A 72089-nucleotide genomic window follows, 5' to 3' on the forward strand; every position below is an offset into this window, starting at 1 on the left:
GTGTGAAGGATCTTGCACTATTGTCATCATCAAACACCTGATTTGGCTATTATGTTCTAGTTATGTTACTACAAGTGATTTTATGTTATCAAGCGTTTTCCCCTGTAGTTGTTCTTGGATTGCTATGTAGACATTTTGTGTTGGCCAACAACTCTAGTTTCCTATATGGCAAAGTGAGGCCAGTAATTTTGAATATTGGCTAAACAATGACATAATATGATTTTCAGAGGTAATAAGATTTAATTTACCAAAATAAAAATTATATATAATATTTTTTCTTTTAAAATCATTTTACAACATAGGTGAGAACTTTTTTATTTAAAAGATTTACAATGAATCTAGAATCATCTACAACAATAATTTTTCTAAAATCCTTTACTAATTCTTCAAAATTTTCGAATTTAACTTGATTGGTTAATTTTCCTTTTGATGTTCTAAAAACATTGTAGTTTAATTTTTCTACTTTTTGGACCATTTCCACGCATATTTTTTATCCAATTTTGCTTGAAATCCTACAAATATTTGTTAATATGCACAATCCAAGTGCTCTGGGGATTTTTTTGGGCATTGAATCTATTCATGCATTCAAAAATGCATTTTAAACAACAAAATATCACAATCTCACCCAAAATTATATTCCTGAATTTTAAAAAAAAAAACATAAAAGAGGTAGACAACACCTCTAAAAAAATATTGTACTTATTACAAATTTGGTGGGGGTAGGGGATAATATTGGGAAAAAGATATATAATATTAAATTATATAATATTTTCTCAATATTTTCCTCTATGTGTGTGTGTGTGTGTGTGTCAATTAGGGCGAGGATAAGGGCGAAATATTGGGAAAGATATATAATACTATTTACAAATTTAGGTAGGGGTATGAGAAAATATTGAAAAAATGATATATGAGGGTAGGAATAGGGGAAATATTGAGAAATATATATAATATTTTTATCACGAAATTGAAGGTGAAAAGAAGGGCAGGGGGTGGTGGGTGATCAGGTGCTCAAGTTTATGCTGAAAAATCAAAATGTCAGAATATTTTTAAACTTAGCTTCAGATCTAAGAGCTCATCAATCTCAATCCAACGGGACAAACGACACTCAAATCCGAGCTCGTATGCAAAAGTTAGAGTAATTCAAAGTTCAAGATTGACTTGTCTACATGGCAAGATTGGATGACGTGGAAAAGGTCCCAATGAATGAGGAGGCATCAAGTGGCAGGCCTCCATTGGCCCTTGCATATCGCATATCATAGTTTGCAGGTGGATCAGTTTAAGAATCGGCCCCTAGGCAGTGTCAATTGCGATTTGCGATATCGTATATTGCAATCGTAGGAAAGGAGGAGTTATAGAATTGGCCCCCAGCACAGTCAAGGTTGCGATGCGATATATCACAATCACATATCGCACCCAATACCCACCGATATATATATGATATAGGGATTATCCACTGATTGCAAAATGCGATAGTTCCAGATGTGATGCCAATATAGGTTGCGATTTAATATCCCGTCAGGTCTGCAATATTGCAATCGCAAATCGCTCGTTTCTATTTACATACCATAAGAGCCCACAACACTTGCCAATTGCGATTTGCGATATGCCGAAAGGTTATGGCCCGTGACGCGGCCAAATTATCGCTCAGTTAGTGGATTTTGGAGCAATTTGTGGAACAAATAGTGGGAGAACTAAGAGATTCATAACTTTTTCAGTTCTTATCCAAATTGGATGTAAAAAGAGGCTAGATGGCCATTTTTTAGTATTCTGAACTCATTAAGATAGGTTTCAGACACATTTGAGCATTATAAACACATTTTTGTTGTAATTTTAAGCATAATAGAAAGGCCCAAGCATTGGAAGCTGGGTCAAGGAGACGTAGCCCAGGAGGAGTGAACTCCTCATCAAATCTCTGTGTTGTGCATTGTATTTTGATGTTCTTTGATATTATTTTGCTGATGTTCAACATATGTTTTATGTTAAATTTTTTATAACATTTACATGAGAAACTCTCACGGGAATCAGTTAATTAAGAAAAAATGGTAAATCCTTAAGCACTTTATAAGAAAATGATAAGCATCTTGGATTTTATTCTGAATGGGGAATTAGCACAATATTACTAATCTGCTCCATTTCAGATGAAGTTGGTATCAGAGCACTGGTTTTTGCTTACTAGATTTTCTTTGTGAAAGAAGGATTTAATTATTTGCAAGTTTGTGTCATGCTAACAAGGTTAAAACTCAAAAGAGGAGAAGGGAAGCTGGTTGAAAGCCCTATAGTTGGCTCAAGGGGAAGAAGAGCAAGGTTGCCAAAGTCCTCTACACTAGTACATCCTCAAGTTGCAGAAGTTGCAGTTGAGTCTTTAGAGACCATGTCTCATGAAGGAGAACCTATCATGACAGAAGATGAGAAGACATTCAAAAAGGCTTTCTTTGATATGACAGAGATGGTGATGGTCCTCTATGAAGAGAGGAATAGAATATTTCAAGGAAAAAGTTCCAAACCTCCCAAAGGAGAAGGCTCTTCAAAAGGAGGTAATGGGAATGGAAACAAGCCTCCACCCTCTCCACCATCTTCTTCATCTTCTTCTTCACACTCTTCCACTAATACAACCCTTACTCATATTCATCATCATTCTGCAAAAAGAACTGGTAAAACACCTTTTCTAAAGCTTGATGTTTAATTCGAGTTGCCTATGTACAATGGAGAAGTTAACGCAAAAAAGCTGGATAACTGGATTCATCAGTTGGAGGTGTATTGTGGAATTCAAAACCTTCAAGAGGATGGTATCAAAATTCAGTTGGCTTCATTGAGAATGGAGGGTGCAACACTTGTATGGTGGGAATCAAGGACTCAATACGAGATCAAAAAACATGGTAAGATCTCTATTACTTGGTCTAATTCCATTGTTGTTATAAAAACACAATTCTACCCTTTAGCCCATATGCAAAAAGCTATCATGAATTGGCAAAATTTCAGACAGTTAAAAGGTCAAAATGTGCAAGAGTATACTCAAGAGTTTAGGAGAAGAGCTCTTATGCTAGGAGTAGACTTGCAGTCACAAGATAATTTGCTAAAATATATAGGAGGTTTGCATAGCTATCTTTGACACACCATTCTTATGTTTAATCCCACGAATCTTGATGAGGTTTGTGTTCAAACTACACAGCTCGAAGCAAGAGGGAAAAATGTACAAGAAGGTAAGAAGAATCCATTCTAGAGTAGTGCAAAAGGAAAGACTTTCAAAGGAAAGCAGAAGAAAAATGTTTATGTTAAGAAAGAAGGGGAGAAACCTGTGTGCAAGAATTGTTCCAAAGAGGGCCATAATGAAGCGAATTGTTGGAAGCTTCATATTGAATTAAGACCGAAGAAATCTAACAATAAAGGGAAACATAAGACAAATGATGATGTATAACAAGACTTGGGTCTTGACTCAGGTGATGAATCAAATATTGCAGCCACGGTCACTAAGGGAAAAGTCGTGGCAAAAGAAAGCAAAGAGGAAGTCGTGGCAAGCACCAGCACAACAAATAAATCCAATAACGCTTCAAATGAGGAAAACAGAATTGAGTTATTCCATATCCAAGTTATTTCCAAACACACCAAGATTGATACACTGTTTGACAGTGGATCTCAGGCAAATTTAATTTCTACTGACTTGGTCAAGAAATTGAATCTGGAAAACGTGCCTCATCATAAACCGTATCGGTTGGGTTGGATAACCAAGGATGTAAATCTTCAGGTCATAAGGAAATGCATTTTCAGGTTTGTTGTTATCGCCAATTCCGTTGATGAAGTCGAATTAGATGTAGTGTCGCTAGTTATTTATGGAATTGTGTTGGGAAGCCCGTATCTTTATGACAGGAAAGCTGTTTTCTATAGATTTGAGAACAAATATCATTTGTTCAAAGAAGAAATGGAGTATATTATGAGAGCCCATCGTAGGAAGCTTAATCTGTCCTTGGCAAGCCCAGGGAAAATGAAGCAACTACTTAATTCCAGCAAGAGCCTTGTGCTCCTTATGATCAAGCAGAAGAATGACACGGAGCATGAATCCTTTGCAGGCTGTGATGTGAAGCTGAAAGCTAAATTGGTTGATGTGGTAAATCAATATGGAGATATGTTTCAATAACCAAAGGGATTGCCACCAAAAAGGAGAATTCAGCATGAAATTCAGCGACAGCAAGACTGTCCACTCCCAAACATCGGTATGTATCGAATGTTAATTCTGGAAAGTTTAGAAATTAAGAAACAAGTCCGGGAATTGTTAGACAAAGGTGTGATTCATCCCTCTACTTCGCCATGTGGCTCGCCAATTGTTTTGGTACCCAAGAAAGATGGAACCTGGTGCATGTGTGTAGATTATCGAGCTTTGAATAAAATTACCATAAATAATCGATACCCACTACCCAGAATAGATGATTTGCTAGATCAGTTGAAGAATGAAAAATACTTCACTAAATTAGACTTGAGAAGTGGATATCATCAAGTTAGAATAGTTGAGGAGGATATTTGGAAGATTGCTTTTAAAACCAAACAGGGATTGTTTGAGTGGTTGGTTATGCCTTTCAGTCTTTGCAACGCTCTAGCTACATTCATGAGAGTCATGAATGATGTTTTAAGATCATTTCTTGATGAGTTTGTAATTGTTTATTTAGATGATATTTTGATATTCAACAAATCACGAGAAAAGCATGTCAAGCATGTGAGGAAAGTGTTGGATGTCTTGAGAAAATGATAGTTATTTATGAAGATGTCTAAATGTGAATTCGGGAAAACCTCTTTAGTGAATTTGGGCCACATAGTTTGAGGAGGTGAGCTAAATATTGACCCCTCTAAAGTGTCAGTCATTGTGAATTGGCCAATACCTAAATCAGTCACAGAAGTAAGGAGTTTTCTAGGAGCAACGCAGTATTGGCAGAAGTTAATTGCCAATTTTTCTTCCATAGCAGCTCCACTACATGCTTTGATTAACGTGAAGGTTGTCTTCAAGTCAGAAGGCAAACAAAAAAAATCATTTGATGCTTTAAAACAAAAGATTAGTATAGCCCTAGTTTTAGCATTGCCAAATTTGAAACAACCATTTGAAATACAAACAGATGCAAGAGACTACCCCATAGATGCAGTTCTTTTACAGCATGGTAAGCCCATTTCATTTCATTCTGAAATTTTTAATGGTGTTGTTATTAATTATCCTACATATGATAAAGAGCTTTACGCATTGGTGCAAAGTGTGAAGAAATGGAAGCATTACTTGATGGGTAAAGAAACCATTATTCACACTGATCATTAACCTTTGCAATATCAAACAAAATTGCAGCAATCAAGACACTTTCGTTGGAAGGGATTCTTATAGCAATTCCACTTGGTAATCAGGTACAAGAAAGGTATTCATAACAGATTTGTTGATATGCTTTCTAGACCTGTTGTTAATGTAGCCATTTTACTAAAGAATAATTATGTTTGACCTAAAATTTATGTTGATCAATATGCACATGATACTGACTTTCAAGAGGTATATTCAAACTTGAGTCAAGGCCACAAAGTTGAAGAATTAGACTACCATGTACATGATAATTTGTTGTATCATTTGGGAAAAAATTTTGTTCCATAGGGAGAGAGAGAAAATGTCACAAGGGACGTCCACACTTCTCTTATTGTTGGACATTTCGGTGTAAGTAAGACAATAAAAAATCTTCAAAGGTATTTTTACTAGCCTCATATGCTTGAAAATGTGTCACGTTTTATCAGAGGTTGTTCATTGTGTGTAGTTAGTAAGCCTAGTAATAGGAAACTAGGATTGTACACACCACTTCCAGTGCCTTCACATCCATGGGAAAGTGTTTCTATGGATTTTGTAGGAGGTCTTCCTTTATTAAGAAAAGGTCATGATTATCTGTACATAGTTGTGGGTAGGTTCAGCAAGATATGCATATTAATGCCTTGTAAACAACAAATTATAGCTAAACAAACAACTCAAATTTTCTTTCAAAATGTATGGGTTAATTTTGGATTACCTACTTCTATTGTAAGTGATCGTGATTCCCAATTTGTTGGGAATTTTTGGTCAAGTTTATGGAACTTGATGGAAACCAAGTTGAAGAAAAGTACAGCATTCTTTCTGCACACAGATGGTCAAACTGAAGTGGTTAACAAGACAGTTATTCATTTGCTAACAGGATATTGCAGAAAACATCCTAAGTTGTGGGATGAACATTTGCATTATGTTCAACATGCTTACAACTGAGCAAAACACTCTTCTACTCTAACTTCGCCTTTTGAGGCATGTCTTGGTTATTTTCCTAAATCGCCTTTGGATTTCATCTTTGAAAAATATGTAATTGTAGATGGACATAGTGACATAGACAGAGCAAAGAAATTCATTGAGAAAAATCATTTGATTCACCAAACAATTCAAGAGAAACTAGAAAAGAGTCAAGGCAAGTATAAGGCAAAGCATGATAAGCATCATGTGGATCATCAATTTCATAGTAGGTGATGAAGTTTGGCTTTACATTAGCAAGGAAAGGCTTCAAGGTGAAGGTAAAAAGCTGAAACCAATCTGTTATGGTCCTTTTAAAATTATGGAAAAGATTGGTAATAATGCTTTCAAGCTTGATTTTCCTTCATAAATGAAAATTTATTCCTTTGTTAATGTTAAAAAATTGAGATTGTATGAGCCTCCTTTGATTGAAGATAAATGATAAAGTGTACAGATTCCATCAATTGAAGATTTTTCTCCAGGATTTCTTGATGAGCTTTAGCAAGACACCATACTTGACAAAAGAACGAGATCATCAAAAAGAGGAAATCTTGATTATCTTTGAGTGGGTCTCAAAGGTACAAATCCATCAAAGTCCAAATGGATTGAAGAGGGGAAGGTGAGGGAACAATACCCTCATCTGCTCAATAACTGAATATAATCTTTTGGGGTCCAAAAGGCTTCCAGTGGGGAGGAGTCATCAGGTGCTCAAGTTTATGCTCAAAAATAAACGTCTCAAAATCTTATTAAACTCAGCTTCAGATCAAAGATCTCATCATTCAGAATCCAACTGTGCGAACGACACTCAAATCTGAGCTCGTATGCAAAAGTAAGAGTAAGTCAAAGTTCAAGTTTGACTTGTCTATATGGGAGGATTGGAGGACGTGGCAAAGGTCCCAGCGAATGAGGAGACACTAAGTGGTAGGCCACCATTGGCCCTCACATATCACATATCATGGGTCGCAGGTTGATCGGGTTAAGAATTGGCCCCCATGTAGTGCCGATTGCGATTTGCGATATTGTATATCACAATCGCATGAAAGGAGGAGTTATATCACACTCACATATCACACTCAATACCTGCTAATATACATATGATACAAGGATTATCGCTGATTACGAAATCCGATAGTTCCCAGATGTGATGCCACTATAGGTTGCAATTTAATATCCCGTCAGGTCCGCAATATCGCAATCGCAAATCGCCCGTTTCTATTCACAGACCATAAGAGCCTGCAACACTTGCCGATTGCAATTTGCGATACGACTGATAGATTATGGCCCGCGACGTGAACAAATTCTCTCTCAGTTAGCGAATTTTGGAGAAAATTTGTGGGATTGTGTTGGTTTTGGAGCAATTTGTGGAACAAATAGTGGGAGAAATAGGAGAAGTCATAACTTCTTCAGTTCTTATCCAAATTAGATTCAAAAAGAGGCTAGATGGCCATTTTTTAGTATTTTGAACTCATTGAGACAGGTTTCAGAGGCATTTGAGCATTGTAAACACACTTTTGTTGTAATTTTGAGCATAATAGAGAGGCCCGAGCATTGGAAGTTGAACCAAGGAGACATAGCCTAGGAGGGGTGAACTCCTCATCAAATATTTAAGTTGTGTGTTGTATTTTGATGTTCTTTGTTGTTATTTTGTTGTTGTTCAACATATGTTTTATGTTAAATTTTTTATAACATTTACATAAGAAACTCCATGAGAATTCGTTAATTAAGAAAAAACAGTAAATCCTTAAGCACTTGAGAAGCAAATGATAAGCATCTTGGGTTTTATTCTAAATGGGGAATTAGCATAGCATTATTAATCTGCTCCATTTCAGATCAGTGGGGAGACTGAGAAAAATATATATAATATAATACTATATATTTTTTCCCAATATTTCCTTGCACCCCACCTTCATTCTTACATATGATGATTGCGAGAATGGGGGGAACATTGAGGAAAAGATATATAATATTATATGAATGAAGGCATGGTGGGGGGAATATTAGGAATATATATAATATAATTGCAATACTCCCCCCACTCATGCCCTTATAATATATAATATTATATTATGTATCTTTTTTCTCAATATTCCCCCCTCCCCCCCACTCTCGCTCTCATCATATATATGAACTAGCACAACCACATTAGTAAATGTGGTTGATATACACATAACGACGTCATTTTCCCCTTTTTAAATATAATGTCATTAATCGAAGTATTTTAACAACTTTTACTTAAGTGGTTGTTGCTAGGCACATATTTACATCTTCCTATCCTATTGCACTCTAGAGTTCCTTTTCATATGAAAGAGTCATTTTTACAGTTTATAGTTAAGCACAACCTTCCAACTACACCACTAACCTGCATCTACAATTGTAATCCTCCAGCTAGTGTAAGCATCATTCAAGCACCAAACACATTCTAACACAATTTTTTTAATTTTATTGTTTTTGTTTTTTTATTTATGATTTCTAAACCCATGTTTCACATGATTCCATTTGTTTTTTTTGTGTGAGGTAAAAAATTATATTACTTGATAATAGAGATTTACATTCTAAGCATAGGAAGTTTTTTTTGGCCTACCATTAGGGAAACCAGAGCAAACACAAAACTTCAATTGTTTCCAAATGTTTTTTACTTCAAGATACAAAACAACTCAATAATTTGTTTGGTTATAACAACCCTTCTTCTGCATAGTGCTAAAATAAGAGGATATAAAAGAAAAGTAAAAGTAAAGAGGCAAGTATGCATGCATGCTATTTTTTAGAATATGTAGCCTTAACATGGATGGGCTTCTTCTTGCTACAAGGAGAGCAACCAGGATTGGGAGCAGGTCGCATTAGTCGTTTAATCCTTGGAAGCCTATGATCCATTACCATAAAGAAATGTTGCATTTGATTCAGAGACAAGATGACTTCATTCTTGAGCTCATTACGATCGACTAGCATTCTACCTTGGAGGAAATTGAGGTGATAATAGATATCTACTATGTACATATTGATTGTGTCTCCCCCATGTATGATCAACTTCAGGAACCCAATTTGCCGCCTTTTAAAGCACCTTGGTGTCTATTAGATTGTCTCTTGCTAGACAACTCCAATTTTATGTGGGTGTTTTCTTCTTGGATTAACTGAGGAGTTAGCTCCTGATAGTGAGTGGTCGAGCTCTCAGCTCAAGTTTGAGCTTTGGAGCAACCTCGCTCGTGATAATAAGTTATTGTCTTCAAAATCGGTCCCATTACTTAGGAATGGCATCCAGTGAGAGGGATTAGAGGTTAGATAAAGGTCCACTAAGACCAGCAAAAGAAGTAGGTTCTTAACAGAGCCCTAAATCCCTAACCAAACCTCCTAATGGCTAAATAAATACATTGTTGGAGCCATATGTGAACAATAATTAGAACCAAGCCAAAAATTAGCTTTAAAACTTCAAAACCAATGTAGCCATACATACCTAGGCTCAAATAGACCATGGGGCTCTGGAGGGGGATCGCTTGGAGGTCGTCAGTACTCTGTCGACTTAACCTAATGGAACAAGTGGAGAATTGCATGTTTGGGTACATGAGTGGACGCTCAAAAAATCAAAATGTCATCCATCGATCTGGGAAGATGAAACAACGTGGCTATTCCAGCCTTACCCTTTTAGATGCATAGATAGCAACATAGCTAGCAATTAAAAAAGCCTGGAAGGCCCACACGGGGAATGGCATAAACAACAAACTTTAGGCAATTGAGCGAGAGGGGCAACGAGGCCAAAGATTTCAAGGTGTGAATTACTAAAGCGACTAATTGATCGTGCTTTTCATAACCAAGATTGATGTGAAAATCCCTCTACGACACATAGAATCTCACCAAGATGGTCATTAATGGATCGTCATTGATTGTTGAAGAATTAACATGATTGCATTGACTAGGCTAATTAGTGAGATTTTTTGACCAAAATTTATGCAGGAACAAAACTAAAAACAGATATAAACAAAAACATAGAGATACAATGAAAACATAACTTTAATTGATTAATAACAAAGTACTGAAAATTGTTCACATGCAGAAAGAAAATAAACTAGCTCAAGTGATGGTAGCTTATCTTTGAGAAGAGATGTGGTGGCTACATGCCTTCTGAACTATGTTTTTTTTACAATAACGGCTATATTTTATTAAGATTCGGCAAAACAGTTGACGAGGGATTTACCAGGGTTACTCTTTGTTTCCTTGTTACAGATTTTGCTTTCGTTTTGATAGGAGGCGAGGAGAGTACATTTAGCTTCTGATAAGTACGTTGATGGGATTACACTATGTTTGCAGATAATGGCTTGAATATGCGCTTGATCTGGTTTCAGAGTGGCGTCTTGATTTTCCGCTGCGTTTGCTTGCCGCATCTTAGCTCTGCTTCCTAGCTTGCAGAGAGGAGACCCATCGCACCGGACTTTCATTGCCGAGTCTTCCAATAGCTCATTGCTTGTTTTCTTTTGGTTTGTCTAGTGGATTCTTACTTTGTGCTCAAGTTTTCCAAGTGAGGTGTCAACATTGTCGGCATTGCTTGTTGTTTCATCATAAATTGCAGCAGAGGCCTTTCTGCTATCTAAACTAGCCTTGATGTAGCCCTCATGAACCCCCAGCACCTACCCAACTGATTGCAGAATGACGTAGCAATGAATTCCAACAGAGAGCAGAGAGCGAAAATGATGGGGTTGCGTTCTGATTTTTTCCTTGTAGATGAGTCCAAGTCTCCTAACAGCTGTCAGCTCATTTTGGTCCGGTCCCAAAGCTTTGGGTATTGGAGAGTAATCTGAAACATAGGATTGCTCAGAGGAACAGAGGCCTAGTCTTCTCCAGAATTATGGAATCTTGCAGTTCAATTTAATATCATTTACTAACAGTGATCTCCTGCTCCGGAGAGAGTTTAGATTGGCTTCCAAGTCCGCCTGTGAGTTTAACTTCCTCGGAATATGAAAGAAGGAGATTTTGTGAAACTTGGGCAATACTAGCCTGATTTTTTTGATTGTGGAGGCTAATTGTACATGAGAAGGGTTCTTTTGAGAATTAGTCTAGAGTCTCCAAAGACTGAGATGGATAGGAAATTCCTCTTGATAGCCAGATTTAGACCCTGCCACAGAGCAAGAGCCTCCGCTCTGTTGTTTGTTTCATGGCCCAGACCCCATGCAAAACGCAGCTCAGTTGAGCCTCCAGGACTCAAGATAACTCCACCGCCACCCGCTGCTCCTGGGTTACCTTTAGAGGCCCCATCAAAGAAAAGGCAGTGATCATCCAGAGCTGATCTCCATTTAATGAATTCTTGTTCTTCCAGACGAATTTCCCAATGAGAAAAGGCTTTTGCAGGAGGAATGGGTCTATCCTAATGGTTTGGAACTAACTCTTTTAGCCATTGATCTTCCTCGCTGTCCAGAATCATACCATTTCTTATGGTGGGTTTGGCTTCTAAGGCCTCACCCAACAGAGCTTTGATTTTAGTGATAATTCTGATAGGATTACAACTCTCCTCCCTGAAAATTCTATTGTTCCTCTCCAGCCACAGTTTCCAGCATGTGAATTTGGGAATCCACATCCAGCCAGTCTTGAGAAGGATTTTTTTGGAGAGACAGAATGGGGATAACTTGGCCCAGTTTCTTAGCAGGTCTGGAATATTTCTGGGAAGCTCTTTTTTCTCAGGTCCTAACATCAAGACACCCCTCCAAACTTCTTGAGCAACGGGGCACATTAACGACAGATGATTAGTTGTTTCTTCATCCGAAACACAGAGAGGGAACCTGGAGGGTCCTTCCATTCCACGCCTTCTCAGGTTATCTCTAGTGAGGATACTTTTATGCACCAATGTCCAGCAAAAGAAGTCAATTTCCAACCCCGCACATCAGAGTAACAGACAAGCCCAGCAAGTATATAGTGGGGAACCACCATTTCCAAACCCGCACATCAGAGTAGTTCAACCCAATTGCAAAGCTGAGGTACAACACTTCCAAACAACTCCTCTTAAGCTCAATGATATGCACCATCGCTCAGGAAGAGTATTGCTAAAAAGAGATTATATTGATACCATTGAAGGACCACATCCAGCAGAAGAAGATGAAAAAGAGAGGGTCAAAGAACCATTGGCTGCAGTTGATAAAGAAAATACAATAGAATCAGAGATCGAGAGAGCTCCCTCATGGCTACCATCAAATCCTCCATGTATTCAAGAGAAGAATCAACAAAAAGAGGAAGATATGAAGGTCATGGTAGAAGAAGATATGAAGAATGATCCAGATCAGCAAAAAGGCCAAGGACATCACAGCTATATTGAGATATGGTTCCAGACGGTCACTAAGGTGCAACATCACTCTCTTCCTCAACTATGCTTGATCCCTTCAAAGTCAAATCATTTGGTCTTTAAAATATGGATACCTATCAAAGCATGCATTTCAAGCCTCCACATCATTTTGTCTATCATCTCGATGTGCACATGGCTCCATTGGATGTATTCTTATACTTGAAAATGATTTTTTTTTTCAAGTAGGGTAGGGTACAAACAAAAAACAAATAAAAATAAAAATGAAAAAAATGAAAAATAAGGAAAAATAAAAATCTAAGGTGAAAACCTCCTCGGAGGCACCTCAGATTGGATCATTGATTGAAAACCTCCATGAGGCGGTCAATGGGTTGGAAAGAAGAGAAAAGAAAGAGAGAATAAGATCCCTGGGTGAAAACTTCCCTTGGAGGCACACAGGGCAGGCAATTAGGGTGAAAACCTCCTTGAGGCGCCCTAGGTGTTTTCAAAAAAAGAAAAAAAAAAAGAAAAATGAATTTCCAGTTGTATTGCAGGTCTGCGAGAGAACTTCAGGAAGCAACAACAGGTGCCAAGAAAGCTTTGGAACCAATAACAGCACCTATCCTACCTTCCCTCACCCTTCTCCATCATTTTTGACATTCTTTCCGCCTCACTATGCTTCTTTTCTGAAAACTGTGTTTTCTACAACAGGATCCTGTAGAAATTACAGAGAGCTAGAAATGAACTTCAAAAGCAGTTTGAGGAACAGGGAAGCTTCATAAAGGGTTTATAAATCCCCCTGCAATCTTCAAACCTCTCTCCCATCAATTCCAAGTCTGCATTACAGCCCAAGCTCATTTTTTCTTACTATGCAAAAATTGCAGAATGCTCTGATACAAAAATACATTAAGTAGAAATTTGTTTTTTCCCTAACTTGAAAACCGTGCATCCATTTAAAAAATTGTTTCATGGGGAGTGGTATAGGGATGATGGCAACGTACCCAAGCAATTTCAGCCAATTCTAGTGCACGGTTTCCAATAAATCAGCCTACATCACCTTCATCCATTTTTGCATTTTCTCCATATCCGTCCATCCATTTAAAAACCTGTTTCATGGGGAGATGCATATGGGTGATAGTAACCTGCCCAAGAAATTTCAGCTAATTCCAGTGCACAGTTTCCAAGAAATCGGCCTCCATCACCTTCAGCCATTTCAATTTTTCTCAAAATGTGTCAATCCATTTACCACAATTTTGCTATGGGAGGTGCATAATGATGATGGAAACATGCTCAAAAATTTTCAGGTCAATCCAATCTACCGTTTGGGAGCTATGGACAAAAAAAATCAATGTCCTGCAAAAGTCTAGCATCAGCAACATAAGGGGTGCAAATATGAAGGTTGAAGCAAACTCCTGCAGCTTAGATCTAGCCAAAGGATACCTACACAAGAAAAATAGCCACACATCAGACAGTAAAAAGCATATAGCAGAAGGGATATAGGCATGCAGCAATTGAATATGAGCATGCAGCAGCAAAAGAACCAAGCAGCACGCACATTTCGACTTACAGGGAAGTGTCTAAACCATTTCCTCTATTTGCATCTGTATGATTCGAAACTTCATAAATGAATGAAATGGTTGGATTAAGCGAGAAAGGTGGCTAGTTAATTGGACACCCTCAACTAGTTCGATCACACTCATCCGGAGATCACACTGCACATGTGTCTAATCAACTAATGGAAAAATCTAACAGTCAAGTAGTGGCAGCTGTTTTGAGCTCAAGCGCTAATGATGGCAAGTGATTACGGGCAGAAAACATACAGTTTCATAATATCATTGCAGTGGGGACCAACGGTCTGCATGGGGCCAACATACACTTGGCCAGCTCACCCTCCATCAACGGAAGTCTCCATAAACAGTCGTAAGAACTCCTCTTTGAAATACTCTCATCACCTTTGTTTCCATTTTATCGTCGTCCCCGCAGCTACAGTAAGCTCTATACCACCTCCATAGTAGCGAACCAGTCGTTCTCTGCCATTTTTCAAAACCCTCCTGCTTATCGGGTTCTACAGGAATGGCAAACACAGCCTACAGGAACCGGAAATTTTCTACACGAAGGGCAGAGAACAAATCTGTAGAAGGAAAACCCGATATTTTTATCAAAATTCGAGCTGGAAATGAGGTAAGCTCGGGAAACCTCTCTGCATGTGACTTATTTGAATAAGGTGGTGGATTAAAAACACAGAATTGGATTGAAAAAAGGAGAGTGAAGCTTAAAAGTTTGCCTGCATATTTTCCTTGAGTTCTACACAGTTCTTTGTTTTCGTCTCTGCATTCAAAGTCTGTCTCCTTCTTTCTCAAATTCTACTGTAAAGAAAATACATGCAACCGTAGAAACCAGCCTATGTGAAAAAAAAAACAAATTTGCATATCTACCTACTCTCTGAAAAGAACCTGTGTTATTTATCCTATGTTCTATCAAAATATATATATAGATATATATATTCAAAAGAAGAGAGTCAAATTCAAGATAAAAGCAATTTAAAACAAAGGGAAATATTGTAATTTGATGTTGTAAGGAAAAGCACACGGGAAATTCCTTATTTGGTTTCAGAAAAAGACGAAAATTTAACTATCCCTCTGTTTTCAATTCTGCCTACTTTCTCACCTGAGCATTTTGTTTTAAGAAGAAAAAAAACACTCAACACCACATGGAGGACAAGTTAAAGAAATTAAGAGGAGAGTTGGCCATGGTAAGGCACATAGAGAGCAGTAAAAGAGCCCAGCTATAGGAAGAAAATGAACTGCTGAAAAAGCAGTTACAGCAGCAGGAAATTCATAAGGGGGATAGGTTGTCCATCTTGGGAGGGTAGCAACAGCAAGAAGGTCCCTTAACAGACAATGAAGCAACAAAGAAACAGCAGCAAGACGGAGAGCCACAAGCTGATGTTGAAATGGTAATGAAATTGCTGCAAGAAGAAGAGTCTCAGGCAACAGATGAAGTGGAGATTTTAAAACAACAGTTATAGGAAAAAGAAGCCCAAATGGCCTGCATGGCCAGCTGGGCAATAGAAGCCTTGCAATGTAGAAGCAAACCAGCAGTGAAGAGGAGGAGAAAACCGAAGAACTTGAGAAGAATAGTAATGAGGAAGCACTAAACATTCAAACAGAAGGAAAACTAGAGAAGAGAAAAAGGACAAAGGCTGAGAAGAACAAGGCAAAGAAAGCCCAAAAGAAGACTGCCACAGCGAAGGCAGGGACCCAGCAAGAAAAAGAGAAGACACCACCAGAGATAGCAGAGACACAAGCAAAAACAGTGGACATAGGAAAGGCTACAGGAAATGAGGAAAAAAACACAGCAGAAAGAAACATCCCCTGAAACATTGGAAAGAGAGGCAGCAGCTGGTCTCACTGCCCTGAGCACAACAATTAAGCCAAAGGAAGAGTAAAAGGCAGGCCTCCATGCATTTCAAGGCCAGGAAAAGCACAAGAATTCAAACAAGCAGAATAGGAGGAGTAGTGGAAGAACATGGACAAGAAAGCAAAATTTTATGGCACACATGAGTAGACCACATCAGAAGCTTGGGATGATAGGGAGGCCACCAAGGCCATCAAAGATGAACAGATAGATTAGTTGCTCAGAGGATGATCAACACCTTCAGTAGGGGGTGATGATGAACCCCAGAAATGGGTAATTATATGGGCTCATTTTACCTCTTAATTCGACTTAATCCACCATTCTCATTAGTTTATTGCATGCTTTTGATCATATTTATGCTAATAGATGAATTGGGTTAGTCATTATGCCAAAAAGTCTAATGTGTCCTTTATGCAGATTTTTGGTCAGTTTTGAGACAAAATCAAAGGTTTAATGAGAATTTGGCAGCCAAATTCATGGAAGAACAAGGGAGAGGATTTGTAGGAGGGTGTCCCCTTCATTTATGAGTCCTTACCTCAAATTCTCTATCAAAAAATTGGAGCACAAAGCCAAGGGGTAGCCAAGCAAGTCAAGTAGGACTGCTCTTATCTTCAGTTCCAGGAAGCCAAGTTCCTTGATTTTAGGAGGACTTTTGGAGGTCCCCATTTGTATAAATAAGAAGGCTTAGGGCCTCAGTTTTGTTAGTCGGATTTTAATTAGTTTTTAGCCATTTGATAGTCTATTTTCGCACTTTAGTGCAGCCTTGTACTCAGCTCATTTTCGAGCTCTTTTTGCAGACAGTTTTGTGATGTAACTATTATTTTTTTATCAATGAAGATGAATCCAGCTTTGAACCAGCACTGAGCTTTCCTAGGGGGTTGTAGCTCTTGGGTTGGGCCCAACCCAAGTGCCCAGCACCTCCTTTGTGTATTTATATGTGTTTTTCTTGCATTCATAGAATAATTTTTGTTATTTAGGTTAAATCTTGCTTTGTTACTTAGGTTATTTTTTATGATTAAGATAGTTGTTCTTGCTTCAAGTTGATTAGATAGTTTGACAACAGAAAAATATCCACAAAAATGCTACCAAGTAGGCCTTGATCTCCTTTCTTCCTCCTTGGGACCATGAATTGAGACCAAGGCACTCTTGCTACCACAAAAACACTATTTTTGCCTTCCAATGCAATTGCTAGTGTTAGATTTCAAGTTGGAAAAGTTGATATCAGTTGTGTTTACATGCTTAGATCTGTTCGTGTTTAGTTTCCATAGCTTTCTTGCATAATTTCCTGTCCATCAAGTTCTGTTCAGCACTTTTCTAGTTTCTAGGTCAGAATTAGGTCAAAAATAAGTAAAACTTTGTTTTCTTAGTTTTTGCTTGGGTCAGTTTTGAAAAGAAGTATGCAGAGCACATGTAAGACACTCCAGCGTATCCTTCCTCCATCATACAACCTGCTCCAACCCCTTTCTCAATATTTCCTTCACTCATTCCTCATACTTTCCCAAACTGCCCTAATTTCTACATTCTTGTGCAAAATTGCTTCCTTCACCTTTGAACAAATCCAACCATTTTCTTCACTCCTGAGCTTCATTTACGAGGTCGTAGACCCCTTAACATCTCTATCCTTCCTTCATTTCCACTTTCCCACCGTTTTTCCACCTTCAACCCTCTAAAAACCACTTTCAGCCTCTTCCTGTAGAACTTCCTGTAGATCCCCTACAACCTCCTGTAGAAGTTCATGCGAGCGATTTTTCGAAATTTGAGCGCAATGGAAATCTCCAGAAAGGTACCAGGGACTCCTTAGGTCCCCTCACACCTTCCCAACCTCCTACAAACACCCACTCCATTTCCTTTCGCCACTAAACCTCTGCACAGTCACAAATAGTTAAAACACAAGCATAATAATTCTGCATAAAATTGCTCAAAAATACAAAAAGATGATTTTTCCATATTTTCCTTCAGAAGTAGTTTAAAAACATGCATTTACCTTTTCAGTAGTCAATGGCATCCATTTCAGTAGTTTCCATCTCTTTCCTTGCAAAAATAGGGTTAGTGGGTAGAATTAGGGTTTTCTAGGGTTTGCGTTTTCTTTCAGCTTTCATCTTCTTTCTTCAAGTAGACTAGCCTCTTTCGAGTTAGCTTTCATCCATCACAGTTAAAAGCTTCTTCTGAGAACTCATAGAAGTTGGCTTAAGCTCCTAGCGAACTTGTGCCAGTTGATCAAGTGACAGCCTGCAGTAAGAGCTAGTACTTGTGCATATAGCACCGTCGCTTCCAAGTTTGTTACGAACTACCGAGTTGATAAAAGTAAAGTAGGGAGTCCCAGGAGTTGCAGCATCATTACTGCAATACTGGAGCTCACCATTTTTTTGGCACCGTTGCCGAGGAAGCGTCAGAGTATTTTGTGATTACTGCTTTTCTTCTATTTTCTACTGCAACCTTATGCTAAGTAGTTTATTTCAGCAAGAGTAGAGTAGTTGTTTCATTTCAATTCCGCAATTTCAATTCTGCAAAAGTAGATTAGACATTTCCTACTTTCATTTCAATTCCATAATTTCATTTCAGCAAGCGTAGGTTAGACATTTCCTGCTTTCATTTCAATTCCGCAATTTTATTTCAGCAAGCATATATTAGACATTTCCTGCTTTCATTTCAATTCTGCAATTTCATTTCAACAAAATAGATTAGTCATTTCCCGCTTTCATTTCAATTCTGCATTTTCATTTCAGCAAGATAGATTTTAGTTAGTTGCATTTTTTTGTTCAATCTATTCCAGTTTTTGCAGGTACAAGCAGAAAAAAGAAACAAAAGCCAACCAAAAAGATTTCCTTTCATGCCTCGTAGGAGTAGAGATAATTCAAAAAAAAAAATCCCAACACCCCCACTGCTTCACACAGCCAACCTTCTCTCTTCTTCGATGGTTGTGATCAAGAAGAACCCTTAGGAGGACAGCAAGACATATTTGAAGAACCTATAGGGGAGAAGAAGAAGAAAACATTCCTCTAGAGCCCATGGCTGAAAACAGAAATGTTGGGAGCAGTGCCTTTTCTTCCAACTCATCCCTTAGAGGTGAACTTGAAAATCTAATGGAAGATTTCAAGAGCGAGATGAGGCAGATGCTTGCCATGCATATCAAAAAAAAATAAGAGGAAGCAGAGAGGGCTTTGGCCATCATTTTTCCCAGGTGCACTAGAAAGCATCCTAGGACGAATGTCCATTGCACTTCGTAGAAGTGTGTTTTGTCTGTGAAGAAGACCATACTACAAATCAGTGTCCTTCCTTACTCGGATTTAAAGCTATGTACCAGAGGGCCAAAGGAGCCACTGAACCACTCTATTTCATGAACCAAAGGAGGCCACATGGACCCAGACCATACCAACAGGGGATGCAAGAGACATATCAGGCATACTACAACCCCAACCAAGTCACATTCATACCTTCTTGGGGTCCCCCTGCTCATCCTTCCAGGTCCACACCCCCTCCTTGGTCATATCCATCTCAATACCATGCCCAACTAGCTGCTCATCCATTTCACCCCTACGCTCAGCCACAGCCTCAGTGGAATGCACCTCATCAGGGGTCGAGCCCCCAATACAACACTCCTCCCGCTCCTTTTCCTCCACCACCTACTCAACCGCAACCATTACCTCCTGCTCCACCAAGGCAACCCCAAATACCTACTCAACTGAACCCAAACCCAAATAACAGACAAGCCCAGCAAGTATATAGTGGGGAACCACCATTTCCAAACCCGCAAATCAGAGTAGCTCAACCCAATTGCAAAGCTGAGGTACAACACTTCCAAACAACTCCTCTTGAGCTCAATGATATTCACCATAGCTCAGGAAGAGTATTGCAAAAAAGAGATTATATTGATACCATTGAAGGACCACATCCAACAGAAGAAGATGCAAAAGAGAAGGTCAAAGAACCATTGGCTGCACTTGATAAAGAAAATACAATAGAATTAGAGATCAAGAGAGCTCCCTCATTGCTACCATCAAATCCTTCATGTATTCGAGAGAAGAATCAGCAAAAAGAGGAAGATATGAAGTTCATGGTAGAAGAAGACATGAAGAATGATCCAGAGATCAGCAGAAAGGCAAAGGACATCACAGCTATATTGAGATATGGTTCCAGACGGTCACTAAGGTGCAACATCACTCTCTTCCTCAACTATTCTTGATCCTTTCAAAGTCAAATCATTTGGTCTCTGAAATCCAGATACCTGTCAAAGCATGCATTTCAAGCCTCCACATCATTTTGTCTGTCATCTCAATGTACACATGGCTCCATTGGAAGTATTCTTATACTTGAAAATGATTTTGTTTTTCAAGTAGGGTAGGGTAAAAAAAAAAAATGAAAATAAGGAAAAAATAAAAATCTAAGGTGAAAACCTCCTCGAAGGCACCTCAAATTGGCTCATTGATTGAAAACCTTCATGAGGCGGTCAATGGGTTGGAAAGAATAGAAAAGAAAGAGAGAATAAGATCCCTGGGTGAAAAATTCCCTTGGAGGCACCTAGGGCAGGCAATTAGGGTGAAAACCTCCTTGAGGCGCCCTAGTTGTTTTCAAAAAAAAAGAAAAATGAATTTCCAGTTGTATTACAGGTCTGCGAAAGAACTTCAGGAAGCAGCAGCATGTGCCAAGAAAACTCTGGAACCAATAACAACACCTATCCTACCTTCCCTCACCCTTCTCCATCATTTTTGACATTATTTCCACCTCATTGTGCTTCTTTTCTGAAAACTGCGTTTTCTACAAGAGGATCCTGTAGAAATTACAAAGAGCTAGAAATGAACTTCAAAAGCAGTTTGAGGAACAGGGAAGCTTCATAAAGGGTTTATAAATCCCCCTGCCGTCTTCAAACCTCTCTCCCATCAATTCCAAGTCTGCATTACAGCCCAAGCTCATTTTTTCTTACTGTGCAAAAACTGCAGAATGCTATGATACAAAAATACATTGAGCAGAAATTTGTTTTTTCCCTAACTTGAAAACCGTGCATCCATTTAAAAAATTGTTTCATGGGGAGTTGTATAGGGATGATGGCAACATGCCCAAGCAATTTCAGCCAATTCCAGTGCACGATTTCCAAGAAATCATCCTACTTCACCTTCAGCCATTTTTGCATTTTCTTCATATCCGTCCATCCATTTAAAAACATGTTTCATGGGGAGATGCATATGGGTGATAGTAACCTGCCCAAGCAATTTCAGCTAATTCCAGTGCACGGTTTCCAAGAAATCGGCCTCCATCACCTTCAGCCATTTTCAATTTTTCTCGAAATATGTGCATCCATTGACCATAATTTTGCTATGGGAGGTGCATAATGATGATGGAAACATGCTCAGAAAAATTCATGTCAATCCAGTCTACCATTTGGGAGCTATGGACAAAACAAATCATTGTCCTACAAAAGTCTAGCATCAGCAACATAAGGGTGCAAATTTGAAGGTTGAAGCAGACTCCTGCAGCTTAGACCCAGCCAGAGGATACCTGCACAAGAAAAATAGAAACACATCAGACAGCAAAAAGCATATAGCAGAAGGGATACAGGCATGCAGCAATTGAATATGAGCATGCAGCAGCAAAAGAACCAAGCAGCACGCACATTACAACTTACAGGTAAGTGTCTAAACCAGTTCCTTTATTTGCATTTATATGATTCAAAACTTCATAAATGAATGAAATGGTTGGATTAAGCCAAAAAGGTGGCTAGTTAACTGGACACCCTTAGCTAGTTCGATCGCACTCATCCGGAGATCACACTGCACGTGTGTCTAGTCAACTCATGGAAAAATCTAACACACCAGTAGTGGCAGTTGTTTTGAGCTCAAGCGCCAATGATGGCAAGTGATTACGGGCAAAAAAGATACAGTTTCATAATATCATTGCAGTGGGGACCAACGGTCTACATGGGGCCAACGTACACTTTCCCAGCTCACCCTCCATCACCGGAAGTCTCCATAAACAGTCGTAAGAACTCCTCTTTGAAATACTCTCACCACCTTTGTTTCCATTTTATCATCATCCCCGTAGCTATAGCAAGCTCTATACCACCTCCATAGTAGCAAAACAGTCGTTTTCTGCCATTTTTCAAAACCCTCCTACTTATCGGGTTCTACAGGAATGGCAAACACAGTCTACAGGAGCCGGAAGATTTCTACAAGAAGAGCAGAGAACAACTTTGTAGAAGGAAAACCCGAGAGTTTTTCAAAGTTCGAGCTGGAAACGAGGTAGGCTTGGAAACCTCTCTGCATGTGACTTATTTGAATAAGGTGGTGGATTAAAAACACAGTAGTGGATTGAAAAAAGGAGAGTGAAACTTAAAAGTCTGCCTACATATTTTCCCTGAGTTCTACACAGTTCTTTATTTTCTTCTCTGCATTCGAAGTCTGTCACCTTCTTTCTCAAATTCTACTATAAATAAAATACATGCAACCGTAGAAACTAGCCTGTGTGAAAAAAAAAAACAAATTTGCATATCTACCTACTCTCTGAAAAGAACTTGTGTTATTTATCCTCTATTCTGTCAAAAAAAAAAATCTTTTCAAAAGCAAAGAGTCAAATTCAGGATAAAAGCAGTTTAAAACAAAGGAAAATATTGTAAATTGATGTTGTAAGGAGAAGTACACGGGAAATTCCTTATTTGGTTTCAGAAAAAGACGAAAATTTAGCTATCCCTCTATTTTCAATTCTGCCTGCTTTCTCACCTGAGCATTTTGTTTTAAGAAAAAAAACACTCAACACCACATGGAGGATAAGCTAAAGGAATTAAGAGGAGAGTTGGCCATGGTAAGGCACATAGAGAGCAGTAAAAGAGTCCAGCTACAGGAAGAAAATGAACTACTGAAAAAGCAGTTACAGCAGCAGGAAATTCATAAGGGAGATAAGTTGTCCATCTTGGGAGGGTAGCAAGAGCAAGAAGGTCCCCTAACAGACAATGAAGAAACATAGAAATAGTAGCAAGAGGGAGAGCCACAAGCTAATGTTGAAATGCTAATGAAACTGCTGCAAGAAGAAGAGACTTAGGCAGCAGATGAAGTGCAGATTTTAAAACAGCAGTTACAGGAAAAAGAAGCCCAAATGGCATGCATGTCCAGCTGGGCAATAGAAGCCTTGCAATGTAGAAGCAAACCAGCAGTTAAGAGGAGGAGCAAACCGAAGAACTTGAGAAGAATAGTAATGAGGAAGCACCAGACATTCAAACAAAAGGAAAAACAGAGAAGAGAAAAAGGACAAAGGCTGAGAAGAACAAGGCCAAGAAAGCCCAAAAGAAGATTGCCACAGCGAAGGCAGGGACCTAGCAAGAAAAAGAGAAGACACCACCAGAGATAGCAGAGACACAAGCAAAAATAGTGGACATAGGAAAGGCTACAGGAAATGAAAAAAAACATAGCAGAAAGAAACATCCCCTGAAACATTGGAAAGAGAGGCAGCAGCTGGTCTCACTGCCCTGAGCACACCAATTAAGCCAAAAGAAAGAGAAAAAGGCAGGCCTCCATGTATTTCAAGGCCAGGAAAAGCACAAGAATTCAAACAAGCAGAATAGGAGGAGCAATGGAAGGACATGGACAAGAAGGCAGAATTTTATGGCACACATGAGTAGACCACATCAGAAGCTTGGGATGATAGGGAGGCCACCAAGGCCATCAAATATGAAGAGATAGATTAGTTGCTCAAAGGATGAGCAACACCTTCAATAGGGGGTGATGATGAGCCCCAGAAATGGGTAATTATATGGGCTCATTTTACCTCTTAATTCGACTTAATCCACCTTTCTCATTATTTTATTGCATGTTTTTGATCATATTTATGCTAATAGAGTGAATCGGGTTAGTCATTATGCCAAAAAATCTAATGTGTGCTTTATGCATATTTTTGGTCAATTTTGAGACAAATTCAACGGTTTAATGAGCATTTGGCAGCCAAATTCGTGGAAGAACAAGGGAGAGGATTTGTAGGAGGGTGTCCCCTTCATTTATGAGTCCTTACCTCGAATTCTCCATCAAAAACTTGGAGCACAAAGCTAAGGGGCAGCCAAGCAAGTCAAATAAGACTACTGTTATCTTCAGTTCCAGGAAGTCGAGTTCCTTGATTTAGGAGGACTGTTGGAGGTCCCCATTTGTATAAATAAGAAGGCTTAGGGCCTCAGTTTTGTTAGTCAGGTCTTAGTTAGTTTTTAGCCATTTTATAGTCTATTTTCGCACTTTAGTGCAGCCTTGTACTCAGCTCATTTTCGAGCTCTTTTTGCAGACAGTTTTGTGATGTAACTATTATTTTTTTATCAATGAAGATGAATCCAGCTTTGAACCAGCACTGAGCTTTCCTAGGGGGCTGTAGCTCTTGGGGTTGGGCCCAACCCAAGTGCCCAGCACCTCCTTTGTGTATTTATATGTGTTTTGCTTGCATTCATAGATTAATTTTTGTTATTTAGGTTAAATCTTGCTTTGTTACTTAGGTTGTTTTTTATGATTAAGATAGTTGTTCTTGCTTTAGGTTGATTAGATAGTTTGACAACAGAAAAAGATCCACAAAAAAGCTACCAAGCAGGCCTTGATCTCCTTTCTCCCTCCTTGGGACCATGAATTGAGACCAAGGCACTCTTGCTACCACAAAAACACTGTTTTTGCCTTCCAATGCAATTGCTAGTGTTAGATTTCGAGTTGGAAAAGTTGATATCAGTTGTGTTTACATGCTTAGATCTGTTCTTGTTCAGTTTCCATAGCTTTCTTGCATAAATTCCTATCCATCAAGTTCTGTTCAGCACTTTTCTGGTTTCTAGGTCAAAATTAGGTCAAAAATAAGTAAAACTCTGTTTTCTTAGTTTTTTCTTGGGTCAGTTTTGAAAAGAAGTGTGTAGAGCACCTGTAAGACACTCCAGCCTATCCTTCCTCCATCATACAACCTGCTCCAGTCCCTCTCTCAAGATTTCCTTCACTCATTCGCCATACTTTCCCAAACTGCCCTAATTTCTACATTCTTGTGCAAAATTGCTTCCTTCACCTTTGAACAAATCCAACCATCTTCTTCACTCCTGAGCTTCATTTACAAGGTCCTAGACCCCTTAACATCTCTATCCATCCTTCATTTCCACTTTCCCACCGTTTTTCCACCTTCAACCCTCTAAAAACCACTTTCGGCCTCTTCTTGTAGAACTTCCTGTAGATCCCCTGCAGCCTCCTGTAGAAGTTCATGCGAGTGATTTTTCGAAATATGAGCGCAATGGAAATCTCTAGAAGGGTACCAGGGACTCCTTAGGTCCTCTCCACACCTTCCCAACCTCCTGCAAATGCCCACTCCATTTCCTTTTGCCACTAAACCTCTACACAGTCACAAATAGTTAAAACACAAGCATAATAATTCTGCATAAAATTGCTCAAAAATACAAAAAGATGATTTTTCCATATTTTCCTTCAGAAGTAGCTTAAACACGTGCATTTTACCCTTTCAATAGTCAATGGCATCCATTTCAGTAGTTTCCATCTCTTTCCTTGCAAAAGTAGGGTTAGTGGGTAGAATTAAGGTTTGTTAGGGTTTGTGTTTCCTTTCAGCTTTCATCTTCTTTCTGCAAGTAGACTAGCCTCTTTCGAGTTATCTTTCATCCATCACAGTTAAAAGCTTCTTCTGAGAACTCATAGAAGTTGGCTTAAGCTCCTATGGAACTTATGCCAGCTGATCAAGTGACAGCCTGCAGTAAGAGCTAGTACTTATGCAGATAGCACCATCGCTTCCAAGTTTGTTACGAACTACTAGGTTGGTAAAACTAAAGTAGGGAGTCCTAGGAGTTGCAGCATCATTGCTGAAATACTAGAGCTCACAAGTAGACTTATGAGAACAGATTTCATTAGGATTACCTTCCTGACATTATTCAACCATGAGGCTCCCCAAGCTTGTATTCTGAGTTTTAGCTTGTCTAGCAGGGGCATCCATTGAGCTACTTTAGGATTTGATTTGAAGATTGGGATCCCAAGATACTTAAATGACTCCCAGGTCAGGATTCCTTCCATTTCTAACAGCCTTGCTATGTCTGTCAATTCCTTGATCGAGAAATTCCAACCATAGATCATGCTTTTTAGATAGTTGATCTTGCTGCCCGAAACCTCCCTATAAATGTCCAGCTCCTTCTTGAAGGACCTTGCAGAATTTATGCTAGCTCCTCCAAGCAATAATGTATCATCAGCAAACTGGGCATGATTTATGTCTTTAACATTGTGAGCCATCCTAAGGCCTGGCAATGTTTGGATCTGTTGACAGTAGTCTAGCTAGAAGCTGAGCACCGAAGCTTGAATGGCGTAAATAAGCGGGGACAATGGGCAACCTTGTCTAAGCCCCCTCGAGGCTTGGAAGAATTCCGTTGATCGACCATTAACTAATGGCGCTATCCAAGGGGAGGCTATGTAGGCTTTCACCCAATTTATAATAGCTTTTGAGAAGCCAAATTTTTCCATCATAGAAAACAGGAAAGGCATTTGCCAAATCTAGCTTAATCACCATACCTTTCTCTTTTCGATGACAGCTTGAGTGAATTGCTTCTTGCACCAACACAATATTGTCAAGAATCTTTCTCCCTTTGATGAATCCTCCTTGGGTTTCAAGGCTGATGATCGGCAGAATTTTCTTAAGACCATTGGCTATTATTTTGGTAACCAGCTTATAACTTGTATTACACAGAGAGATGGGTCAGAATCTGCTGAAGTCGGTGGCGCCTTTATCTTTCGGAATCAAGGAAAGGAAGGCCGAGTTGGTACTGCCTCCAATCTTGGTACATGTCTGAGATTTCCTGACCATTCTCAAAAGATCTTTTTTAATTGTAGGCCAACAAGTCAGGTAGAACCTTGCTGTGAACCCATCAGGGCCAGGAGCTTTATCCGGTTCCATGCAATCCAAAGCTTTTTTAAGCTCATTCATACTGATCGGAGCAGTCAACATAATATTATCAGAATCTTGAACACAATGAGGAATTAGATCAATCGGGTAGGCTTGAGAATCGATAGGAGGGTCTTCTGGGGCCGAGTAAAGATCTTTGAAGAAGGAGTGGGCTGCTCTCTTTATGCCTTCAAAATCTTTAACCACAGTGTTTTGATAGTGAATTTCATTTACTGTTTTGAAGTGCTTGCGTGCTTCAGCTTGCTTATGGAAGTAGCTTGTATTTTTGTCTCCGGCATGTAACCAAAGATTTCTGGACTTCTGTCTCCAGAACTCTTCTTCATCCCTACTTGCTCTATGGAAATATTTTTGCAGCTCTACTTCTTTTTGAAGAAGGATTTGAGTTACATCAGATTTCTCCATTGTTAATTGATGGACTGCTAAGCTGTCATGCGTCTCCTTTCTTTTGGCGGTGGGTGTTTTCAACCTTTTAGCCCACTCCTTGAGCTCTCTTTTAAGTCCCCTCAATTTTTCTTCCCACACAAAGAAAGGGGATCCTTGAACTTGTCAGTTCCAGGCCTCAGAGACCACCTCCTGGAAACCTTCTTGATGTATCCACAGAGGACTGAATCTAAAGGGAATGGGGCCAAGATTTCCATCCAGGGAGAGCTCAAGCAGAATGGGTTTATGATCAGAGGTGTAGTTCGGCAAGATTTTAGAGGTGGCCATTAGACCGCATGTCAAGAAGGAGGTTTGGACAAGAAATCTGTCCAAACGAGCAGCAATGTGGCCGGGGCCTATCCTTTTGTTGGACCAGGTGAATTTCCCAGATGTGGGCTTGATATCCTCCAGATCCCAACCTAACATGAGGTCTTCAACCCATTCTCTAGCTGGGTCCCTGACCGGTGAGCCCCCCTTTTTCTCTTCTGCAACTAGCGTAACATTCATATCACCTGCAATAATAATATTTTCTAGATTGTGCAAGAAAAGATAGGACTGGAGCGAGTCCCAACAAATTTTTTCTCAGCTGGTAAGACCAGAGCATATAGATTAAACATACTTACTTGATGGCCAAATTCTTTGTGGAGGAGCTTAGTGAATAGCCAGTGGGGGAAACATTCTTCATAAATCAAATCATATTTGGAGCTGTCCCAGAAGGAGGCAATCCCTCCAGAGGTGCCTCTAGCACTGACAACTCTCCCTTGGCCTTTGTGCCAGAATGCTTTGCTTGCTTGGAGGAGTAGAAGGTCCTCCAGCTTTGTCTCCTGGATGAGAAGGATTTCAGGCGAGTACATCCTCACAATGTCTTTCAGAGCTTCTTCTTTCAACCTGCTGCCTAACCCTCTGCAATTCCAGGAGACATATTTCATTATTTACTGGCTTGGGAGGTTGTGGCTCCTTTTGGAGCCTGACCATGCTTGCGCCTGGATCTGGTATTCATCATTCCTTTGAGAGTTTTCTGAGAGCCTTGGAGTACATCCAGATAAGTTTTTTCCTCTCTCTGTTTCTTCTTGGACTTTCGACCCCTGGCCGACTTGATAGGAGTGACTTGCGAGCTGTCTGATTCGGAGTCTCCATCTTCTGATTCTCCCCCAGAATCGGAGCCAAGACTGATGTGCTCCTCATTTTCTTCTTTTTCCCCTTGATCATCCTCTGATGGAGGAAGATTTGTTTTTGCCTCGGCTTCTTTCACTTTCTTCGATGGGTCTTCTGGTTCCTCTTGGATCTCAATGGCATCCGCCTTTTCCCCAGAGGAAGAACCTTCTTTTGGAACTTCTTTGGCCTTTGGATTAGGCTGGGGCTTCACCAATGGCCCTGAATTTTTCTTCTCAGTTGGTTTTGGGATTGCCTTGCCCTTTTTTATCTCTTTCCATCCTTCTTCATCCACTTTGTCCCCTGTTGGAGCTTTTGGGCAATTTCGTTGGAAGTGTCCATGTTCATGACAGGTTCTGCATTTGAAAGGCAACTGTTGGTAATCCAATTTTTGATAGTGATGCCATTCTCTGACTATAAGTTTTACTGCTTCAGGCAAACCAGCTTCCAGATCGACTTCCACACAGATTCTTGCATAGGTATATTGGCCCTTGTTATCTGCTTTGTCAATGAAATGGCCTAGACCATTTCCAATCTTCTACAAGGTGTGATAGCTCCAACAATGGATCGAAAGATTGGGGAGCTGGACTCAGACTAGGACCTCTTTAGGGACATCGACTGAAGGATCGAAGTCAGGGGTCCATTTATTAAGATACAGACCTTGATTTCCCATGAAATACGGACCGTTTCTGAATACCAGATCTTGATCTTCTTTGGAGGTGAACTCAAAAATGAAATACCCTCTTCCGATAGCATAGCAGATCACATTGTTTTTCAGCTGAGGTCTCCAATTGCGTTGGATCTAGTCATCTTTTGTTTTTGTAGAGGGTCGGCGTCCCATAAATTGTCCTACCAACCCTCTGTCAGCCGGGGCTAGGACGATTTTTATTGGTTGATCTTCTGGCAGGACGATCTCAGGAATTTCCTCCAATTTTTGATAAATTTCGAGACTTCTGGGTTCAAATGTTTCTTCCCTTTCTGCGTTAGCAACCTTCGGAATGCTTCCTCTGATGAGATCGGCGAGGTGGGAGAAGGCTCCCCACCCCCAGGCGCACTCATGGCAGTTGTTGTGGCTCCTCTGCGACCACAATGCCTAACTCAAAGACGCGATCACTGTAGTTTTTCTATAGTAGGTTTTCGCTAATTGACTGTATTCATTAATGGTTTAGAAAATTGAGAATGCAAGAAAAGAAAGAATTTGAGTGGTGAAGTCTTTTGAACTATGTTACAATCAAGCTCGAAGGCCTATTTATTATTTAAAAACAATGGAAAACCCTAAATATCCAAAAACCTAACCCTAGGAGAGGAAGAGCCAAAAGTTTGTGGGCATCGTTGGGGTAAATTGGTACACCAACTTCCCGGGGTCGTAACTTTGGCATACGATCTTTGTTTGACACGTACGATACCTTGCTAGAAAAATTTATCCGAGGACTACAACTTTTAATTGAAAACTCATGTTATGAGCATTTAGTTTGCCCGTTTTCCAAAAAAACCTCGCTTAGAGCCTCAAAACGGCTGTGAAAGTTCAGGAACCGAAAAAATTGCCAAAAATAGTAAATTTTGTTACAATTAAGGAAACTGAAAGAAATAATGATGGGGGTCCAAGTGGAATAGATGGGTAGCCACCAATATCCACCTGGATCATTTATGCTTCCATCCAATTATGCCTCTACAAATCTCCCGAAATGTTATTACACAAGGTAATCGACTATAGAAATGAACACTAAGCAGGCCCGCTAGTTGTTGCATTGTGGCAACTGTTGTCATGTTATATGAGTCTTGAATGTTCTTCGAGGTGGGGGGAGGGGGTTTTCCACATCCTGTTGACTCATGGGTTGGTGGAGCAATGGAAACATGCTCCTCCCCTCCTTTTCCCACCTTAGTCACCCCATCCAGGGACATTATGCCATTTGTTATTTGATAATTTACTTGGTAATTTCATAATCACATTAGATAAAGGTGAAAAAGGTAAACATGGGTTTAGAGATGTAAGGAAATTAATATTTGAAATTAAATTCGTTCATGTAGAGAGACAATGATAATATGCCAACATCTTCCATTTATGACCATAAGAAAAAAAATGGATTAAAAGAAAGACTATTCTGTCAACATTCAATAGGGAGGATGCCTATGAGCTTAATGAAGGCAGGTTGGGGGGAAATATTGGGCAAACTATATATATTATTATATTATATATCTTTTTCCCATTATTTCACCCCACCCCTGCCCCCATTTTTATTATATTATATATGTTTTCCCAATATTTGCCCTCACCCTCAACTTCATTTTTATTATATTATATATCTTCTTCCCAATGTTTCCCCCTACCCCTTCCCTCATACCCTCATTACGTCGACAAGAGTCCCCCTATTGAATGTTGGCAACTTAATCTTTCTTTTAATCCAAATATGGTCATAAATGAAAGAAGTTGGCATATTCTCATCGTCTCCTCTACATCAATGAATGGAATTTCAAATAATAATTACCTTTCATCTCTAAATCCATGTTTACTTTTTCACATTTACTTAATACAATTATGAAATTACCATTCAATGGATGGAATTTCAAATAATAATTGCCTTTCATCTCTAAATCCATGTTTACTTTTTCACATTTACTTAATACAATTATGAAATTACCATTCAAATTATCAAATAAGAAATGACATCATAGAAAAATAACTAATGGTAAATGAAATCTTAAAGGGGGGAAATTATGCCAATCGACATATATTGACGTCGATAAGTGTTCCCTATTGAAAATTAGAAATTTATTCTTTAATAGATTTGAGGCTTCTACGATCTGCATTTTGTGTGGTTTTGTCTTCCAGAGTCATTGCATTACTGTTTTTTGTATCGACGTTTCGAACCAACCTCTGTGGTTCATCATCAAGATTAGATACGTGAAAAAGCCAGAGATTGGTGTGTAATAAATAAAGAATAGGATAGGGATGGTAATGTAAAGAGCCGACAGCTATGGTCTTAATTAAATTAATTTTATTATTACATTTTTTATTTTTTATTTCTTTAAAAATATATTTTTAATTTTTATTTATTTTTATTTTTTAATGATTATTAGCCTACTTTGATAGTTGTATGTTTAGTTTTTGGTTAAAATTTTTATATTAATTGTCAAGATCTAATAATATTAATGGTTGTGTACTAACTAAATATTTCTTGTATTTAATTGGTTTTGTTGCCAATAAGATTATTAATGCTTAATTAGCTTTGTATTGACATTAATGTTCTAAACGATGCAAGATCATTATTAAACATGTTATTTAATAATTAAACTATTAAATTACTACTTGAATGTTAATTATGTTTTTCCTCAAACCTTGATTTAATAATTATTAGAACCTAATGTTCTAATGTTAAGAGATATTAAATCTATATTAATTAATAATTATTAAGATATTCTAATGGAGTTCATAAGTTTTAGATGCTAGATTAATGTTATGTATTGATTTATACTAGATTAATGTTAATACTAGATAAAGTTAACTAAGGATTAAATAAAATTAAATGAGTTTAATCTTGATAATGTTAAGAGATATTAAATCTATATTAATTAATAATTATTAAGATATTTTAATAAAGTTCATAAGTTTTAGATGCTAGATTAATGTTATGTATTGATTTATACTAGATTAATGTTAATACTAGATTAGGTTAACTAATGGATTAAATAAAATTAAATGAGTTTAATCTTACTAAAGTTTTTTAAGGATTGAAAGAGAAAGGATGGGTTCTTGATTGTTTGTATTTATATTTATTCCGATATTATTTTAATGATTTTTGGTATAGGTGGACCATAAGGAGGACCAAGAGACAATGGGGTCGGGATCATCTAGGAGATGGTAGAATCCCCTGTTAGCGTAGGAATCCAATTATCACTTATTTTCCAACCATCATCACGGTTGAGGTTATTGGGGTGTTTCCCTATTTCGATAGCTTCTCTAAATTTTCTATGGTGGTAATGATCAATTTTGGCCACAACACAGGAGTTTTCAATGCAAATGTGATGATTGGTTTTACTAGAGTGCTTGTCCAAAGCTGATCTTATCATAATAAATGAAAGATTTTGTCATATTCTCGTCATCTCCTTGTTGATTTTCTAGTGCTAATTAGACAAGCACAATTTTTTGCAATTGATCATAATTATTCCAATGATATATGATATTACTTTAACACACTTTAGAACATCTTTAAGTCATTACACTCAGAAAATTCAACTGATCAAACATTGATTGTCTCAGAAATTTGACTCCTTATCAACTTTGGCATGTTCCTCAAATAGCTTCCCACATGTGTGTGAGAGAGAAAAATGTGAGTGATGAGTGAATGAGTAAATGAGAAGTTCAAGTGTCTTTTTATAGTGATATTAGGGTGCCCAAGAGGCATGTCTCTTTGCAAGTTAAATTTAAAATTACATTAAATTTTCTTTTTTTTTCTAAAAAGTTGGAGAATACCTCCCACAACTACCTAATGATCAACATGAAATAGTTATAATATATTCACCTAGTGTTTGACTTTGTTAAATTGTTCCTCCATAATTTATGCAATTTTTACATAAATTTAGGTAAAGTAAAAAATAAATATGCAGTACATTCTTTATATTTCATTTCCCACCATAATTTATGAAAGTCTTTGCATAAATTTATTTAGGGATAAAAGTAAATATGTTGTACATAAAGATTGTAACAACCCCGAAAATTTAACGCTCCTTCTTAACTAGGGAGGTATTCACCTTGACTTCCTCATATGTCCACTTTGTTGAAAAGTTCTCCATCCCAAGCAAAAAATGATGAACCTCCTATGTTAATGTATCCATCCACTTCATGTTCTATTTTAGAACCATGTGGAAATCATCGTGCATCAACATCATGAAAAAGATATAGTCACCTACTAGCCAAATACCCTTTGGTGATATTGGGTCACAAACTGACTAGGGTAAAAACAAAATTAGTATTGGGTCACCAACTAACCAATTTGTCACTTGGAACCAGGTCAATTTTTTCTGACCAATGGTGAAACCCTAGGCCCATATACCATTCCCCAATGTCATCACATAACACTTGAATGGTAAAAATACTCATCTGATGCTTTGACGCACTCACTCTACACACTAGCCAAGTAACCCTTGACAATATGGTTAGAATCTTCTGACTGGGGGAGCACTTTGGGCCCTGATGCTATCTAGGTCGTTCTCACTAGCCACATTACATGACACTCGTCCAATACCCTTGACCTAGGGATAATTTATGCTCTAATACCATGTTGATTTTCTAGTGTTATTAGACAAGCACAATTTTCTGTAACTGATAATTACTTCCAATGACATATGATGTTACTTTAACACACTCCAAACATCATTAAGTAATTACACTACACTCAAAATATTCAATTGATCAAACATTGATTGTCTCATAAATTTGACTCCTTAGAAACTTGGCCTCTTCCTCAAATAACTTCCCACATGTGAGAGAGAGAAAAATGTGAGTGATGACGAAGCAAATGAGAAGTTCAAGTGTCTTTTTATAGTGATATTAGGGTGCCCAAGAAGCACCTCTTTGCAATTTAAACTTAGAATTAAATTAAATTTCCTTTCTTCTAAATAGATGGGGAATATCTCCCACAACTACCCAAACATCAACATGAATTACGTTATAATCCATCCACATAGTGTTTGATTTTGTTAAATTGTTCCTCCATAATTTATGCCATTATTTGCATAAATTTAGGTAGAAGTAAAAATTAAATATGAAGTACATTATCTATATTTCAATAATTAAACATATTTACTAGCAATTATAGAGTATGTTGTCATTGATGTCAAAGCGACTGCAAGAGGTCAAGCGGGTGCAATATCGTCATTGATGTCCTTGGTGTACATGTATGTGTGAATGAGATGATGTAGTGATGAAACCCTCGATCAAGAGTTTGGTTTCCTTGGAGGATGAGCACACCCGACATTTGTTGATATTTTTGATGATGTAGTTCACTAAATTTGAATTGGGGGCCATCACCATTAGATTATACTCATCATGATGATTTTGTTGATATGTGGAGCATCTCGTGGGCCTTCACGGTTTGAGAGATATTTTCATTCAAAGATTGTGCACCCAACCAATGGTCCAAAACCCCAAAGGTGTGATGATGTGGTAGTTTCAATGGTGTGATGACATGGTTGGTTAAATAATGTGGCATAGAAGGGTTGAAGGTATCAACGCGTTGATGATGTAGCAACACAATATTTTTTGATGGAGTGGTCCAAGGAAACATTGTTTTAAATGATTAACTTATGGCCCTAAATCAAGTTAAACCAAATTAATTTGTGGTCCAAATTTTTGGTGGGAATTTTTAGTTGGACTAAATATATATATATATATATATATATATATATATTCTTCCCTCCAAAACCTAATCTGCTAAGTCTCCTAAGATGATCCTCAAATCTATATAATTAAAAGGCATTTGCATCCTTAAGTGGATCAAGAAAGTGAAAATATTTTGTATAAAATATCTCACTCTCTACTTGCAGTTTGGAGGAGCAACGAAAAGGATCTTTGCAAGGGTTTCTAAACTACTTTTATTCTAGTTTGGGATTCACTAGTTCCTTTTGTATTTTTGCAAGTCAAACTGGCTATGACACAAATCTAGAGCAACATATTCAGAAACCTCTATTTCTTGCAACAAACTCCTACTTCATTGTATCTTCTGTGATTTTGATGGACCTGTTATTGCTGCTTAGAAATTCTCCTTTGTAGGTTTATGTGAGGCTTGGTATGTCCAAGGAGCTCAACCCTAATACATGCCCTTTCTTATATGTTGTCTCTGGACCCAATGATGAGAAACCAATCTTTAAATAAGCCTTGGAACATATGTGACGTGTGACAATTTGGGTTGCATGACCAATGCTTCGTGCAACTGATTTCCTCGGCCCTCTTAGGGAAAAACTGTGATCTGAATAGAGAACGAATTATCAGGAAGATGCTCAATTTCTTGTTAACCTTATCATTCTCAGGTAGTGGCCAAGTGTAGTAATTAAAGTTCTAATGTTTATGGTTTACATTTTCTGGGTTGGAAAAATTTTGTCTATGGTTATGACTTATATTCTCTAGAATATGATTATAGGATTTGTTGGAAGTCTTTTGTGTTGTTCTGTAGGCATGCATATCATTGCTTTCTATGCATTTTTTTTATATGGTCTGATTGTTTGGGAAAACTTATGTGGAAATACTGTGATTGAGTCATCCCTACACCTGTTGGGGATAAGACATGGAAGAAACCCATCCTTCTAAAGAATCCAGACCTGTGTAATTTCTACACTTATGGCCTATGACTTGAAGACTTGGAGTAGCAGTGCCTATTGAAGATCAGTGTCTCTTTAGTAGCATTTGTTTGGGATATTGTAGACCTAAGATCTTAGTGCTTGGAGCCATGGCGATAAACTATATAAGTATGTTTTTGTACTAATTGTTGGTGTCATAAGTAAACAAAGGTCTCTGCAACCTACAATAAAGAATTTGTTTGCAATGGTTTATAGCAACAATGTTTCTATAGTAGCCAAGAGTTTAAAGCAATTTCATCTTTCAAATAAAAGCCCTAAGTCTAAAATGAACACTTGAAGTTGATGTGTATATGCATAAGTCCAAGTTTGTTTCTCGACAATGTAACCTAAGAGGACAACATCTGAAGGAATCATTTTTGAACCACCAGGTGTATGTTTGCAAGGTCTAGTCTATGTTTTAAGCCCTAAACAGAGGATGATTTGAGTAACATTATAAACATATCATGAATTCATCCTAAAAGTTATTGATATGCCATCTATCACAAGGAACTTTACATTCTACTATTGTAGACAAGTTGAGAAGTAAACAAATCACAGAAGAAGATAACTTAACGACAAACTCTTGATTGTTGAAGTATGAAGTGCAGTAACCTCAAGAGAAGTACTAAAGACACTTTAACCATAGATCCAATATCATTCCAGGTATATGTAAAAAATGTAATGAGGGTTTTAATATATGGTGAAAGGCATAATCTTGAAAACTAGATTCTTAAGGAAGGTCTTATCTACAAGGAAGAAGTTTCAATAGTCTTAGTAATTATTTCTAGGTCTAACTATGTCTGATACTTGAAGTAAATTCATCAGCAAAATGAAGATTGAGTGACTAGGATGCTGCTAGGGTTGAGCATAATTCTTAATTCATAATTTGGATTGGCTAGCTAATAGAGGAGTTCAAAGTGATGGTACTATAGTTCTCTTGATCTAAATGACAATGTTCCTTGTATATGTTAGTGAACCTTGATATGACTGTAACCCTTGATATACAATGAACATGGTAGTAAACTTTGACAATGATGTTCTATCTCTTGACAGTAATGTTATGACCATGACAATAAGTAGGATTGCATGAAGTTATGCTTGTGCTAATATATATGACAATGCTCTTGATGTGTGATAGTGATATTCATATGTGACAGGTGTTAGGTCCCTATAATACTAGTGATTACCCCATTACTATTGTAGTTATATACCTTATTAATATTCTTGTGCCCCTATTGTCCCCATATTGTTATTACTGTGCCCCATAGAATCCCTCTATTGTTATTTTTATGCCTTTATATTATTATTGTTAGGTCGACTGGGTTATATTGTGACTCCTTAGACTCCTATATATAGAAAGGAGGTTTTGTCATTTGACGCATCAAAGAATAATTCATTTGTGTAATGTAAAGGAGGTTGCCCCCTCGAAGAGGCTAAATTCTAAGGCGTTGATCTATCTTTTCTATCTTTTTGTGAGCTGGTTTCATAACATTTGGTATCAGAGCTTTGGATTCTAGGGTTTCGCTGCTCCAAATAAGTCATCGTGGCATTTTCGCTATAACTTTTTTTCTGCGACGTTTCAGAAGCGAAAAAAAAACCCATTTGAGACGAAATCGCACTGAACCTTGGATCCGAATTTTAGAGCTTTTCGCGCTATATTTGCGGAGATATGATCTGAGGAAGTTTGTCTTTTTGCAGACTCCTGAATTACATTCCAAACAGGTGACCTGGGGAAAATTGTCATAACTTTCTCTCTGAGCATCGGATTGAAGTTTCATAAGAAGGTATAGAAAGAGGACGGACTGTAGTTTCTTGTATATATTTTTCAGAGCCAAAGGTCGAAACAGGGACACGTGGCATGTCGTACAAGTTCACTCTACTGAACTAGTCTATAATCAGGTCATTGTGGGAGATTTGGCATAACTCTTCCTTGGAGAATCCAATTTGGATCAGACTGGTGGCATTGGAAAGAGGACATAGAGGGCTACTATAGGTCACAATTTTAGAATTGGATGATCCGAAATTATAGAGATACATCAGAGGCAATATAGAGCTCCTACAAAGTGAAAAAAGGTGTGTAGATTTTTTTAAATTTTTGCATAAGCTTGCTTTGAAAAAATATTTTGAAGGAATTCAAAGGGCATAGTAGAGCATTATTATTGGTAACTGATGCCCCGAGGAAAGAAAATTCAAACACCTAGTAAACAACCTGAAAGCTCTAGCATGACTCATGAAGAAGAGGAAGAAATGTTGCATGATATATCAAAATTACAAGACCAAGTGCAACAAATGTCACTCTCACAAAAGCTAACAGAAGCTAAGATAAATGGCGTGGAATCTAAGATAAAGGGCGTGGAAGCTAAGATGAATGGTGTGGAAGCTAAGATGGATGATTTGAAGATAGATTTGAAGAGAGACATGGCAGATTTGAAGACAGATTTGACAAATTTTCTACAAGAAATACTTACAAATGGTGAAAGGGTAGTAAAGGAAACTCATGATGCGAACAAAAGAAATGTTAATCATGATTTCATAGACTCTAATGTTCGATCAAAGACCCACCATATTCCAAAAATCGATATGAGGAAGTTTGATGGCAAGTATCCTGCAACATGGATATTACAAATGGAGCAATTTTTCGATCTCAATAATGTGCAAAACACACAAAAGGTACGTATTGCAACTTTATATTTGGAACCAAATCAGTTTGTATGGTATCAATGGCTTTGCTCTCATAAACAAATTATCACTTGGGCAATTTTTACGGAAGAATTGACAGCACATTATGAGGATACAAAAAGCAACACTTTTTTTAGCCAATTGATAAGTCTCAAACAAAAGGGTTCAATAATGGATCACATTGAAGAGTTCCAAAAATTGAACATAAGGGTAAAAATATTCCAGAGGAGCATAGGATTGATGTGTTCATAGGGACTTTAAAGGATAATATCGAACATGATGTTCTCCTTTGGGAACCTGATTCATTAGAGAAGGCATTCAGGTTAGCAAGAAAAATGGAAAGCAAAATTATGGCAACCAGGAAGCATACCACTCAAAACTATAAAGAGGGAAGTGTTGTTTCCCCTAGTATTCCACAACCTATAAGGTTGACACCACAAAAACTGGAAGAAAAAAGAACAAAAGGGCTTTGTTATAGTTGTGATAGCAAATACACTAAAGATCATAAGTGTGCTGAGAAGAAATTATTCTACATAGATTGTGAAGAGGAAGAAGAAAAGGAGCAAGAAAGGTCAAAAGAAGAGGATATACTCCAGGAACAAAGCCTAGATAAAGAAGAAATGAATTCGACCATATCTTGTAATGCATTGGTGGGAATTACCACTCCTCAAACCATCAAGATAGAAGGACAAATCAAGAAGAAAAAGGTAATAGTGTTGATTGATTCAGGAAGTACCCACAATTTTATTCATTGTAAGGTAGCAAAAGAATTGAATTGCTTCCTATATCCAGCACCAGAGTGTCAAGTGATGGTTGCAAATGGAGGAACAATAAATTGCTCTGGAAAGTGCCATAATATCAAGCTATCCATGGGAGAATATGTATTGACTAGCCCAATGCTTTCCAATCCAATGGGAGGTGTTGATGTTGTACTAGGAGTCTAATGGCTACAATCCTTGGGTACAATAGCTTTTAATTTTCAAGAACTTTTCATGAAATTTTTTGCGGAAGGAAATGAAGTTGAATTAAGGGGTATTGCGGGGAAACCAGGAAAGATAATCAGCTCTAACGGTATGACAAAGCTTCTAAAAAAGGAACAAAGAGGTGTAATTGCACAATTATGTTCGCTAGATGTTTCCACATCAAAATCATTTATTTCTCCAGATCTCCAAAAAGTCTTGGACAATCATTCCAAGGTATTTGAGACTCCCAAAGGTCTCACACCTATTCGTGATCATGATCATGCTATTCATCTAATTCCAGGAAGTGTTCCACCAAACATCAGGCCGTACAGATATCCCTATGCCCAAAAGAGTGAAATTGAACGTATGGTTGCAGAAATGCTAGAGGCTGGTATAATTCAACCTAGTCAAAGTTCTTTCTCTGCTCCAGTAGTATTGGTGCACAAGAAGGATGGATCATGGCGCATGTGTCCAGATTATAGGGAGCTCAACAAGCTCACTATTAAAGACAAGTTTCCCATTCCTGTCATTGATGAATTACTGGATGAATTGCATGGATCAATTGACTTCACCAAGTTGGATCTTCGTTCAGGATATCATCAAATCAGAATGAAGACTGAAGATATTCTGAAAACAGCATTTAGAACTCATGAGGGTCATTATGAATTTTTGGTCATGCCTTTTGGCCTTACCAATGCACCTTCTACATTTCAAGGTTTGATGAATTCCATTTTCAAACCCTTCCTTAGAAAATTTGTGTTGGTATTTTTTGATGATATACTAATCTACACAAGTCTTGGAAGGATCATGTTGAACATGTTGACAAGGTGCTACAACTATTGGAGGAGAAACAATTATATGCAAAAAGATCCAAATGTTTCTTTGGAGTACAAGAGGTGGAATATCTGGGTCATATTGTATCTCATGAAGGAGTTAAGGTAGACCCTAGCAAAATTAAAGCCATTAAGGAATGGAAAATCCCCACATCCATAAAGCATCTGTGAGGATTTCTCGGGTTGACAGGGTATTATTGCAAGTTTGTTAAAAATTATGGGAGAATAGCAGCACGTCTAACAACATTATTGAAGAAAGATGCATTTTCATGGACTCCAGAAGCAACAAAGGCCTTCGAACATCTTAAAGAGGCAATGTGCCAAGCACTTGTCTTAGTTACACCGGACTTCACAAAAACCTTTATTGTGGAATGTGATGCTTCAGGAAATGGAATTGGTGCTATTTTAATGCAAGATGAAAGACCCATTGCTTTTGAAAGTCGTCCAATCAAGGGAAAGTTTTTACACAAAGCCATTTATGAGAAGGAAATGTTGGCAATACTACATGCACTTAAGAAATGGCGACCCTACCTAATGGGAAGACACTTCAAGGTAAAAACAGATCATGATAGCCTTTAATACTTTTTAGAACAAAGATTATCCTCTGAAGAGCAACAAAAGTGGGTCACAAAGATGTTGGGTTATGACTTTGAAATCATATACAAAAAAGGGAAGCAAAATGTGGTGGCAGATCACTCTCAAGAAAGGATGAGGATGTGGAAGCATTTTTGTGCGCCATTTCTATTATCCAACCAGATTGGATAAACGAAGCAAGGGAGGAATGGAAGAATGATGAAGAAGTGTGGGCACTTATTCAAAAGTTACAACAAGATTCCAGTACATCTGATACATTTAGCTGGAAAAATGATTCGTTATGGTACAAAGATCGCTTATACCTCTGTAAGAATTCCCAACTCAAACAAAATATTCTTATGGAATTGCACACTTCTCCCTTAGGAGGGCACTCAGGATTTTTAAAAACTTACCACAGGGTTAAGAAGGAATTTTTTTGGGATGGCCTTAAATCGGATATTCAAAAGTTTGTGGTAGAATGTTTGGTTTGCCAACAAAATAAAGTTGAAACAATTAAGACCCTGGGTCTATTACAACCTTTATCCATTCCAAGCCAACGTTGGGAGGAGGTTTCAATGGATTTTATCACAGGTTTACCCAAGTCTAAGGGAAAGAGTGTCATCATGGTGGTAGTTGACAGACTTACCAAGTATGCACACTTTTGTGCATTATCACATCCATTTAAAGCCAGTAAAATTTCTACTGCATTTATGGAAACAATTCAAAAGCTACATGGAAACCCAAAGATTATTGTAAGTGACAGAGATCCCATTTTCACTGGAAATTTTTGGACAAAATTATTTTCTTGTCTCGGTACTCAGTTAGCTCATAGCTCATCTTATCATCCTCAATCTGATGGGAAAACTGAGAAAGTAAACAAATGTTTGGAAGGATATCTTCATTGCTTTGTATCTGATAAACAGACACAATGGGTCAAATGGTTGCCTCTGGCTGAATGGTGGTATAACACTTCCTTCCATACAGCAACAAAAATGACCCCATTTATGGCACTTTATGGATATCAACCACCATCCATCATATCATATTTAAGAGAAAATTCTAAGGTTCAAGTAGTGGAACATCACATCGAGCATCAACAACAAGTCCTCCAACTCTTAAAGGATAACCTCGTGTTGGCGCTAAATAGAATGAAACAACAGGCAGATCAACATCGTAGCGAAAGAAGTTTTGATGTAGGGGATTGGGTATTCCTACGGCTACAACCATATAAACAAATGTCCCTCAAGCAAGCTAAGAAGGATAATAAATTGTCACCAAAGTATTACGGTCCATACAAGGTGTTGCAAAAGATTGGTACTATGGCATACAAATTGGAGCTTCCTGCAGCTTCTCGAGTGCACCCAGTTTTCCATGTTTCATGTTTAAAGAAGGTTATAGGCGACAAGCTCCCAGTTCAAACAATATTGCCAGAACTTGATGAGGAAGGAAAAATTATATTGGAACCGAAAGCAGTCACAGAAACAAGAACTCGACAGCTACGAAATCGATCAATTTCGGAGTATCTCATCAAGTGGAAGAACTTATCCGCTGAAGATTCCACATGGGAGGATGAGAATTTTATACAGAAGCATCCAGAACTACTCAAGCATTGAGGACAACACTTTTTTGAAGGAGAGGGGCATGTTAGGTCCCTATAATACTAGTGATTACCCCATTTCTATTGTAGTTATATCCCTTATTAATATTGTTGTGCCCCTATTGTCCCCATATTGTTATTATTGTGCCCCATGGAATCCCTCTATTGTTATTTTTGTGCCTTTATATTATTATTGTTAGGTCGGCTGGGTTATATTGTGACTCCTTAGACTCCTATATATAGAAATGAGGTTTTGTCATTTGAATCATCAAATAATCATTCATTTGTGTAATGTAAAGGAGGTTGCCCCCTCGAAGAGGCTGAATTCTAAGGCGTTGATCTATCTTTTCTATCTTTTTGTGAGCTGGTTTCATAACAACAGGGATATATGACAGTGCACTTGATGTGTGATAGTGGTATTCATATGTGACAAGGATATATGACAGTGACATATGGTGTATAACAATTACCCTTGACAATGCCTTTTGGTATGGCAATAATTATGATATGGCAGTGATCCCGTGAAACAACATGACTTGACAGAATTATTTGACTTGGCAGTAACTATATAATAATGACATTTGATGTGGCAACAATATTAACAGGGGTTGCATGATTGACATTGGACAACAATAACATAAACAATGGTGAAGTGGTAACAAGAGTAACAGTGAAGTAGCAGTAGTAAGAGCGGGAAATTGTAGAGTGGCAACAATGGATAGTAGAAGCAGTGGCAGTAGTAGTAGAGTGGCAACATACAGTGGTAGGAGTGGCAGTGGAGTGTACAAACATAATTAGTAGAGTGTTGTAGTTGGGTCATTGTCCCTAGTATAGGAGCCCAAACTCATTTAGGTAGCTTTAGGTTCCTTCCAAACCTTGTTGGTAAAACCCTTGGGGAGGCTTGTGCTTCCTTCCAGTTTAACTTGTAAATTTGTATGTACATCATTAATAATGAAGCACTTATTGAGACAAAATGTTTTGTGTATTGTTTCATTTTTATTTGATTCTCTCGATGTTTAAGAATAAACTAACCAATTGTGAAAATTAAAGGAAATATTGATTCACCCCCCTTTCAGTATTTCCAACAATTAGTATCAAAGTCGGGTTCTTCTTTGAAGCTTAACCACTTGAAGGTAGATCCGTAGTATTCAGAGTTGATTGGTGGATACTGGAGTTGAATATAAGATGGTTATTGATCCTGAAGAGGATTGTAATAAATAAAATGAGACTAAGGTCATGGGACACGTATTCCAAGTTGAATTTTGGGCAAAACATAGTGATGGGTATCGCTTGTGATTAGTTAATGGCTATGGAAATTGGGAAAGGCATTAGTAAATGCAAAGAAGTAATAATTTACATTTATTTATGAGAAATAAAGGAAAATAGGAGAAAAGGAAGGCGAAGGGACATAGATTTGCATGCTAAGGAAATTAGAGGGAAAATGAAGAAAATAAAGGCCTCGATGATAAAAAGGCTTTTGAGGATCAGTTCACACCTTTTTTTGTCAGTTTAGCTTTGTTCTCTCATACTCTTGCACACTTAGAGAAATATTGGAGCATTCTTGGAGCACTCTAGCATTCACTTGGATTTGGAGAAAGAAGGCAAAGGAAAGCAAGGAGCGTAAGGAAACAGTTGGATCAACAACTACAGTTGGATCACTTTGCAGGTAACAAGTTGCGTGTGTGATTTCCTTGTTGATTTCTGGATGCATGGTTTATGCATGTGACTTTCGGGTTATGTGTTGTCATTAGCATGGATATTTTCCTGAAGTGACAATGGTTTTAGGTTTGCTTTGACATTTCTTGGATAGCCATGGTGTTGTGGGTTTTTCCACTTGTTGTTTTTCTAATTGGTGCTCATGTTCATTATGGCTATGGGTTGGAACAAACGCTCTAGAAGCCCTAGAACATCTTTGGTTGAGTTACTAGTCCTAGAGCCTAAGTCAGGAAAAACACTCTAGAGCCCTTGGTGGGTTGAGTTACTAGTCCCTGGAGTCAGGTTGGACAAATGCTCTATAGCCCTTGAAGGTTGTGGGTTGAGTTACTAGTTCTTGGAGCTCTAGAAAACTTGGGTAGAGATCAATTAGGTTGATGTTAGTGATTTTTGAACCATAGAGGTGGAATCACTATGATTTAGGGTTAGCCTTTGGAAGCCTTGGATGGTTTTGTTTTGTTTTAATCCATGAGACCCCACATTCATGCTTGGAATATAGCATGGGGTGATTGGCTGAAAGAGAGATTTGGTTCAGACCAATCTATGGAACCCAAAATCCGGGGAAAAACCCAATCATAATGAAATTTCATTATCCTTGGCCAAAACCCTGTCCAATCCGGCCAAGTGAGCCTTCACCGCTCACCTCCAGGCCCATGCATTACAAGGGATTCCTTCCAGCGTTTTATAGGCTCCATTACATATAATACCATGGGCAAATACCATGGGTGCACAATACCATGTGCCCCAAAACCATCATTGTTTAACCTGGTCAACTTTGACTCTATCCTGAGTCAAGTTTACATAACAAGGTGGTACGTGGAAGTCCCTAACTTGGTTAGTATATTCATATATGTTGGGCATGGAATCCCCCCACAGCAGGTTTTGGGGCTCAAAGCCAAGTTTTGGTCAAATATGGTGTAAAACTCCACGAATTGCAGGCGCGGAGCGCAAAGTGTACAATTGAGTCATAAGGTTGTCCGCCCTAAGCATTGTATTATAAATTAGTGTAAAGTTGGCCTACCCATGGTCCACGGATCGTGTGATTGTATAAATAGAGAGAGGCTTTAAGTTGTAAAGTCAGTCGATGAGAGGAAGAGTAGCGAAGAAATGGTTCGAGCTTAGAGTAGAAGTCTAAGTGTCTTGGGTTGTAGTAGTAGGAAGAGGCTCTGCAACTAAGTGCCCAGAGGCCTAGTAGAGTCCGCAGCTAAGTGCGCGAACCCCTGCAGCTGACTGCGCAGGGCGGAGTCAAGTTTGTAATCGGGACAAAAAGCTAATAAAGAGAAGTTGATTCCTAATTATGTGTAATTATTGTGCTTATCTTCTTTATGTTTATGTTCATTTATGTATCGCGCGTACTGATATAAATGTTGGATATGTTGTAATAACCATAATTATTACACGCATAAGCTAAGTAATCGGTTAATAAGCAAGGAACTTGGGTATTATATAGGTTGCGCCCCAAGCAGGGTTGCGCGGAAGCCGCACCGCAGGTTGCGAAGGGATCGCAAGTGCGCACAGTGATAGGTCAAACCATGGACCTCTAGAAGCCCATCAGACATCCCAAGGGTGAGGAAACCTGGTTCTAGCACCCCCCCATACTACTTACGGTGAGACCTCAGTCCGCGCTTCGCGCACTGTTACCGAAAGGGCAAGTAGTATCAGGATTTGCTTGGCTAAATCACCTCTGAACCTGGGTCAGACCCCACTAAGCCAACAAATGGTTTTGTTGCTGGGACTGGGATCTACATAAAGGATGTCTGATGTCGTGCCACTGGAACCCTACAAAGAAAGAAATTGAAGAGTTGTTGGACAAGAATATTCACGAGTTCGCGGTGCAGGAAAACAGACCGCAAGTATCTAAGGAGCAGTGGTTGGATCGCTACTTGTACACTGAAATCCATGAAATATTCTTTGCATCTGAGTTGTATGAGCGGATCGCAAAATTGGCAGACAACCAAGGAAGGTGTAGGCTTGACAAACCAATAGTGTGGACGCCAGAACTAGTGTGCAGGCTAGAAGCCTCGGAAGAGAAGATAGCGCGAGTTGTGGACCACTGGCTCAACTGAATAATAGGAGGATTTATCACTGAGTTCGCGGAAGACACAACCGTTAGCTACTGCAAGGCAGAGTGACGTTTTCTCAAGGGAACGCAAGGTAAGTATGTTAAATCTTTGAACACTTGGATTAAGATGTTATTGTGTGAAAAGCGGGTTATGCGAATAAATTAATGTTTGGGACTATGCGTAGCGGAAAGATCTATAGAAGCGAAAGTAGTGAAGAGTTAGAAAAAAATCCCTTAATTTCACCCTCGCGAGAGAGCGAGGACGAGCTCGCGAAGGTTTCTCCGAGAAGCACGGTCAATTTGATAAGGCAGTGAATTCCACATTTACCACCTCCACCCGCACCGCCACCTGCTTCACCCCCCTCACCTCCATCTCCACCCACTCCCCCTCCGCCACCTCCACAGTTCAGTATGGTGAGTGTGATCAAACTACCAGTATTCAGAGGAGTAGGGAATGAAGATCCGGACCAATTTTGGTTTGTAGTAAGAGCAGTATGGGAAGAACGGGGTGTCATGGATGATAATATCAAAAAGGCTACATTGGTGAGCGCGCTGCAGGATCGCGCATTAACGTGGTATATCAAGCATTCTAATGACCACCCAAACGCAGGAATTACAGAGATCCAAAATTCGTTGAACAGGGAATTTAGCAAGCCAAAATCAGAGACGCAATCAATCATTAGGTTTAAAGAGATCGCGATGCTCCCGGGTGAGACCCCCTGGGATCTGGACCAAAGGTTAAAAATTACAATCCGCGAAGCCAATATGACGTTAACAGATGCGCAGCATCATGCATGGTTTGTGGCCTCCCTTACACCACACTTAAGGACGGCACTGTCACAGCAAAAACTTTCCACCTAGGCCGAAGCATTGGAGATGGCAATGAGGTTGCATGAGACCCCTATACAAGACCCTGGATTGGGAGTCCAACAGATTCACGCGTAGCTACAGAATCTATTTCTGGAAATGCAGAGTTTGAAACAGGATAGGGCACCTTGGCTAGAGGCGCGCGAGGAAGTATGGTGCATAAAATGCAAGGGCCAAGGCCACAACAAAGATCATTATCCAGTATTCGAAAACTACTTGGCAGGAGGAGGGCCAATTGCATTAAGACCAGAGGCACAGGCGGAGCCGAGCGCGGCATTTGCATTATCGTGCGCGATCTACCAAATAGGAGGGAAACATACCATGGATAATTATCATCTGTTGCAGAAGTATACGCAGACGTCCCAACAGTTGTTTTGTAATTTCTACAAGTCAATAAACCATGACGAATGCACCTGCCGAAGCTATGAACTAATGATGGATTGAACTCCTGCCTACAGGGTGCAGGCCGAAACGCGAGCCCTCGACCCAAATGCAGGGATGGTGCGCGCTGGGTTTCAGGGCATGGTTAAGGTCGAGGTGGAATGGGACCAGTAAGGGGTCACAGTCAGGTAATTTGCTACAATTGCAGAGGGCCAGGGCATTATGCCCGCGATTGTACGAACCCAACTAGGATATCATGTTGGTACTGTAGTCAATTTGATCGTGAGGTAGAAGACTGCCCTTTGATGATAGCAAAGATGCACAAAAAGGGGGTACTCCAGCCCCCTCTGACCCAGAATTTACAAATGATGAGGTTTGAACCACGCGAAGAAGACCCAAATATAAACATGATGCTTAGGAGCAGTGTGACAATGGGAGATGATAAAGGGAAGCAGCCAGAAGAAAGCACGTGGGTTCACAAGGCTCCTACAAAGGAACCTGAGTTTGATTTAGAACGCGCGAAGGAGACATTCATGGAAGCTAAGAAGAGCTTCATGGAGGCCTCCACTTCAAGTAGTAAGGATCAACTAGAACCAGGGATGGATCCTTCCATGCTCACTACCTTTATGGAGACATGCATGAAACTATTGTGCAACAGTAAGGCAGTCAAAGGGCTATAGGAACTGATCACTAGGTGCGCGGGGTCAAGAGAACCACGCGTGGTCCAAAAACTAGGAAAGCATGTGTTGCGCACAGGAAGGGAGATGACGTTGATTGCGTAAATAGGCAAGTACAAAATGGATCAGGTAATTCTTGGATCTGGGTTCGGACGCAAATGTACTATCGAAGAAAACATGGGAACGCATGGGCAGACCCACGTTGCAATGGTCCCCTATTCACTTACGAATGGCGAACCAACAGAAGATTTTTCCCATGGGAAGATTGCACGGAGTGACAGTCGATATTGAAGGCGCGAGCGCGCAGGAAGATTTTGAAGTGATAGAGATTGTCAATGACAACAATCCCTATCCCGTGTTATTAGGAATATAATGGGTTACTGATATGAACGGAGTCATAAATCTAAAGAAGCACAAAATGACCTTTGAGAAAAAGTCACTATGTGTAGTAGTACCACTGGACCCAGCTGAGGGAGCGCGATACACTGAATCAATGCGCGACAACGATAGTGATGATGATCTCGATTGTATTTATAAGATAACTGCACAAGGAGAGGATTGGGTGAATCTGACTGCGAATGGAAGGATTTCGTGGGAGCACGAAAGTTCTTGCACTTCGGATTCAGACGAAGAGATAGAGCGATGGAAGAATCGGCTACACGAAGTAACAACGCTGAACTACAACATGATGATCAGATCATTGCATTGCGTAAAAACAGAGGCAAGGGAGTTGCCAACATATGATGGATTGTCAGCAGTGGATGAATTTTTGAGCAAATTCAAAAATGTCGTACCAGAGCAGCAACAATTCGATGCGCTGAAGTGGGCACTACGCGCAACACCCGCACGATGGTGGGGTACGCATCAAGGCACTTTTGAAGACTGGCGCAAGTGCAGAAGGATGATGCACCTGCGATTTGGAAAACCCCAAGTACGACTAGTAGACAAATATGATGGACGAGATGATCCACGCATGCACCTCGCGAAATGGACCAAGGCCTACAGGGAAGAGCCACAGCCTGAATGGGTGCACCTATTCTACCACACCCTAGACGTCATACCCATGAATTGGTATACGGAGACAGAGCTCTGCCATGGTACGGGAAAATGGGATGTGCTACGCGAGGGATTCTTGTTAACATTCACATTTGAAGATCGTTGGTCAGATACTGTGGATGATGCGCTACAAGCAGTGAAAGTCGTTATCTTTAGAATACCACAGGAGCCAATGGAAGTATTTTAGCCAGAATGGGCGATGCAGTTAAGTATCGCACTTGAGCGTTATAACATGAATGTTGAGGAAGATGATGAGGACCCACGGAACATTAACATTTCAGAAATAGAAGGCTCTCGCGAAGTTCGCGAACCATCACTTGAAGACCCCAACATCACCACGTTGCTAAAGACGAAGTAGGTCAACATTGGAACGGAGGTAGAACCAAAATACGCAATGCTTGGGGACTATTGGGATGATGCCACGGTCGATAAGGTCGCTGAGTTACTCCGCGAATACCAAGACTTGTTCCCGACCAAAATTACGGACTTAAAAGGGATCGTGGGTGATTTAGGGACGATGAGGATCACCCTGAAACCCAACGCAAAGCCAGTTAAGCAGCGGCCTTACCGCTTGAATCCAAAGTATAAAGAAAAGGTCCACGATGAATTAGACAAAATGCTCGCAGCCGGAATTATTGAACCAGTGGAAGAATCCGACTGGGTGAGTCCTATGGTGGTACAGGAGAAAAAACAGAAGGGTGAAATAAGAATATGCGTAGACCTTAGGAAGCTGAACAATGCCTATGTACATGATCCATTCCCAACACCATTCACAGATGAAGTACTAGAGAATGTTGGCGGCCAAGAAGAATACTCATTCGAATGGGTTCTCAAGATACCATCAGATCAAGATCGTGCCAGAAGATAGGAGCAAGACGAGCTTCACAATAGAATGGGGATGCTTTCAATACACCGTAATGTCGTTTATACTGAAGAATACGCTAGCTAGTGCAAAGAATACATTCACAAATTTTTGGAGGTCTATCTAGATGATTGGATTGTTTTTGGATTAGTTAAGCACCATGTAGCAAGCTTACGTTTGATGCTAGATACTTGTTGCTGACACCAGATTGCATTGAACCTGAAGAAGTGCACATTCCTCGTTCCCTTTGGAAACCTGCTGGGACATGTGGTCTGCAAACAAGTGCTGATGGTGGACCCTGTGAAGATTGCCATTATCCTCAATTTGGAAGCACCGCGAAGTGTTAAACAACTGCGCGCTACCTTGGGACGCACTGGATCCTATAGAAAGTTCATCAAAGTTATGCACAAATAATCGCACCAATGGAAAAGCTATTGAAAAAGGATGTTACATATTGCTGGAATGATGATTGCATGAAGAGTTTGGATGTCCTAAAGGAGAAACTAGCCTCCACGCCAATCTTTGTCTTCCCGAAATGGGACGTGGAATTTCATGTACACGTTGATGCATCATGTATCACGTTAGGAGTTGTACTCACACAGAGGGCGCAGAGGGTGTGGATCACCCGATCGCATTTGCGAGTCGAACACTATCCAAAGCAGAAAAGAACTACTCTACCACCGAACACGAGGGGTTGGCAATGGTGTATGCGCTCCAAAAATACCAACACTATTTACTGGGAGGGCATTTCAAGATGTATACCGACCATTCCGCATTGAAATACCTGGTGAACAAGCCTATGTTGGGGGGGCGAATATGCAGATGGATTTTACTATTTCAAGAATATGATTTTGAGGTCATAGTCAAGCCGGGATGCTTGAATGCAAGACCAGACCACTTGTCACGAGTTGAGACGAGCGAGGAACCAACAAATTTGGAGGAGGACTACTTGATGCACAACTCTTTGCATTGCGCGTCGTGGATGGACACTTCGAAGATATAATCAATTTTCTAACAATAGGGACTACGCCGAAGGAGTACTCAATCCAATAGAAGAAGGAATTGGTGGTGCGCACAGCGGACTTTTCTGTCATCGTAGGGCACCTCTACAAGATGGGTTACGATGAGATATTGCGAAGATACGTACCTGAATTTGAACGAGGTCAGATCCTCGCGGAATCACATGGGGGCGCTGCAGGAGGACACCATGCAGGACGTGCGACCGTGCAAAAGATTCTTCGCGCGGGGCTATGGTGGCCGACTCTGCACCAGGATTCAAAAGTGCACTATAAGGCCTGCAATATATGTCAAAGGATGGGGAAACCATCATGAAGGGACGAAATGCCACTAAATCCCCAAATGACACTGCAACCATTTAAGAAGTGTGCAATCGACTTTGTGGGTCCAATCAAACCTCAGGGAAAGACGAGGGTGGCTACATCATCACCGCGACGAAGTACCTGACATGATGGGTGGAAGCACAACCGGTCAAGGACTACACAGCCGCTACGACTACAAAGTTTTTGTTCGAAAATGTGTTGACATGATTTCGCTGTCCGAAAATCTTAATGAGCGATCGTGGGACACATTTTTTGAATGAAACCATCAGCGCGCTCACATAAGAGTTCCAGGTCTATCACCAGAAAAGTACACCGTACCACCCACAGGCCAATGGAATAGTAGAAGCATTCAATAAAATAATGGAGACTGCACTGACTAAAGTATGTAACATGCAGCGGGACGAAAGGGACCTGCATGTACCCGCTATGTTATGGGCGTACAGGACAACATGCAAGAAATTGACAGGACATACACCATTCTGGTTGGTCTATGGACGGAAGTCATGCCGATGGAATACATCATCCTAGTCTACGAATAGCAACACTCACAGGCCTGATGGACCACGATGCTCTAGAAGAAAGGCTCGCGCAATTAGAAGAGCTCGAGGAAGAACGATTTCTTATCGGATTTCAACAGCAGGTACAAAAGTAGCGTGAAAAATCCTAGCACGATCGCCATATCAAGTTGCGCACCTTTAAGGTAAATGACCTAGTATTACTGTATGATATCATGTTTAAAAAATTTCTAGGAAAATTCAGAATGAATTGGTTGGGACCATATGTGGTAAAAGAGGTCATCGACGGAGGCGCGTCTAGCTAATCAAACTCAATGGAGAACCTTTCCCAAGCAAGGTCAACGACAACTACTTGAAACCCTACATAGGTGGGCCAACTCTCTGACTAATCAGCTGAAGCATAGTCTTCGGGCCCAAGGAGTCGGACAAGGGCGCGGGACTATAAACACAAGCACCAGAAGCTGGTACCAAAGAAGAGACACGAGTTAGACGTGGATGATTCAGAAGCAGGAATGTAGCAGATCCAACAGGCTGTAGATCAGTGTGCCACGGACCTCAGGGAAGCGAAGGAACGATTGGAGGGGCTCCGTGAGGACGAGTCACGATGATTGTGTTGGGGACCTGTTGGGCATGGAATCCCCCCACAATAGGTTTTGGGGCTCAAAGCCCAAGTTTTGGTCAAAGATGGTGTAGAACTCCGTGAATTGCGAGCGCGGAGCGTGAAGTGTACAATTGAGTCATAGGGTTGTTCGCCCTAAGAATTGTATTGTAAATTAGTGTAAAGTCGACCTACCAGACCATGGGATTGTATAAATAGAGCGAGGCTCTAAGTTGTAAAGTCAGTCGATGATAGGAAGAGTAGCGAAGGAATGGTTCGAGCTTAGAGTAGAAGTCTAAGTGTCTTGGGTTGTAGTAGTAGGAAGAGGCTCTGCAGCTGAGTGCGCAAAGGCCTAGTAGAGTCCGCAGCTGAGTGCATGGACCCCTGCAGCTGAGTGCGTGGACCCCTGCAGCTAAGTGCGCAGGGCAGAGTCGAGTCTGTAATTGGGATAGAAAGCTAATAAAGAGAAGTTGATTCCTAATTCTGTGTAATTGTTGTGCTTATCTTCTTTATGTTTATGTTCATTTATGTATCGCACACACTGATATAAATGTTGGATATGTTGTAATAACCATAAATCTTACACACATAAGCTAAGTAATCGGTTAATAAGTGAGGAACTTGGGTATTATACGGGTCGCGCCCCGAGCAGGGCTACGCGGAAGCCGCACCGCAGGTCGCGAAGGGATCGCAAGTGCGCGCAGTGATAGGTCAAACCGCGGACCTCCAGAAGCCCATCAGACATCCCAAGGGTGTGGAAACCTGGTTCTAGCACCCTCCCATACTACTTCAACTGAGACCTCAGTCCACGCTCTGCAGACTGTTGCCTAAAGGGCTAGTAGTACCAGGATTTGCTTGGCTAAATCACCTCTGAACCTGGGCCAGGCCCCACTAAGCCAACAATATAATAATAAGAGTTATTTTTCTACTGTGATTCATGTATAATTGTAGTGATCATGTTGGTGATACTATGGCTGAGTTTACATGGTTTTCTATGTTGGTTATTTGTTGGTTATATGTTGGTTACATGATGTATTTTAGCTATGGCTCTTGACATGTTTTGATTAATATATGAATGGTTGAGGAATGCATGGACTAGAAAGTGTTATTGCAGCTAGCTAGAGAGGCATTAGGCCTTCTCAATGATTCTCAGATGAAGTCCAGAGATTTATACTCAAATATGCATTCATGACCTATAGCTCACAAGTTTACCATATGTTTGACAAAACGCCTGATGTAGACTAGGAATGTCTAGGTCAAGTTTTGGCTTCAAGTTTGAATTACTAGCATTGTCGTTATGAGAAATATGATTATGGAAAGTTATAGGAAGTTCTAGGAAGTGGTATGCATACTAGCCTAGAAAAATCGCTTGGATCTTGGGACTTCAGGCACATAACTAGAGATATGTGGTCATAACCTCATGGAACAAGGCTTGTGAGTGCGATTGGAGGCTCACAACCACTTGCAAGCAGTGTCAAGGTCTAGGCCAGATAAAATAGTTCCAACTCAAGGATTGGTCACCTAGGGTAGTTGTTCAGCCTCTGAGTGATCTATGGTTCCTAAGGAAATTCAGTAAGTCTCAGTTGTAGGCCCCACTTCCTTAATTGGAACCAGAAGGTTGGGTCATGTCATAGTAACACTCGTCCCATGTTTACCCTGGGAAGCTTGTGAATTTGAGTAAATGTGGGAGGGGTTGGTCATAGATTGGTATCGAAGTTGGTTTTGTTCTCTTTGGGTGATATCTGATACCACATATTGGTATCAGAGCAGTTTCATTCCCTACAACCTTTCCTTTGATACTGGTGGTTATAGATTGGTATTAAAGTGAGGTTGTAGCAGTGGACCTTAGGGTAGATGTGATTTTTATATATGCATGTCAGATTGCCTATGTGTTTATCATGCATGCATTATTTCTCGTGATGGTCATTATTGCAGTTTGTGTCGTCATGTTGAAGTTGATGATGTTGGTATGTTACGATGATTGATATGTTTATGTTATATATATATATATATTATGCTAACCTGGATTGAGTTGTGCAAACAAGATAGCCCCCCCTCAAACACACTAAGGTATATTTGATTATGTTCATATTTGGTTGATCTAACATTGTATGTTTGCATGAAGTAGAAGATCAAAGATGACAAGCAAGAAGGTGGATTATAGTTCACGTGATTCCCCTTATAGATTAGTTGAATCACAAGGAGATGAGTACTCTCTTTACATAACAAATACCTTGATAAGTTTAAAGGAATAAATGAGAAGTTCTAGGGAAACAATGACAAGATAATTGAGTCACAAGAAAGGCTTGCCAAAGCTCCAGAAAAGCAAGCAAAGATTAATGCAAATTATCCTTTAGAATTTATCAGATTTGCAGAGACAAGGACAACCACAAACCAATTATGGATAGGAGGAAAGGACAAATGGGGCATATGGTGGCAGGTCTCATGGAGGACACAGGTCGGATAGGGATGCCACAGTAAGAGGTGGCAGATGGATGGATACACATGACAAGAGAGGTAGTGGTTATGGGTTCTATTCTATTTCTGGATCAGAGAGATGTCATGGTCATCATCGCTATCACCCTTCAGTAGTACTTGTCAGATGTGTTCAAGAAAGCCAAGCCTCCTAGCTTTGATGGAGAGCTGAAGAAACCGAAATATGTAGAAGCATGGCTACTTGGGATGAAGAAGTTCTTCAAGCTACACAATTATACAAAGAATATGAAAGCCAGGATAAATATTTTCAGTCTCAAGGGAAAATTAGATATATGGTGGGAAGATGTGAAGCGTGTTAGAGCCATGAGGATAGAGGAGTTGAGTTGGCTTGTGTTACACTAAATTTCGTCACCATGACTATCGATTCAAATCTCTCTCCATCCAAAGAGTGTCTCAAGCGATTCCTCTGCAAGGCTAGAAGATAAACAATCGCAAAGAGAATAAAATTTTTGGATTACAAGGCCCAAAAACCTATTTTTGATTGCATGTGCGGTTCCATAGCCAGTTTTTGCACATACGCAAACTTGACAATTAAAGTCACCGCAAAAGTGTGTTATGTCTTACACTATAGACTGCACACATGACTCAACACAAGTAAAAATAAAAAAAGTAAATTCTAGAAGCTTTGTTGGGCGAATATTTCCCAACTAAAAGCTTCAAGTTGATGCTTATTCAAGCATAATCCCTCTCATCATGGATCTAACTACCTATCTTTGTGGATCCCCTATCCCACCCTTTGTGGATCTCATCCCTTAGGAAGAGGATCCGAAAACTCCTCCTCTTGGCCTATAAATCAGACACAGACCAAAGGGTTGGGGAAGACCACAGGAGGTAGGCTTATGCTGTAGAAATACGGCTAGAAGGATTTTCATCCAAGGAGAAGGTTGGAGATCATCGGAAGAGGCTTGTGACATCAAGGCAACCAGGTTGTAAGATTGTTCTCCTTTGAATTCAATACAAAGCAATTGTTCTTTCCTAATCATGTCTAGTTTGATATTATTTGTGAGATACCTTGATCATTCACATGGTTTATAACTAGTTATTGATTCAATTTATGATGTATGCTAAGTTAAGAACCTCATTTACCTTTGACTCTATATTCGATATGCTTTGATCCCTTTGTATGTTTATGTCTATGAAAATCTATTTTGGAGCATCATGGAGAAGTTATGGAGAGAATTGAAAAAGCATCTAAAGCATCAAGGAGAAGTTGGCTATGGAAAGCACTAAAAGGACTTCCACATGCACTTCTTTAAATCGGTAAGTGATTCTTCGCATACTACTTGTTTTAATCAACCATAAGCTAAGGAAAGGTAGGAATTATTTTCTTGTTTGTTACTAGGTTTTGTTTGAAATCTAGGGAGATCCATTTTGTCTGCAAGAAGGATTAGTTTGACTAACAAATTGGCAACTTCGTTGGGGAACGTCTCGTTCTTCATCATCTCCTTGTTTGACTTTTAATCCTTTTCGCATAGGCTTGTCTGAGTGTTTGAAAGATATCAAGAGTTTGGATTTTGTGATTTGTTTGGTTTTTTTTTCTAAATTTTTTCTGAAGAACACATTATATCTTTAGTGACAAAAAGTATATTTGTGCACTAAGCCTTTAGCAACAATGCGTATATGCATTGAATCATATTGCCTGCGCACATGCTGAATTTTTTGAAAAATTAAACTTTCCAATTGTTGTGTCCATGAACTTTTGATTGTTGTGTTTAGTTAGATCTATTTACCTTATAGAAATGTCCTCTTTATTTTGATTCGATGTTTTAGGTTACCTTCTTGAAGAATTCTTATTTTTGCAAATTAGGGTTCAAGGTTTGATCTAGTGAATTGTTGATTAATTAAAAGAAGGATCAATCATTGTTGGGATAGTTTGAGTCTGTCCTTTTTTATGTCAAAAGATCATATTAAATACTTTGTTTTAATGATTTCAAAGGATCATTAGTATTTAGAAAAAGTTACGGTTTTTCAAGGTAGCACTTGTGATTTGGAGTTTGTTGTTTTTGTTGAAGGAATACTGATTATCTCTCTCTATAAAACAACACATCTTCTGCATATAGTGATTTGTAACTCATTACATCAAATTGAAATTATGGCTTATGTTTGTTGAAGGAAGAATGCATTGTTTCTTTTGGGGTATGCAAGAAGTTAATAAGATTAATTTTTTTGCTTTTTGTAACCTAGATTTTGAGGAAATTGGGTTGCATTTTTCAAAATAGGGCCAAGAGTCATGTATTATGTGTTCCCTCTCATTTGTATCTTGAAAATGTTCCATTGATTATTGTATTGTTGAAAAGTAAATGAAACCCTTTCCTTACTTTAGTTACACTTCATTGAAATGAAGAGATCACAATATCATGTTTGATTGCAATTAAGTTTGAGTCAGGTTATAACACCATCAATTTCACATCCATTTTCCCTTTGAGTAAGTAACAAATTTTAAAAACAACGCTAATAAATCAATTTAGATTTTTTATTATTTTAGGGCTCTTTCCACCTACATTAGATCAGGCTGTAGGGATTTGGAATAAGGAAGTGAGATAACTTTCCAAAGCTACAAACAAACACTAGAATCTTGTGATGAGGAGTAAATCCATTTAATATAGTTTAGTTGTAGGAAGCTCCCCTAACAAAGAAGTTAAGCACGAGATCATGTCGGACCCAGTGGAGTGATCAACGCCACTTCATTGGCTACGGTAGAGTGATTTACATGTATTACCAATGGTGGTGAAAGGTACTTGGGAGTCACTTGGATGTAAACCTTAGATTAACCATGTTGAGGAACTTTCAAGGGGATTGAGATTTGTTACTCTGCCCTTGTAGGTACGTTCGATCTGTGATTGTCCCCCCAGGTTAAATTGTCTTTAAGTGGTAACCTTAGAGACCATAATCTTAGGGCTATTACGCAAGGTGACTGTGGAGGGAAAGTCTCTATTGTACCTGAACAGTCGTTGGCTAGACTCACTTGGATCTTTTTGGAGGGTATTCTTCACTCGATATGGCATAAGTGAAGTTATTTGCACCAGATCGTGTTCATTAAGAAAGTTTTCAGCATAACTGGTTCCAACTGCTCTATCTTTATTCACTTTTCACATTAATCTTAGCGACATTGGATTTCATCACCAACTAGTGATTTCGTTGTGAAAAGGTTGTTTGTATGGTTTGATTCCTTAGATTTATTAGTGCATGTTATTTGCTTGTTTTTAATTTTTACAAGACTTTAGGCATGGATTGTGATTTTGAATTGTTAATATTGGTAATAAATTTATCTAAGTTGAATATAATGGAAATAATGTCGAAATTTACTGATAAAGAAACCCCTTTTAATGGGAATCCTAGTCCTTTTCCTGACTTTGCAAATGTCAATCCTCCTTATATGGCTATGTTGTCACTTCCCAGATTCACGATAGGTTTACCGATGTGGTTTTTTTCAACTTATTTAATCCCAAATACACAAAAAGTTCCACCTCAACCAAGTTCTTCACCTCAACATCACCAACCTCATGTTGACCCTTTACCTTTTTCACCCAACATGTCCTCCTCCCTTTCTTCTTCTTCGCTTGGTAAAACCCTTGATGCTAGTAACCAGGTGACTAAGAAGAAGAAGAAGCAAGATAGGAAAGAAGTCAAACAACCAACCATGGTTGTAAGTATTGGTAATGTAGAGGAAACTTCCAAAATACATCACAATCCCAAATTCCCTTGCAAGCTTTGTAAGGGTGACCACTTTCTTATTGATTGTCATGGTATTCCAAAGGTGTTAGAAGTGTGGTCTAAAAATTCTTATAAAATTACTATTGATCCATAAACCAGTGGTTGTTTAGTTCCTGGGAAAAAGGCTAAAGTTAGGTTTCTTTGTAGGTTATGCAAAGGATTCATCATAGTCACATTTTCCCTCATATGGATGAAGCCTCAAAATTGTTGGAAAAAATTATTGTTTCACAACAACAACTTCCAACTAGTTACCATCAACTTTCTCCCAACCTACTGTCAGTTGACGAAGTGATTGATCTAATTCCAAGTATAGTCAATCCCACTCTTCAATTGGAGAGTTAAGAGCATATCACTTAGGTTGATGACCCATTGGTTGATCAAGTGGTCGATTTGATTCCACATTCAATCAGTCTCGTTCTCCCTTTAGAGAGTGAAATTAATACCACTCAAGTTCTTCTTATTACCTAATATTTTTCTACACATGGGGGAATTTCACCTATTTCCATTGAACCCCCTCCAAGTAATGAGGTTATTTCCTTTTATTGGAGTACATTGGCAGGGCCTCGACTTCCACCCCTTTTCAAATCATTGTGAAATCGTACGGAAAGAATGTGCATCGCACAAACGTCAAGGAAGGTGACTTTGTCAGTATTTTATCCTCAACCGCTTGGCAAGCTTTGGGTTCCCCTAAACTTGTCCTTGTTACACAGAATATATTAGCTTTTAACAGAGCCATTAGAGATCCTTTAGGGATCCTTCCTAAGTTACCTATTACTCTGGAAGGAAAAATTGCCTGTATCGATTTTATGGTAGTCCGAGGCCCCTTGGATTTCAATTAACTCCTTGGGCAAGACTATGTCTATGCCATGAAAGGGGTCATCTCCACACTCTTTTGAATGATGTCCTTCCCTCACAATGGAAACACTATGACTATTGACCAACTTTCGTTCGTTGATCTTGATTCGACTCTGACATCTTTGAATGTTCCTTATATGGAAGTGGTACCTACCCTACCACAGGTTAATTATGTGGTAACCTGTCCCATGTTTTTGGTTATTGACACAAGCAAGCCTCTCACTATTTACTCAACTTGTTTCGACTTAGATCCGGTAATTGACATGGTGTACCCCATGGGGGAATTTGAACTTGATTTTCTTACCCCTTTTGATTCTCTTCACATGTGTTCTTTCCAAAGAACTATTCTTCCTTATGATGAAGACCTCTTGGAAGCCATGATCAAGGTATGTCCCTTAACATGTGTTTCTTCCACTTGGAAGCCATGAACAAGTCCCTATGAGCATATTTTTTTTCCTATGTCAAGATTGTTGAAACATGAAACGACATCCATGAGGATGGTTCTTTTATTGTGTCAACCTCATTAAAAAATGAAACAGATCACCATGAGCATAGTTCTTTCCCTATGTCAAGCTTGTTAAAAAATGAAACGGATCACCATGAGGATGGTTCTTTTACTGTGTCAACCTCATTAAAAAATGAAGCAAATTCTTGTGAGCATGGTTCTTTTACTGTGTCAACCTCGTTAAAAAATGAAACAAGTTCCTATGAGGATGGTTCTTTTACTATGTCAACCTCGTTAAAAAATGAAACAAGTTCCTGTGAGGATGGTTATTTACTGTGTCAACCTCGTTAAAAAATGAAAAAGTTCTTGTGAGGATGGTTCTTTGCTAGTTCAACCTCATTAAAAAATGAAACAAAGTCTAAGCATAGTTATTTTTGTTTCAAGCCGTATAAAAATGAAACCCATTTATGAAATTCATGGGCATAGTTCCTTTCATGTATCAATCTCGTTAAAAAATGAAACAAAACCCATGAGGATGGTTCTTTTACTGTGTTAACCTCATTAAAAAATGAAACAGATCATTATAAGGATAGTTCTTTTACTATGTCAACTTAAAAAATGAAACAAGTGCCTATGAGGATAGTTCATTTACTGTGTCAACCTCGTTAAAAAAATGAAATGGGGCCTTATGAGGATAGTTCTTTTACTTCAACCTCATTAAAAAAATGAAATAGGTCCCTATGAGCATAGGTTTTTTTCTTGTGTCAAGCTGGTTAAAAATTGAAACAACTACCATGAGCATAGTTCTTTTTCTGTGTCAATCTCGTAAAAAAATGAAACAAATTCTCCCCTAATTAAGTCGAGTCTTTCACCTGATCTCGTAAATGAATCTTCATTCATCCGCTTATTAGTAACTAGTAGTCTAGTAAGGCGAATGAAACAAATCTTGGGGGGCATGTGCCTATATCGGTATGTTGGGGGCGTGAAAACTACTCTCAAGCATAGTTTCTTTTCTTGTGTCAAGCTCATTAAAAAATGAAACAAATTCCATGAGCATAGTTCTTTTTCTGTGTCAAGCTTGTTAAAAAAATGAAACAAAATTCTCCCCTAATTAAGTCAGGTCTTTCACCTGATCTCGTAAATGAACCTTCATTTCATCCGCCTAGTAGTAACCAATAGTTTACTTAGGCGAATGAAACAAAGCTTGGGGGGGATTTGCCTATGTCGGTATGTTAGGGGGGTGAAAACTACTCTCAAGCATAGTTTCCTCTTTGTTTCAAACTTGTGTTAAAATGAACCCACTCTCAAGCACAATTTCCTCTTTGTTTCAAGCTTGCGTAAAAATGAAACCACACTCAAGCACAATGTCCTCTTTGTTTCAAGCTTGTGTAAAAATGAAGCCACTCTCAAGCACAGTGTCCTCTTTGTTTCAAGCTTGTGTAAAAATGAAACCACTCTCAAGCACAATGTCCTCTTGTTTCAAGCTTGTGTAAAAATGAAACCTATCTCGAATCCATTTCGGTTATTATTTTCAGGCTCGTTAAACTCATTAAAATCCCGAGCTTCTTTTGCTATCTTTTCATACTCGTAAAGCATACATGAAAATGTTGAGTTCTTTCCATATTTTCTTGCTCCTTAATTAAACTTAAATTTGGTGATATGAGTAAACTTTTATCACTTTTTCGGGCTCTTAAAATCTATGAAAAAGAGAAACCCTGTAATTCCCTTTAAGCTCTTTTCTGACTCTCGAAACATGAAAATATTACTGAGTATGCTTGTTTGTTTTGAACTCGTTAAAGAAAACAAAACAAAAAACATGTGTTTGATATAAGTTTACCCCTTTTACGGATCATGTGGACTATTTACAAAAAATGTATACTTTTACTAATCATGGTCAAAAGAGTTCTCTCCTGAATTATTTTACCCTTGCTTGAGAGACTAAATCTATGAAAAAGGACATTTTGGAGTTTACTTATGTTTTTCTCCTGACTCCCTAAAAATGAAAAACACTGAGCTTTACTTTCTTCGGGCTCGTTAAAAATTTACGTTGAAAGAATTGCATGAGTTTTCTTTTTTGTCTTTTCAAACTCTTTTAATATGAAAAAGTCTTTTCAAACTCTTTAAATATGAAAACAAAATCGAGTTACCCCTTCATTGGACTCATAAAATATAAACAATGCAAGACTCCTTAATCGTGATGAGACTAAACCACTCCTTCATAGGGTTCGTTAAAAATACTCCACAAGACTCATCCGAAGGGTGAGCTTATAGGACAATCATATGTTATCCTCCTCAAGCTTGTGTAAAAATAAAGAGGTACATCCTAGTAATGGTGGGGGGGGAATGGAAAGAAACATTTATTTTCACAATTTAAGAAGGCAGTATGTATCTCTTGAACATGACACTCCATCACCTTTGTGTCTGGGTTGGGAAATGCATTTGTCTCTCAATTGACCACACCTTATTGAAAGTCTTCAGATCGGTTTTGGTCCCATTTTTTAGTCAAATGTTGCCAAGTCAAAATGTCGTGTCGTTGATATGTTCAAGAGAAGTCCAACCTCAGTCAAAATTACCTTGAAATTTGTAGCCCTCAATTGTGTTGGCCATCCCTGAGTCAGTCCTAGATTACTTTGAATTTGTTCTTCAAAACTTGACATGAGTTTCGTGTCGTAGACCCTCCTGCGATGGCTCACTTCCTATCGACTTCAACTCACTATCTAAGAACTTGATCTAGAAACATTCTTCAGTACCTTGGAGCCTACATGCCTTAATGGCAGGTTTCTCGCCTTCAATGATAGGTTCTTAGCATTGACCTTCGATCGAATGATTTTATGAGTGTTTGACTTCAGAACATATTTTCACACTTGACAAATTGTACTGGAAGTACCTTGAGAACCATTCTCATTATTGGTGGTTTCTCTCACACTTGTTAACAATTCACATCATTGATCGGTAATCAAGTGGTTTCTACCATGTTTGACTACGATACTTTCACTCACATGGTTAGATTCGTATTATGGATCGAGAGATGGAGATCAAGATAGTGGATTTAGTTTCATTCATCTAGGCTGCGTGGAGTTATTAAATATTCATGATGTAAACATAGGTCTATTGATGGTTGCATCCATACTGTGTCTTCCATTGACATGGATCTTCAGATGTATTTTCATACTGATTCTTTGAGATATTTACGCTCTAAGTATGGGAATGCCTGTCTCAGGGATGATTTATATTGTATTGTAACATCTTATTGATTGTTTCAAGTCTCCAACTATGGTCTCTAATCTGAACCTTGGCGTGATAAAGTGCTTCAGTCCTCAAACATCTTTTCTAACTTTGCACTTTAGGGGGAAATTTGTTACACTAAATGATCCGGATTTAAACAGAAACACAACAAATTACAAAGATAACCATAAACACAGAGATGCAACGGAAATAATACTTCATTTCATTAATGTAAAATACTGAAATATGCTAACATACATAAATGGAAATAAACCAGCTAGGGCGATGGTAGCTTATCTCTGAGAAGAGATGTGGCGGCTACATGCCTCTAAACTGCCTTATAATGAGGCTTAAGGGCCTTTTTATTATTGAACAAGAAGAGTAAACCCTAAAAAACTAAAACCCTAACCCGAGGAGATGTAACACCAAGAGTTTATGGGCCCCGTTGGGGTGAGTTGGACAGCCAACTTCCCGGGGTCGCAATTTGGTCATATTATCTTTGTTTGACACGCATGATAGCCCGTTGGAAAGATCTCTCTGAGGACTACGACGGAAAAGGTGATTTTAGATAGAAAATCAATGGCAGTAGATTTCCAAAAAAATGTCGTTTAGGGCTTCAAAATGGCTCCAGAAGTTTAGGACCCGAAAAACTGCTAAAAATAGTAAATTGTGCTACAATTAAGGAAACTGAAAAAACTGAAAGAAGCAATGGTGGGGGTCTAAGTGGAATTGGCGGGTGGCCACCAATATCCACCTGGATCACTAAATTTTGTCACAATGACTTTCAATTCATATCTCTCGCCATCCGATGAGTGTCTCAAGTGATTCCCCTGTAAGGCTAGAAGCTAAACAATCCCAAAGAGAACGAAATTTTAGGATTACAAGGCCCAAAAACCTATTTTTGATTGCTTGCGTGGTTCCCTAGCCAGTTTCTGCGCATACATAGGCTTGACCATTAAAGTTAGCGCAAAAGTGTGCTATGCCTTACACTATAGACTACACACATGACTCAATGCAAGTAAAAAAAAAAAAAATGAAAGTAAATTCTAGAAGCTTTGATTGGTGAATATTTCCCAACTAAAAGCTTCGAGTTGATGTTTATTCAAGCCTGATCCCTCTCATCATGGATCTAATTCCCTCTCTTTGTGGATCCCCTATCCCACCATTTGTGAATCTCATCCCTTAGGAAGAAGATCCCAAACCTCCTCCTCTTGGCCTATAAATCAAACACAAGCTAGAGGGTTGGGGAGGACCACAGGAGGTAGGCTTATGATGCAGAAATAAGGCTATAAGGATTTTCATCCAAGGAGAAGGTTTGATATCATGGGAAGAGGTTGGTGACATCAAAGCAACCAGGTTGTAAGCTTGTTCTCCTTTGAATTCAATACAAAACAATTTCTCTTTCCTAATCATGTCTAGTTTGATATTATTTGTGAGATTCCTTGATCATTCACATGGTTTATAATTGGTTATTGATTCAACTTATGATGTATGTTGAGTTAAGAACTTCATTTAAATTTGATTGTATATTCAAGATGCTTTGATCCCTTTGTATTTTTTTTCTATGCAGATCTCGAGCATCATGGAGAAGTTGTGGAAATAATTGAAAAGGCCTCTAAAGCATCAAGAAGAAGCTGGTTGTGGAAAACATTGAAAGGACTTCAACAAGAACTTTGTTAAAGCGGTAAGTGATTCTTTGCATACTACTTGTTTCAATAAGTCATAAGTTGAGGAAAGGTAGCAATTCTTTTCTTGTTTGTTACTAGGTTTTGTTTGAAGTCTATGGAGATCCATCTTGTCCGCAAGAAGGATTAGTATGCCTAACAGCATGAGTTTAAAAGACTCTTCAAGAAGTATTTGTCTAAGAGATACTATGATGGTAAGGCTAAGGAGTTATATGAGCTTAAGATGGCATCTGTAACAGACGAAGAGTATATGACTAAGTTTCTGGAGCTGTTGAGGTATGTAACATATCTTAAGGATGAGAAGACAAAGGTTCAAAGATTCATTAGTGGATTGTCATTAGCATTTAAGGATCAGATTTAGTATGATGAGCCTCGGTCTGGAGGAAGTAATTAGGAAGTTGAAACATTGTTATGAGCAGTCTAAGCATAAGTCAGAGTCTAAGCATTTTTGGAATCGTAATGACAAGAATAAGGGAAAAATGGGATAAGAAGTGAGGAAGACCTCAGGATGCAGGTAACAAGGAGAATGCAACATTGTACAAGAAATTCAATGCAGTTGACAAAGGACATGTATTTCAATATGAGGAGCAAAACAAGGATGATGGAAGGAAGCATTTGCAGTGCTGAACTTGTGGTGGAGAGCATCGCATGAGATATTTTCCACAACATCAAGGTGATAGGCCTTATTTATAGTGTTGAAGAGGCATGGACAGTTTGAGATGTTAGACAAAGCATTTCCTGGATTTATGCAACATTGGATAATAGCAAGCTTATCATTAGACATCTATTATTGAGATGGAAGGTAAGCTTTGTGATCAAGTAGTTTCTATTTTGATTGAACCTGGATCTAACTATAGTTATATTAGTCCTGACCTGGTGGATAAGTCTTGCTTGAATAAAGAAGTGCATGCAAAATCTTCATTGGTACAGTTGGCTACAGGGAATAAGAAAAGAGTTCATCATTGGGTGAGATCTTGTGCATTTGAGTTGAATGGTATGTCGACATTAGCACATCTAAATGTGTTTCCTTTGGGTTCATATAATATTTTGTTGGGTATGGATTGGTTGTACATTATTCAGACTAAGGTAGATTGTTGTGACAAGGCTATGGAGTGTCTCGATGATGATGGAGAAAGGAGAATCTTGCAAAGAAAGAAGACACCTACACCAATGAGAATGGTTACAGCTATGCAGGAAAAGAACAGTAGCAGGAAAGGGTGTGTATTGTTTGCAATACATATTTCCAGCGACAAAGGGAAGGATGTTGAGGATGCTGAAGTCTTGAAGAGGTATCATGTTTTGCAGCAATTTCAAGATGTATTTTCAGCAAAGATTTTAGAGTTACCGCCTCATAGGGAAGTGGATTTCTCTATTGAGTTGGTACCAAGAGCAACACTAGCATCTAAGGCACCATACAGTATGTGAACTCCAAAGTTAGTGGAATTGAAGTTGGAGCTTAAGGAAATGCTTGATAAAGGATACATTAAGCCAACTGTGTTACCTTCGGGTGCACTAGTTGTTAGGTGTCTGTTATATTATTTCCATGACTCACCGGGTGTAGTGGGGGGGTCACGGGGGGGGCGGTAGCCCCCCTGCACAGGGTCCGGGGCAACGACCCAAGATTTTTTTTTGGATCCTATACTAGGTGGGCAGACCTACCTATGGTTTTGTGCATGGGTTTTGCACATGGTTTTGGCATGTTGGTTTTCTACCCATGGTATCTTATAGATTCGTTCAAGGGAACTACGATTATGTTCTAATCCAGGGTTAATGGATTAGGGTTTATGAATGCTTTGACATGTATATATATTGTTTAATTTCCACAAACTTGGGTCTAGGTTAGAATCTCAAAATTACTGACGCTACCAAACCAAGAATCTCAATAAGAACTACTCTACAGAATGGAAATTATAAAGCAGTAAATCATATATGAACAAGTATACACATTTTTTAACAAAATTGTACAATAATGTACAACCAATCTTCGTTATATTAAACCAATCTGAATAATACAACATTCTATGGTATAAAAGATATAATGACAAACACGATGTGCATACTCGATGTTGTATATTGTCATGTCGGTCCTTCGCTTCTATACTGCTCACTAGTTACCCCTTAGTCCTTCAAGGACAACACATTGAGACTCCAGGAGGGCTGCCACCTAACACTATTGCGTGTCAATTATGTACAATGTACACAGGCTGATCTAATCTGCTCATTGGGTAGGCCTAATCCCGAGCTCCAATATGCCAAGCTAGCAATCACCTTTATCCATCAAGGTGTTGCACTTTGGCACCAATCTTCACCTAAACTTCAGCTCCTCTTCGCCACTTTAAGATAACTTGTCTATGGCTAATTTGAGCTATCAAGACACTGTCATCCACCAGACCAATGATGCCCAATAATTCACTATAAGTTATGCTCCTAATTGACATCTCCAACTGCCCAAGTTGACCTGAATACATGGCACCTATAGGCTGCAATAATTTTGATCCAAAACTGGTCACTACTTAACCCAACACAAGACACGAATTATTGTTCTAAATCTTCTTTTGTTTTTTTTCCTAATTGTGACTAGTTAGGGCATCCACATGTTGCAAAAACCCTTAACCAAGTCACCTAACAACCCTCACAAACTGTGGTGTGCCCTTGTATAAGTCCTCTACCTCCAAGTTGTTGAATAGGGCTCAATCTAGCCCCAAAATAATCCCACATAAGGCCTTTCCTGTGGGAATAGGGCTTGCGGCCTGCCACAGGTAGCTCCCAGTACCCATGACCTACTAAGACAGAGTTTCCAACCCACATTTAACCTTCAAAACAACTCAAATTTGCTCCCCTCAGCCTTGACCCTCTAGCCCAACTACTCAACCCTCCTAACAATAGTTCAATCTCCTCAAAGATGCCTTGAACTCCTCGTTGTTTGTCCTCCTTGGTTGTGGTTATTTCAGAGGTTCCCTTCTCCCTTGATCGAGTTCTTTAATGAGCTCTTGTGTTGCTTGAATGGATTAGGAATAATCCTCACATTACCTCTTATTTATACCATGAAAGAGGGCTTCTAAAATGTCACATTTAGGGCTGCCAACTGTCATGAGCCTAAAAATGTCTTAGGTTGACTTTGACACTTATGGTCTTAACCCCAAATATAACTTCAAAAATTCATATCTCCACTTCTACAACTTGAAATTTGATGATTCTCGAAGCTTTGGATTCTCCTTTTCACCCTCTATCATCTCATGCCATCAAATGTACAAATGTGCTCATGGAAATGCCCAAAACAAGATTTGGTGCAAAGCCCCATGCTTGGGTTCCAAGCCCACAAGTCACTCTTGCGGCACTTTTCCCTCCAAACCTTGAACCCTAGGGCTTGGAGTACCTCCCAATCTACACAAATCAACACTCCCTCTCAGTGAGGGAGGTACTACCAAGAGTAGGAAGTAACTCATCATAATCATCACTACTTGCAACACTCGCCCAACTCTTAGCACTCACAATTGCAGCAAACCCAGTTCTATAAATTATGCCTCTCTCGAAAGTTTCATTGTCACTATTGGAAGCACCCTGCTTCTTCTTCTTTTCCTGTAACGTCTTCCACTCTCTCCATAATTCCTTCTTGGAAATTCTACGAGCACCCTTACTCCCCATTGACCATGCGCTCTTCTTAGGCTGTAAAGTCTCCCTCTAAACCTACAAGCTCCCTCTCGAACTCGACTCCCTCTGAGTCTCTGGAACTTGGACATTCTTCTTGGGATCCTGTGCTTGATCCTCTGAAGCCTACACCTAACCTGCTTCTCTGGAACCTGCACCTACTCCACCTGCTTCTCATGATCCATAGGCTTTCCCGTCAGCCTATATAGACCATTCTCTCTAACTCCAAGCATGATACTAGTAAAGCTAGAGCCTCTTGGCCCAAGTCTGGCTTCCCATCCTGGAACAAGACCTCAAACCCCTTCTTCTCAATCATCAAGATAGAAATCACGCTATATCTGAGTCTTGGTATGAATAATACATCTTAGACCTGCATCACTCATCATATCTCCATTCTGAATGGCACAACATTAGATCCTCGGATCTCCTTCTGACTCTTGTCGCCCAACACCACGTGAAACTTCGAGTCCCATTCAGGTAGAGTCTCAAAAACGTCTTGTGACCCTGTCATATGTTTCGTCGCACCACTGTCCACATACATCCATCCTCATCTACAGTACCCTGCGAGAAATGAGAGATCATAGAAAAGTCCTCCACCTCCAATCTCCTTGTGAGATCATCTATCTCAGCAAAAGTGGCAACAGTGGTGACCTGCTTTCCTTTATTATTCTCATCATCTCCCTTCTTCTTCATTGGACATCTTGATGAAAAATGACCCATCTTGCCACAGTTGAAACACTTAACTTTACTCAAGTCCTTCTTTTACTTACCCTTCGTTCACACTGCAAGTGCCACGTCGTCATCGAAAGTCTTCTTCTTTGGATGAAGATCCTCATCTTGAAACTCTTCCTGAATGAATTCATCCCACGGCCTATCCCAGTATGGCATCTTCTCTCTAGCAATGATCCATTTGATGAACATATTCCATTCCTTGTTGAACCCTTTCAAGACAATCCTTACCGTATCTCCATCTGAAATAGTCACACAAATGGCAGCAAGCTCATCTTTGATGTGAGACAATCTCATCAAATACGAAGTCACGCTTCCCCCTTTATCATCTTGGTGGACTTCAACTTATCCTCCAATACCAATACTCGGTTCTCGTTCTTATTCTAGAACAAATTTTGAAGAGCCATCCACGTCTCATGTGCATTATTCTTCCCATACATATGAGGTATTAAGGAATCCTTCACACCATCAAGGATTATCAATCTTGCCCTTGTATCCAAATCTTCATATATTTCTAGCTCCTTAGGGTCATGTGGCTTCTTGACTTCCTTCTCAGCGAACTCCCAGATCCTGTTGACCTGCAAGACCAACTTGATCCTTTCCTTCCAAGGACTATAGTTGGACAACCCCTCCAACCCGTCCTTGTATCGGAGGCCTGCTTGCAACTTCAACATTGTAGTGAGCCCTTCACTTATAATGTGACCAACTCCATGTCACATTGTACTTCACTACACACAACTCTGATTTAGTGATTTCCAAAGTAGCTCAAACATGCTCCGATACCATGTTGAATTTGTATAGGTTAGAATCTTAAAATTACAAACACTACCAAACCAAGAATCTCAACCAGAACTACTTTTCACAATGAAAATATAAAGTAGTAAATCATATATGCACAAGTATACACAATTTTTAACAAAATTGTATAATAATATACAACCCAATCTTTGTTATATTAAACAAATCTAAATAATACAACATTTTATGGTATACAAGATAAAATGACAAACACGTTGCACAAACTCGATGTCGTATCTTGTCTTGTCGGTCCTTCGCTTCTGTACTGCTCACTAGCTACCCCTTAGTCCTTCAAAGGGTAAAACATCGAGACTCTGAGAGGGATGCCACCTAGCACTCATGCACATCATTTTTGTAGCGTGTACACGGGATGATCTAATTTGCTCTCTGGGTAGGCCTAATCCCGAGCTCCAATCTGCCAGGCTAGCAATCACCTTTGTCCATCAAGGTGTTGCACTTTGGCACCAATATTCACCCAACCTTCAACTCCTCTTCGTCACTTCAAGATAGCTTGTCTAGGGCTATCAACATACTACCCTCCACCAGACCAATGATGCCCAATACTTCACTATAATTTATGCTCCCAATTTAGGTCTCTAACTGCCTAATTTGACCTCAATGCCTAGCACTTATAGGTTGCAATAATTATGATCCAAAACTGGTCATTGATTGACCCAACACAAGACACAAATTGTTGTTCTAAATCTGTGATTTCTTTTGTTCCTAACTATGGCTGGTTAGGGCATCCACATGTTGCAACAACCCTTAACCAAGTCACCTAACAACCCTAAAAAATTGTGGCCTTTCCTTGTATTAGTCCTTTGCCTTCGCGTTGTTGATTAGGGATCAATCTAGCCCCAAAATAGTCCCATGTAAGGCCTTTCCTATGGCGTTAGGGCCTGTGTCCTACCATAGGTAGCTCCCAATATCCACAACCTGCTAAGATAGAGTTTCCAACCAACATTTAACCTTCAAAACAACCCAGATCTGCTCCCCTCAGCCTCAACCCTCCTAACTATTTAGTCAATTTAGTATGTCCTAAATTGCTACATTAATTATCAATCTGGGAGTCGTAAACTGATGAAGTGTGGCGCACTGTATGTGCAAGACAACATCTTTCTTACTTTTATTGTTTTCAATTTTTAATCTTGTTTTTAGGGTTTTGTTCTTGTTGGTCTCCTAGTGTGTCTAATGCAAATGGAAATCCTATTCTCAGGTCTTAAGAATACTTTTAAAGGTCAAGTATGGATGTAGATTTTAAGACAAGGTTTATGTCTCTTATGGTAATTTCCAAAACTTAGCACTTCAAAAGATCTCAAAACATGCTATTGATAAAATCAGTACTTGAACAAAAGTGTAAATATGCAGCTACTTAAATCAAGCAAAAGATGAAGTACTGATCATGAGGTTACTATCTCTGCTGCACATCTAATTACAGAAATAAAATCTAAACTACTGCACTCAAAACCAAAAATTGCAGACTAATGAAAGCAAAATCAAATTACTTCACTTATAATCTGATAGCTCGCCAATTAAATTCTAGGGTTAAGCCATGGCACCAACGATAACGACAAATAACATGAAGAATTGATATCTAAATTACCTACTTGCATATTAATGAAAGCAAAATCAAATTACTTCACTTATAATCCAATAACTTGTCAATTAACTTCTCGAGTTAAGCCATGGCACCGGAGATAACGTCAAATAACATGAAGAACATGATATCTAAACTAGCTAGTAGCAGCAAACAAATCTCACTGAAATCAAAGCATAACAACTAAAATTTCAAAGCTAAAAAATTCAGCAGAGAAGCAAATCTCATATCACTACTTGATGCAAAGATTATATTAAAAGCTCGAGCATAACCTATCCTGAAATGCACTGATCAGCGTTAGTGAAAAATATAACAATGCTGCAAAATCATGTACAGGAATAAAAACGATAACACCATAAACAAATTATGAGAAATATACAGTGGAAATAAAAGAAAATACGCATGAAAACTTTACAAAAATGAAAAGCAAAACCTCAGCCAGCATGGGCCCTCAGC

Source organism: Pinus tabuliformis, chromosome 4_1 (assembly GCF_031772625.1).
Source record: "Pinus tabuliformis cultivar Carrire ecotype Pingquan chromosome 4_1, CPIR1, whole genome shotgun sequence".
Taxonomy (NCBI): Eukaryota; Viridiplantae; Streptophyta; class Pinopsida; order Pinales; family Pinaceae; genus Pinus; species Pinus tabuliformis.